The sequence below is a fragment of the Ictidomys tridecemlineatus genome, chromosome 3, assembly GCF_052094955.1.
Source record: "Ictidomys tridecemlineatus isolate mIctTri1 chromosome 3, mIctTri1.hap1, whole genome shotgun sequence".
In the NCBI taxonomy this organism is placed as follows: Eukaryota; Metazoa; Chordata; class Mammalia; order Rodentia; family Sciuridae; genus Ictidomys; species Ictidomys tridecemlineatus.
The window spans coordinates 149518869-149590957 of NC_135479.1; the positions used below are offsets into that span (position 1 = coordinate 149518869).

The following is a 72089-nucleotide window of genomic DNA, read 5'->3' on the forward strand; positions in this document are numbered from 1 at the left end:
TGAAAGTTGACAGGCTTTATAAACTTAGAGGTTTTGTTGGATTGGAAGGCAGCTACAGCTACAGTTAGGGAATAAAATGCCCTTAGGTAAAAAGCTAGAAAGGGTTTCTATGCCTATGATTTATTTTTTATGCCATATGTGGCTCTGTAACCAAAATAGTTATGATGGAGAATTACATAACTTCTACCTATTTATACAAACATATCTATATCTACATATGTATATCTATATCTACATATGTATATCTATATGTGTGTATATCTGTATATAGATACATATATATATATACATGTTTATATATATATATATATGTGTGTGTATATATCCATACACATATGTGTATATATATATGTGTGTGTGTGTGTGTGTGTGTGTGTGTGTGTGTGGTGTGTATGTATATATATATGTGTATATATATGTATATACATCTTCCACCATGATATGTGGGCAATTTTTACATTCATAAAATATCAACATAACATACTTACATACATGCAACAATCATTTTTAGATTTCATGACCTCCTGCAATGTGTCAAACTGACCTGAAGCCTCTTTCACACCCAAATTAAAGCATCTAGGAACAGGACCTGGATGTCTCCTACTTATATAATTTCTACAAATGACTTACCCAGCCAATTTCAAGACCACTATTTTTGTTGTAAGCAATATTCCAGAACTAAAATAAAGGATATGAGCAAAAATATAATATGACATATTATTGTCCCTAGGAAAATATATTTATGAAAAAAGAGCCTAAGCATATATTATATTTAATAAGCCCTTGATAAAGATATTTGGACAATTTATATATGCGTACGCTCTTTTTTCACACAAATATGTAATTATTCAATTGTTAGATATATTTAAAAAATGTCTGCTCTGCACCTAGCACTTTGCTAGGCTCTATAAATAAAATAATTGTAAGGGATGTTTATAGTCAATTTGAAAAACATGGCACAGACATTAATTAGAAACTGATTTATCAAAGTAATATATAAAAATAGTTCTTATAGTTAATATGTTGCAGGCAAATGTCTAATGTGTGCACCAAGTACAGTTTTGAGATACCTTAATTGTTGGAAGTCATTTTTTGCCTAATGTAGAGAGATCACAAAGTCTGATGTAATCCACTCCTTGGTTCTGGCAAATCCAAATCCAATCTGGCATGTCTAATGTAAAATTCCAGATCAAGTGAATTCCCTGGAACTTGGGTTCTTTAATAATGAGATTTGGTCTAGAAAAGTAGTTCCCAACTATCTGGTAAGTAGCTGAGGTGCAGGAATTAGTTCCCAGGGGACATGTGCAATTTCTGGAGTTCTTTTTGGTTGTCACAAATTGAGATATGAGAGTGTGCTTATGGTATCTAATGAGTAGAGGTCAAGTATGCTGCCAAACACCCTACAATGTAAAGAAGAGTCCAATTAATTATCTGGCCAATGTGTCAATGGCACTGAGGCTGAGAAAATAAAGTAAATGAGTTTAACAATTTCTCATAACTTATAACACTTTGTGGTTCTTAGATAAAGTCTCTATCATAAGAGAGCACAGAAATCACCTAGAGAGAGTAGAAAATACCTAGACTTCAGCATCCAAATATGTTAATATAGCTTCTAATTAAGTTGTTTGGAATTTTAATACGAACACTAAGAGATTGTCTTTCATCTGAGTTCCCAGAGCCTCATAAGTCAGACCTGTAAAAGCCCTGTGAGACTCATACAAGGTCTCATGGTTTATTAGAAGCAAGCCTGATCTACCTAGTTCTAGCTCCAAAGTCCCTCCTCTGGCCACTGCGCAGTTTGCCTACTGAGAGTAATGAAATCTTGGCAAGAGAAACAAGGAGCAGTTGAAGAATGTGCATAGGACAAAAAAGAAGATTGGTTAATCTGGAAGAGAAGATCTCCATTGGGGATACAAGAGACTGTGAATTTTTAAAGGTAAGATGAAACATTTCAGAGGACCTTGAGTTAAAAAATGAATACTGAATTCAATATATTAGGTTACTGTTTCTCAGCCCTGACCGCAGATAAGAATGTTCTGGGTTCTTTAAAAAAAAGTACTAATGGGAGAGCTCTGCTTCAGAAATTCAGATCTAATTGGTCTGTGGTGAGGTCATGCATATATATGTTTTGAAAGTCCCTTCGTATTTCTAATATGTATACAGAAGCCCACAGGCATCTGCTATAAATCAGAAGCTGGGTAGCATCTTAAAGTGTTAAAGTGGATTCAACTGGTAAAAAAGTATAGCTTAATTAGAGCAGAAATTGGGAAAAAGGGGGGATGGACTATGAGGCTATCGTAGACCTATGGAGATGGGTTAGAAATAGTATTAGAGTCAGAAGACTTACTTTAGCTCTGCTGATGTTGCTTTCATTAGCCTGCTGTATGCCAAAAGAAGTCATCTTACAAGTCAATCTGCTGTGTTTCTGCATTTCTGACTAATAACTAATATTGTGCTTGAATATACTAGAGCAGTGTAAGGAGATTCAAAACAGATATTTTAAAAAATATTTTGGGAAGTAATATTTAAGATACGAAAATAGTGGCAGTGAAGCTGTGAAAACAGAGGCATCTTAGTCCTATTCACATTGATGAGATTGATGACCAACTAAAATCAGACAAGAGAGGAATGGAAGACACTTCTAAAGGCATAAGCCTGTGGAACTGGGTGATCCCTTAACAGAAACAGACATTTGGAACAAGGACTAATTCTTGAAGGAAAATAACAGTAGGTTGAGAATAGAGATTCTCAACTGGGTATAAATTTGGTAATGCCTAGAGATGATTTTGGTTTTGCAGTTAATGGGTAGAGGCAAATCCTTTGATGCAGCTGAACATACTGTTGTGCACAAGACAGTGTCCCACAGGAAAGAATTACCTAGTACAATGTTAATAGTGCTGAGATAAAAAACCTGGTATAGAATTACAAGTGGAATTGGAAGGGGCCAAAGATGTCATGATCCTATAATTCAATTCTTTAATTTCACCAAGGAATAAAATAAAATTCAGAGATTGAATGACTTGGTTAGGGTCTCCAGAAGTGTAGACACCTTGGCAGAAGTAAAATACAACTGTCCTGATTTCCAGTCAGCTAGAGGGGTTCCATATGGCCTCTGACCCAGCTTGCACCTGGCCTGGAGTCATTCCGTTGCTGCATTCATGCTGCATGAGACCCAGCTGGGAATTTGATCTGAGGTCCAAGTAGGAGGTGAATGGGGAAGTTTTCATCTTGAAGTAATCATAACAGATGATTATTTCATTTCTAAATAACTTAAATTTAGGAGAATGAAAATATAACACAAGATATAAATAAAGAAGAAGTGGAGGATTCAGAGGGCTCTTGGAGAGAAGGTCAGAAATTGTTTAACTATTTTGACCCAATGATTTTTAAACTGAGTAAAAAGAATGGTAGATACTGTGAAATAGAGCTTAAAAGTAAGGTAGGAGGAGGCTTCAGGAAGCTGAAGACTTTTGAGGTGGAGGTCATGGTGACATTTGTAGGAACATTTCAGAATGGTTGGGAGAAAGAAGAGAGATTTCAGAGAGAAAGGGAACAATGTGGTAATGAAGATGCCCGTGTAGTTTCAACTGTTCCCTCGTGAAAAGGAGACAATCATGACCTCTCGGACAAGGTCAAGTCAAGGACTTAAGGCAACAGCTTCACCTGTGTTTTCTGAGAGTAAAGGGTACTTTGGCTGCCTTGGATGGACCTCGCGCAGACACACAAGCAAATGCAGGGCTGTGGCGATGTAGGGATGTGCGCACTAGATGGCAGTAGCGGGGTCCTTTCGGCTTGGTTCCCGGTCCTATAAGGCGCTGCTTGTTTAAGTACAGTCTCATTTAGTTGGAGCTGCAGGGAGTGAGGGAGAGGAGGATAGGAAAGAGGAGAGCGGGAGAGCTTGAGGGAGAAGGGGGCTCGCTGTGTTTACACCAGACACAGGCTTCGAGCGTCCATCCCGGACTCTGATTCGCGCTCTCCAAGTGGAGAGCTAAGCTGTTCTGGGATCCGTCCGTCGTGTGGCAGGAGCCTCATCTGTCCTGGTTGCGGGAGCTGGGAGAGCCCAGAGGGAAACCGAGGGAAGCAAGCGGCGCGTTTTACTAGAGAGCGCGAGCAGAAGGGTTCGAGAGCCAAGCGTGTGAGGGAGCATCAAGCGCGGCGAAGACATGAGGACCTACTGGCTGCACAGCGTCTGGGTGCTGGGCTTCTTCCTGTCCCTCTTCTCATTGCAAGGTAAGGGGGGATTCCCTAACCCCTCGCGTCCCCTCCTTCGCGCCGCGGGCTCTGGAATGGTAAGGGGTGCTCAGATTCTGGACAGAACCCGGCTTATTTACAAGTCCTGCGGTGCGCTCCCTGCCCTTCCTGCGCTGCGTCCAGGCTGAGTCCTGAGGCGTGCAGGACTGTGCGGACACACTTGCTGCAATATCCGTGTTGGCAGTGTTGATGTGGAGATCTTGAACCCGTGTGTGTGTGTGTGTGTGTGCGCGCGCGCGCGCGTGTTTGTGTGTGTGTGTGTGTGTGTGTAGTGTTGCCAGCGGCGGCGGGGACTGGTGGGAGGGGGGTGGCAGAGGACCTGGGGTTGTTCCCCTGTAAACTCCTTGTGCGCTGCTGTGGTATTCGCTGTCCCCGCGTCCCTGGTACTGATACCACTGCATTCCTCCTCTTTCAGGAGGAAATTGGCATTAAGTTTAGGAGGAGGTTGGGTATTCCCTTGGCACCTGGTACTTGCATTTCTAGGCAAAATAACCCGTACATATTCTTCTACCCTGAGAAGTGGAAGGGATGCTGGTGGAGGAGAGCGGGGCGGGGGCAGGGAGGGAGAGAGTGAGCCAGCAAGAGAGAGAATTTGAGAATCCATGGTTAATAGCTGTGCTGGCTCAGAATGGTCAATGTGTTTCATGCTTGGAGGACTAAATAGCTAGTGCTGGGTGTTTACTTTGAAGAGATTTTTAGGTCTCTGTGTTTGGGGGAGACTGTGAAGTGAATTCACGAAGGTTAAAAATGAAAACACATACATATTGTTTGCATTTCACTTACAAGCTGGCATCCAGAGCTCTCATCAATGTTAAACATACCTACAATACATTAAGTCTTTCCAACATAAAGATACATTATCTTTTAATCTACCTATCTCATACTTCCCACCACAAGAGAAGCCTTGCACAATTAGCCTTAGAGGGTCTGTGCTATATGGCTCTACCATTGAGGTTCTACTACATCTTCATGTTAGGCATTCTGCCATCATTAGGACCTGCACCCGCTCACATTTCTCCTGCTATTGAACATGCAAGTCTCTTCATTTGCACACGCAAGTGCATACACATACACAGTCCTTCTCATGAACACTCACCAGGAAATGACCAGACTGGCAGTCCTTCTCTTGATTTTCTTCTGACAGCTGGTTGCTAATGTTACATTTGTGGGTTTCATTTTTCATTGCTGGGGGATATTTTGTGTAGCTATAGAACCTTCTTGCCAAATGAAAAGAGAATAGACTTCTGGCTGTTTACTACTTGAAGCGTTACAAGTAAATAAATACTGTGTTGGAGTTACATTTTGAAAAACATTTATAGGAATCACTGGGACTCACCCATAGCACAATTACAAGTTACAGGTTCTTAAAACTTCCTCATCTCAGAACTCACTGACCCACTCCTTACTTATCTAAATTATAAGTTCATGTAATGCACAGTTCTACTAAGCATGCCTGCATAAAAATTAGAATCTGAAACTAGCTTTGGCATTTTACTTTTTTTTTTAATTCAAAGCTCTCAGGACTGTCTCTGTGATTTCAGATATTGCTGCAATTCAGTTTTTTTTTCATACTGAGACATTAGCATCATGACTGTACTATGCTAGCAGCAGAGGTTAATCCCTTTCCTTCCTCTTCCATTTAACTCTAGGAACTTAGCTCTTCAGATAAAATGCTAAAAACGAAGTCACTAGTACATGCTTCTCTTAAGTTTGAGTAAAATTGTGGAATATTCATTACATAGCCATGGGGTCACATAAGTGAAGGGCAGATCAGAGTGCTGAGCTTATGTTAGATGGCACTTCTAAAGGATGGGGAAGGTCTAATAGAGCACCAAATCAGATGATTATATTTCAGAGGATCTTCCATTACAAAAGAAAAGCCCTACAGTCTTCTTCAGTAAGGCCAAAGTAAACTATAGTGACAATTCTTTGAAATAGAGTATCTGATATCATTTGGGCAAAATAATTTTCCTTCTAGGAATTGTTATTTCCAAAGAAGAGTTTTCAATGTGTACTACATAGAGTTCAGTAAATCATGAGATGTGGCCTCAGTTATCAAGCTTTGGGATCCCCTCATATGCGGCACAGACCAGATAGGAATAACTTTGAGAAACAGGGTAGGAGGATGAGACAGTGCAGCCAGATGGGGCTAAGAAATGTGGGATCACTACAAACAGTTGCAATACACACTCTTCTTTTCTGCCATAGTCATGGAAAGTCTGGGACAGGCTGCCTGCTAACTGCTCTCCTCCCCCTTGCATATAATGCATGTGCTGGAACACACACACACACACACACACACACACACACACACACACACTTACACACACACACACACACACTCACACACTTCTCAGTGTCACAGTGTGTGGCCCTTTGGAATCAGCCCCATCTGCAGCACAATAACTTCTGCTGTTTCTCATGATTACCTTCATGGATTCACAGATGAATGCTATTATTGATGTTCATTTTTTTATTAGATTCCACTTGTTCAAAAATGTTTAATGTATTTTGGGCTATGTGCTGTTGAAGTGGAGGGATATTTATTGCATAATTTGAGCTGTCCCCATGAGATACACTACGAACTCTGAGTCATTACTTTGTAGCCATGGGCAAGTAAGACATGCTTTGGTGACGTCTCTGTAATAATTATGCTCTGTTTCTTGGTGATGATGTAATGAACATAATCATTATTTTGAAATGGATTATCTAAGGTATGTTTATCAAGACATACATAAATTTATAATTTTTCTTTTACTTTCTCCAAATAGTCTAGAAATCTTCGACATAATTTTTAATTCATCTGTGCAACATCCTTGTGATATTAGTAACCACTTCTAACATTTAAGCAATGAAGATTTGGTGAGAAGGTTAAATAGTGGCTCAGCCTGTTTTCATCCTTGATATCTTGGTAACTGTACTTTATATTAATGACAACCTTGTTGATGAAAGGTCTGAGGTTCCAAGAAGAATGTTTGCTAGACATTTATAATTTGTAGTATTATCTTTGCACTTACCTATAACCTTGAGCAAGCAAAGAGAGAACAGTTTAATTGTGATTTATTTTTTTCAAAATAGTAAAGGAAAACAAACACAAAAAACAAAGACAACCTATTCAGGACTCTCCATTTTCTGTTTGGTTTATTTTGAGCCCCCTGTTCCATTGGCTCAGATCTGGCTGGGACTCCTTGACATCTGGCACCTGTCCCTCCTTTCTCATGCTCCAGAGCCAGAGAGCGGTCACTGCTTTGCTCTGAGGTTGGCTCTATTCTCTCCCTTTGGCATCTGGGATGGCAGTAGCTGTGTGCCCTTTGGGGACTGCAGAGGAGATGAACTCCACTTGGCCAACCCCAACCCCATCTCTGGTTCATCTGGGCATGAAGGTCGCCTTGGCTTCTGTGTGCAACCAGATTTGGACTGCTTAGTGGCCAGGAGAAGAGTGTTCTTGTTCTGCATCCTAGACAGCAGGGCCAGCCCCCAAGGAGGAGCCCCAAAGCAGCTGCTCAGTGAGGCAGCCGCAAAAAGGCCTAGGATGTAAGCTTTCTGTCCAACCACTGAGAGGCTTTCTATAAAGAACATCTTTCCAGAGCAATGCCTACCAGCTCACAGGAGCGCCCACTGACCCCCTTCCTAAACAGTCCCAATGCAAATGATTGAGTGAAACCCCTTCAGAGGTTTCAAACATCTTCCTCTGACAAGAGCTAGAAAATACGACCTTTCAAGAAATATTGTTAAGAATTGAAGTTAGGCAAAATATCAAGTAATTAAGGAAAAATTTAGAAGTGTCTAATTTACTCAAGTAACTTAAAAAGATTTAAAACACCATCCATAAAGTCTAATTTTATGCCAGGTATGAATGTTGATTGTTACTACCGCATCGGTAACATAGACCTACTTTGCATTGACCTCACTGTTCTGAAGTCCCTCTGTTTAAGCTGTAGAGAAACAGAGTCTCCACCCCTATTTTTCCTATGGCATTTGCATTCCAAGGAAATATTTGATAACACTTGCTTCAGAATAATGAAATTAACATTCTGAAAAGTCTGGGCTTTTGACTTCGAGCATAGTCTTCTCTACAGATTTTATAGGTAGTTGAACAGAAGTTGTTACAAATTTGGGGGATTATTATTAATTATACTACAAACCCCCATCTCAAAATACCACTAAACTAAAACATAAAGAATATCTTTATTTTTATGGGTTTTGTGGGAATTATTTACAAGTGCTTTATTCATGTAGAAAGTCACAGTACAGTCTAGAAGTAAAACAATTGACCAAAATGCCTTAGGATTTCCTTTCTTTTTTCATTTGATAACTGTCAACCATAGAAGACTGTGATTGATTTCACACAATCCTGGTCAGCTCCTGAAGCCACCATGTCTTCTAGCACATAACAGGGTTGTACCATCAAAATCTTTTTCATTACCTTTGCCTACATAATACATTTTCTTCATTGTATACATTTTTCTTCTGCCTGGTATATTTAAAATAATAAATACTTTTCTTTATCATTATCCTTCTTCCATGAAAGTATTTCTTGTATTTGTATCATTTTTTTTTTTTTTTTACAATTTGAAGGTATCTATGCTGGAAATATAGGCAATGCTGGTCTTGACACTAAATAGGAAAGATATTTAAGTGGAAAGGACACAGGAGTACATCTTAGAAAACCTAGATACTAGTTTTGAATTTATTAACAATTTCCTGATAAACAGATGATGATCTAATGTGAATCTCACTTTTCTTGTTTACTGGGTTAGGCTAATGGTGCTTGTCACATCATGAGACAAGCTTTTTAAAAGTTATAAAGCATTAAGCAAGCGCAGTATTTGCTTCTGCTGGAGAAAAGAAAGAGTTAAATTAAAAGGAATGATCTGGCTTCTTTCCATGAATTGAACAGAATTTGCCAGTGTTCACATCTATCTCTTTTTCCCTTCCTCCCTCCTTTCTTTCTGCCTTTCTCTGGACTTGGGTGAGAGCCACATTGAGCTCCCAGTGCTAATTTAATGCTGAAGGGAGATGCTGGTATTGATATAAGGTTGCATAATCTGTGTCTGCCTTCTCACTTTGCTCAAGGGCTGAAGCCAAAGCACGCAAGCATGTGTGTGTGTGCGCGCACACACACACACACACACACATATATACACACACACACACATTGGAAAGAAAACACATGTCCACTTTAATTCCATGCTAACTATTCTCTGGTTTTCTTTTTCATAAACTTACAATAATCTCACTTAATATTTCAGCTTGCAGTACTGAGGAATTGCTGAAGAAAGGAAGAAATAGGGGATCTAGATTCCAATTAACTTTGCCACTGTGGCCGTGTAACTCTGTGTGAATCACTGTTGTTTAGTAAATGAGAGTGAGAATCTCCAAGATTAATGAATCTTGCTGAGGTGTCAGCAGACCGGAACTCTGCTACTAAAATAACCTCCATTCCTTCCTTCTTCTGTGTTCCTCCTTTCTCATTTCAGTATGAAAAAAGGTCAGAAAAATCAGGAGTTATGCAAAGAAATATGCTGGCATTGTTGACACGTATAATTAGTGTTTGACTCCCATTGAAATATCAACAATATTAAGGGGTTCTTTTAGGAATCACTTATAGGCCCATTTGTGTAGCCATTTCAAGTGTAGGATTGAGCACGTTTAAACTATCTTATTCCCAGGAGAGGAGATTTGTGATTCTATCTCCTAAGGAGAAAGCAGCAAGCTGCTAGGAGGAAACCTAGATTAGCTGTATGTGAATGAATTCTAGGGGGATTCTGGCTGGGCCAGTCTGGTCCAGGCAGGCAGCCATGACCAGGCCAGCTTTCCACTGCGTACCCTCTGTATGCCCAGGAATGGAAAGATACTGCCTAGTGATTTCTGCCTCATGTAGCAGAGATAAGACTAATCCCACTGACCTGACCAAAACCTCTGCTGGCATAGCAGATGCAGGTTTGAAACTGTTCCTAGTAACAACTATGGTTTTGTTACTGAAATTTTAATTTCCTATCTTTCCCATTAGGCAAATAATGTGGTTTGTGCTAAGGAGGAAGAAGAGTGGGCATTCTGTGGGTTTAAAGTTATTTTTGTTTGTATGATATGAGCAGTATGAAGAATGGGTAGTTATGTCACTTAATTTGGGTATAAAAAAAACTACAGTGTATAGGAAAGTGGATGAATGTGCAAGAATAGCAAGTAGTATTTTTTCCTTTTCTTTCTTATTCTTGTCTTCCCTTCCCTTCATAAATATTTATTAAGACAGAAGCAAACACGCTCATAAACTTTATAGCAAGGGAGATGGACACTTAAGAGATAATAAATGAATTACTGTTGTAATAAAATATAATGAAGAAGAATTTAAGGTACCATAAGTATATATCTTAGGGAGACCTATCTTGTCCTGGAGAGTTAAGAAAGTCTTTCCTTGAGGAACTGACCTGTCATGAGAGTTTGAATGATGAGCAGGAGTTAACTATGCACAGAGGACTTGGAGAGATCTTTACCAGTACAGAGATGATTTGCCAGCACTTGGAGGTATGAAGGAGGCCAACACATACCAGGAAGTTAAGGAGTGGAGGAAAGCAAAGGCCAAAGAGGAAATGACAAAATCAGAGCTTGGAGGGGTTCCCTAAGCCTAACATTGTGGGGTCTGGAGGAGCATTGCAAAGACAAGGAATTTCATCTAAGCTGGAGAAAGAGGTAAGGCATGGATGAGTTGTAAGGTCACATGACCTGTGAATTTTTAAGAGAGGACTCTGGATGCTGTGTGAGAAAAATATAAGAGTGATTTGGAAGAGGCCTGTTCAGGAGCTTTGATTACATAAGAGATCTTGGTACTTGATTTAAGGTTGTAGTACTGGTAAGAGAGAGACTGGATGCCTTGTAGAAAGATTCAGGGTCAGAATGCTCAGGTCTTGGTTGAAGGAAAATCTCTGTCCTATTAGGTATGTAAATGATTGCAGGTTATACAGAGGATACAGCATGTAGTTTACAATTTAAAATAGCTATGTGTAGATATTACCTATCACCTATCACGTACCTATTTCCAACCACTCTGTAAGGTCATGTGCTATTTTTTTCCACTCTACATATGAGAAACGAGGTTTAAAGCAAGTAAAGTAGGGCTTGGATCTGAAGCCCAAGCTTCTGTCTTCAAATTCACTGTACTCCCTACTCTAAGTTATAGTATAAATGAGAATGTGGGATAGAATTAAACAAAAAAGATCACATTTGACTAACCACCTATGTGGCCTTGGGCAAGTTACTCTCTGATTCTGAAAATAATCTCTAAGGTGTCTTTGAGCTCAAAAAATTAGACAAGTCTATGATTTTATTCTGATTGGGGAGAAGTCTAGTCTTAATTAGCAAAGCATTTGAATTAAATACTATTTTTAAAGAAATGCAGTTTTATTCCATTCAAGTACATACAGTGAAAAGCTGACTCTTAATAATATAATTCAATGGGAAGATCTTGTTGACCTAATTTTTTGGCCAGATCAAAAAGAAGCCAAACCTTTTTGTAATTGGTGGCAACAACATTTATTTATAATAGAGTCACTAAAAGCATAATATCAGCTTCTTGTGGTATATAGTATACTTTATTTCTACAATATTCATACAACTTGGCATTTTAGCTTCATTCAGCATAATTTTTATGTGATCATTATTCCCAAACAATTTTTTTAAAGACCATTAAGTAAAATATGATTAAGTATCAAGCAGATTGATTTGGAAAATAAATAGAAACCAGAGGATGGGGCTGTATGGTAGACATGGAATTAAACCTGGTGTTGAAAGATAGGAGGATTTATGGAGAGAAAAAAAAAAGATGAGGGATATTTCCATTAGGGAAAATAATAGAAACAGAGAAAAGAGTGTTCATTGTGTTCAAGTTGTAGTTCAGACTCTGGCCTGAGTGGAGTTAAGGGTTCATGTTGGGAAGTATTGCCAAAGAAGCCTGGAGACACGGGGTGAGCCTTGGATGCCAGGCTGAACCATTTGTACTTGATCCTGAAAGAAATAAAGGGCCATTGATTAGTCCAGGAAGGAAGTGACATAAAGGAAATGCTGCTTTTGGAAGACTAATTTGATGCTGAGATACCATTTGCATACATAATACAGATTCAAATTCAAACCTTGCTTATGTTTAATAGAAATTTCAAGTTATTCTTTTTTATTATTATTATTTTTGGATAAGATTGGCAGATATATAAGGGAAAATATATAGCTTTTAAATATATAGGGTCACAAGGTAAATGTGACCATATCATGTTATCTTTTGAAGACACATGTGTGTTTGACCTGTAGGATGACTTTGACATATGGGATCTGTGTAAGATTTGGGCATGTGTGTTATTAACGCAATACAGTTATGAATGTGTCTCTGTGTGTGTGTGCAATATATAGTACATAGTGTCTGATGAGTAGGTAGAGTAAGGATAGCTTTTCCTAGATTGCTGGGTTTCCGATGTAGACCATCTGTTTAGTTCTGTTCTTGTATAATATATGGTGAGAAAATATTGTTAAATAAACCTTGGCAACACTGAAGAAACTTTGAAGAACTTCCCATTGCATTCAGAAGCAAAGCTCGATTTTTTATATTCTTAGAATGAGTGAAGCTGCAGTTTTCCCTGGTCTGGTTTAAAGAATCATTTGTCTTTAAAATTGTGTCATTACAAATTAACAAGTCCATTGTAGAAAAAGGAGAAAACACAGAAAAGCACAAGGAAGAAAATGAAAAATTGATCAGATTCTCAATACCAGAGAAGTCCTTATTAGTTATTTTGTTGTATAAGTTTATATAGAATCCCTCTCACCCCTAGACATATATATTCATAAGTTACTAAATTAGTATTATGTTTAACGTATACCTTGTAATTTACTCCTCTCTTTTAATAACATAACATGAAAAGTTTTTCTCTATTATTAAATATTCACCTACAAGATCTCTGTTCATGGTAGTGTAGGGTCCCATACATAATTTATTCATCAGTGTCTTACTCTTGGAAATACTTTTCAGTGAGTGCTTTTATTTTTAAAATAGAAGATATTACATGGTATCATCCACAATTAATCTGTTCTTGCTTTGTGACCATTGTGATTTTTTCAACCTTAGAAATTGACTAACAAGATAATCCATTGTTATTTCATCTTACAGAAACCATGTTGGTTTTCCTATAGTAGCTTATGTTAGGTTGCCTATTACAGTGATATACCCTTAGTAGACCCTACCGTCTCTTCACAAATACCTGTGAGCTTACAATCACTTATACTTCGTGAAATGCTTTGAGGTGCATTAATTTATCTCAGCCCTGAGAATACTCTGAGAGGGTAAGGCAAGCTGAGTGTTGAGCTCCTGCTGTGTCAAGATGGCATTATAAAACCTCTAGTACAGTGCGTGGTAATGTAGAGTTCTGAAAATAAGAGCCATTTCTATTGTTTGACAGTCATGGTCATGTTCTTTCCTTGAATTCTTTTTTTTTTTTTTAAGTGGGGGATAATTACAACCTTTTAGGGTGAGAAAACAAACTTCAGAATGTTTGGCAATTTAAGTGAGATAAAATGTTAATGGAATAAGTGGAATAGCAGGCCAGGATCTCCCTCCCTACCCCATGTTTGTTCCTCCCAATTTCTGCATCTAGCTGGGCTGAGCACTCTTTGTCTAATGCTTTTCACTGGGATTGGACTTCATTATGAAAGGGAGTTGCATCTAGCTCCTCTTTGATGACTGGTTGTGGGGAAATCTCTCTGGGAAAATTTCACATTGTTTAGAATTGTGGCAGTTTAAAAGCACATCTGCATTGATCTACAGTCTCAAGGTCTCACCCTTGCTTTACTTTTAGAATTTGTGGATGGATGCCATCCAGCGAGTGTGACTCATCTGCATTTGGTTCAGTTCGTCAATTTGTTTTCAAAGATCACCTGTCTCTGGCGTACTTTGATCTGACTGTCCCTTTAAGATATGAAACAGGTAATGTCCTTGAGAAGGGCTGGAGCAGAACAATCTATTTTTCTGGCTTTTGCCATTTTACTTTGTATCTGTGGCAGAAGGGTTGGCTGATTCTCAACCCTTTACTACACTGAAGAAAACCTCTAGTAGGTTCTTTAGACTGTCTTGCATACCAGTCCTTAGTGTCTTTTTTTAAAAAAAAGTCTATGTATAATCTGTATATATTTTTATGTTTTCCATCTCTCTTTGAGTATTTCTTATATTTGCCAGTTGGCAATAAAAGACTTTTTCAAGGTTAGTCTTTATTTTTCCTGGACCCACATTCCCTGAAGGCTTTAAGGTGTTTCTAAAGAGCCTTAAGACTTTTTATGGATTATTTATATTTCTTTGCAGCTTTTCTTTACTAATGATGTCATTTTGTCACTGTTTCCTTTTCTAAAATTAAATATCAGTGTAATTGATTTCTTTGGATTTCCCTCTACCACCAGGATGTGGGGTTGGGTTTTGTTACACACAGCTTAGCCTCAGCTAATTTCTGCAGCTTCTTTATATAGACTCCTGCCCTTCTCAGCCCCTACTTTCTTATTCATTCTGCAGCTGTCATCAGGAGCTGTTATACAGTCTTATCTATTATACTCATCTTTCTTACTTTTAAAATACTGAGCTTTATTTTTTCCTTTTAATTTATGTTAAAAAATCAAAAGGATTTTTGATTATTAATATATGCCTTTTTTCAGTTTTAATGAAAATTAGTTATTATCATAATAAGACAGATTATTGCACCTACCAGTTGCTACATTTTCATTATTTAAATATAGGATTCCTAACCACAAGCATTCTGTAAAATTAATGTGTCCATATTTTTAATACTAGTATACTTTATCTCATGTCTTATTTCAAAAGCTATTATTCTCTGTTCATTAGTTCTTCTTCCTCAAATATTCACAGACACTTTTAGAATATATCTCATTCTCTTCATATCTATTTTTGATACTTTTATTGTGGATAGAAATATCTCCTGTTCAGAGTAATTGTGGACCTCCAACAGGTCTCATACTATATGGTTTCCTACTTTCGGAAAGAGTGACCCTTAAGGTCCTTTCACTAACCCATGAGTTGGTATGGTATTCAAAAACAATGAAAAACAGATTCCAACTTGGGCTCTGACTCATATGCTATTTAGAAAAGTCATTTAATGTCTCCTGGGCTTAATTTCCTCATATATAGTGATGTGATTGGAGGAAATTATATCCAGTCTTTGTCAATGCTCCATATTTTAGGTATATTTGAAGTATATACCCAAGTGTTTGCCTCTTTGTTTTAATAATACTTGTAAATACAGAAAGGAAGGTAAATTTTAATTCATAATTCACAGTAGGATAATTTCAAAGAACCTACCAATTGGTAAGGAACATAAGAAAATTGATTTAAAAAATGACATTTACATATGAGGGTGATATAGTTCTGAAGAGAAAAATAAAGCTCCATCGCTAGTGATTTCTTTATTCTTTGAGTCGAATATCCTACAATAGGTAAGGCTTTCCACAAAAGGATTGAGCAGGTGAGATATATGACTGTTCTAATGGGATCCATTGCCCCTTCATGGCTTTTTTCAAGAGATAGTCATGATAACAGGTGGAATCTTCTCTGGTTCTAGCCCCACCTTTAGGATATCTCCCTCAAATCCCTCTCCTATAGCACAGGAAGTCCCTCAAGCAAATATAGCTAATATATTTGAAATTAATCATTATGACTCAAAGACAGTCTTATTCCTAAGTATTCTGTGGCTTAGTTTGGGCTCCATAAGGAATAGTTCAGTGACTGGTTTGTGAGCATGCACAAGGAAAAAGTTACAGAGCATGGTCTGTGTAGCTCTCTCTTTTTAGATAGTATGTGCATTCCGATGACTGGTTCAGGTCAATGTGCCCTACCCAATGTACTACTGTTTAGAGTTCTTCTTTGCTCCTTGCTATTCATGTTGGATCCATTTGTCTTCCTATAATTGATAATTCTTATTGAAATAGGCCAAGAGCCTTTCACTGTCATTTGAACCATGCTTTGTGGTTAGACCAAATGCTCTCTTGACCTCTCAGGTCCTATGTTCAAGTTGTTTGTAGGAGTTTACTCCTCATTAAGCTCTCTCCCCTCAAAAACTACCAACAACTTCCAGGTACCCAAAAGGGTACCTGGAAGAACATTTTATTCCTCATCCAAATCATAGCTCTTTTCCCCAACCATTCTGCACCCCAAATTCTCATCCTTATAGGTAGGTTTTCATCTTGAAATTTCTCCTCTGTAGCTTTTTAGTTGCTCATGCAAATTGATCTCTCCAGAAAGTCTCATTACAAAGCACCAGGCTCCCTTGTAGGGCATGGTAATGTAGAGGGATATCTCAGAAATGATATCTAATACAATACAAGAGCTTGGGAGCAGGCTTTTCATAGATGAAAGGACATAGTGCTGTTTTTCGATCACCTTTGATTTCTGTTTAGAAATTCACTCTTCATCCCCATATGAGAAAGTTTAGGAATCGTCTCATCATATTGGCCTTCCAAAACCAGCAAGGAATTCTAATAGAACAATAGCAGTGTACCTAGAATACAGTTGCTAGGAATAGAATAACAGATTATGGACAGATGCTTCATGGCATATGAAAATCATGGAGGCGGAGCTCCAGTGGACTTGCAAGCCAGGCCTGCAGCCTTTTTAAAGTAATGCTAATATGACCAATAAATATGTAAATGTTTAAACTTATGAACTCATTTAATCCTATATTACTATTATTGTTAGCATGTAACAGGTGAAGAAAGTGAAGAATGGAGAATTTTAATTGTTGCATAGATAAAAGGTGACTGAGCTGTGTTTTAATTCTGGCTAGTCTGGCTCTGAAGTCAGAATGTTTAACCATTATGCTACACTGCTTTAGGATGGAGAGCAGTATTCATATGGGTATAATTTTGTATATAATGATGCATTGCCTATCCCTCTTTTCAAGAATTCCCACACATGTAATTATTATCTGCTAATGAGGTTTTCAAACAGCCTTCAGCATTTCTGGTTTTTTATTCATGCCTAAGGGGCCTTTGTGTAGTTGTCCATTACACCTGTGGTGGTGATTCTGGTTTAAAGGAACTCCAGTAGATGTGAAGCTGTTTGCAGAGATAGGTAACGGGGGATGACGATGACCACGATGATGGTGGTGGCCACATTGCTGCTGCTAGTGCAATGTGTTTGTGTAGCTCCTGTGAGACAAGCCAGGCAGCATTTACTGAGCAAAACTCTGGAGAGGTAGCTTTTTAATACAAGGGCTCAGCTTTTAATACCAGCTGCTGTAGCAGAGAGAATATTTGACATTGTGTGTGTGAGAGAGAGGAAAAAAAACATATATATCTTTTGAGTAAATAGGGTCAGTCTTCCAGGCAGCAGTCAGCCCAGCAAATATTCTTTTCTCCGATAGAACCAAGGAATTGTCTAAAATTTTCCATCCATAGTAAGAAGGCAGACTCAGATGATATTGTGAACAAAGTATCCCTTTTTATTTGCTATATTATGGAATGCAGTAGCAAAATACACATTTCTTGGGTAATATTAAGTTCAGATTAGATTTAATGTATTATTTGGACTAGGATAAAATATTTTATAGGTGAGAAGAAATTAGTAAAGTTGGGAATTTTGGATAATAATGCTCAGATATTCTTATATGTAAAATAGGGCTAAAATCACCAACCTGACAGAATTATTTAGAATATTGAATAACATATTATTTGAAACACTTCAGAGCATCATATGAATTCAGGAGCTCTTTATCATTAAATATATGTATCATTTTTGTACAATATCCATTTAGTAGTATTTTTTTCTTTTCAGTTTACAGTTTGTGATCCTCTTACCTTGAGGGTATTGCTACAAGATTTCTTCTCTGTTAATTCAGCTAAAAAGACTGACTGATGTGTAACCTTTACTTGCTTTCCCAAATAAAGATGTGCTTGGTTGTTTACAGCACTGTCAATGTTTATTCAACTCTGCTTCTTAGATTCCGTGTCTTACCAAGCCTTTGCCTTAAAAAGGCTTTCCTTCCCTAGATCCTTGTAAACAAGGCTTGCCTGTCAGTGTTTTTTTTTTTTTCCCCCCCAGCAATCCACAGCTCTGCTGCTATATTTGAAGTTTGGCTTCAGTAGATCTTTGAAGGCTGACTTCATTCTCCTGTTCGCATGGGTCCCACTCGACCTCCTCATGCCCTGCTGCATGGCAATCTTCCTGTCAGTTAGTCTCTGCATGGCCTGAGCAGTTTGTCTGGGAGCATCCCTTCTAGGCTGATACCATGACTTGCAAAGTACCAACAAATTGGAGTAGTCACAAAGTAGCTGCATGTGGAGTAAGCAAGCTTAGTGACACCTGTAAGGTGAAGTTGCACCATGGGACAGAGATGTCTTTCCCTTTTGGCTGAAGTTTATTTTCCTTAACAACTTCTGATGGAATTCTGCTTGAGAATTGGCCGGCTGTTTCCCTCATGCCAGGCTGAGATTCTATTTATTCCTCTGTTAAATTTTTAACAGTTATGTTTTATTCTCCAGTCATCCTCCTAGGATGGTAACCTACACATTTTCCCCTTTCAACATCTCATCTCTTCTACTCATCTTCAAATGAGGTTTTACCTTAACTTCCATTTCATATGGAAGACATGATTTACCTGTATACATGGAATACATGGAACTTATTGTCTTGGACATGATAATCTTTTCCCATACCTGTAAGCTAATTTTTCCTACTTCAAACAGGCTGCACTCTATCAGAACATGAGCATGGTTTTTGACAATTTTGATAGCGAAAAGTACCCTATTATTAGCTCTGCAGTTTCTATTAGATCCTGTTGTTTCCCTTTAAGTATTGCATTAGTTCTATCACCACACAAAGTACAACTTTAACAGGGTGCTATTTGGATATATCTGACCAGCTATGAAAATACACGATGAAATATTTTTAAGAGTAATCTAGGAAATCTAGATTCTCAAAGGGTAGATTCTAGATCATCTGCGAATTGTTACAAAATCAATTAACCATACCCTATCCAAGACTTAGTAAAATCAGAGACTCTGGAAAAAAGGCTCAGTAATCTGGCTCACTGGGTCTTTAAGGTGTTTCTAATAAACACTGACATTTGAGAACTGCTCTCCTCTGGGACTGGGCAGAATGAAACCTCAACAAACACCTTGACTGGCAAGGCAAGGGTAGTGTTAAATGAAGAATCTCTTTGCTAGATTTTTATATATCCACAGAAAATGTGAAAGAAAGTCAATAGAGTTGTATTCCCTTTTTTTTCACTCCATAGTTCATAAATTGGACATTTTTTAGGTGATAGGGATGATGTATTTTTTCCATCATAGAAATCTGACATGAGAGTAACACTCATTGCTATAGCAAATAATTCTCAAATATGCAAGGAGTTGAAAAAATAGGAATACATATCTCATAGTCCCAGTGAAGTTCAGGTCCATAGGCAGTTTCTGATCCTCAGTCACTCAGGATCCAGGCTGCTGATAGTCCTGACAACCTTAGCAAATGACATAAAACTGTGTCCTAGGCATTGTGTCTGTCAAGAAGGATGTGCAAATAAAAGACTGTTTTATGGTGAATCATGGAACTGCTATATGTCATTGCTGATCACATTCCATTGGGTAGAAGTAAATCATGTGATCACATCTCAAAGTCATGAGCATTAGTAAGTGCGGTCCTGTGTGTTTCAGGAAGAAGAGGAAGCATTTTTTTTTGGTAAGTGGCAGTCTTTGTTACAGTAATACCTGTTTTCCACATAAGCCCTTTGATATTCTTATTAGAAAATTTTATTTACAAGTTAGTGTTGTATAGGAAGTCTGTGCTATATCAGAAGTCTACAAAACTTGTTCTCATACTCTTACCACCCAAATGGCCATATTTCACAAGTGAATTAGAGGTCAGGGTGTTGTGTAGAAAGACTGGTGACTGTCATAAGCAGGGCATGTGCCACTGAATTGGTGGTTTACTCTATATACCTGTTAATTTGTAGCCCTTAAAACTGGTCCTTGATACCTACACAGTGAATTTAATCAATATGTGTATGGTACACCTTGAAACTTGTTTCTTGTTATCAAGGATAAATATCAAATTTTCCAAATGATAAAAATTGGAATAGGAGTTGGGAGACCTGTGGAGTTTTGTGATCATCAAAAGGGTATCACCTCTGTTAATAGGAACTCCTCTTTTAGTAAAATGGTATGGAGTTAGACCAGGTGATTTTGATGTTCTCTGTCTGTGCTACAATGGTATAATACAGTGAGAATAATTGCATATTATGTGCTTAAAATCATTTGTCAATAAACAGTTTATTGAGTGCTAAGTCCAAGACATTGTCCTAAGTGCTAGAAAAAACACTCGACAAAACCTTAAGGATTCATGGTCTATGTATGAAGGATAAAATACATTAGTGGATAATTATTAAGTAATGCAATACCTAAATAATGCATTTTTTAAAAACTTAGCAAAATGATATTAAAGAAGTTGTTGATGTTCATTAATGAAAATCTCGGAGGTAATTATTTGTGTTTTCCTCCACATTTCACATATCTGTTTCTGATTAAAAGTGATTGGCACCTACAAGTGACTAGTACTTAGGAAACAGAAATCATCCAATTTGCTCAAAACAATATTGTATTAAATAATTCTTGAACAAACTCTTAAATCCTGTTTTAAAAATTCTACTCTAATCTAATTTAAAATAAAACTACTCCATTTGGGTTGATTTTTTAACTGACTATATGAGAAAAAAAGAAAAAAAATTGGAAGATACCCAGATACTGGATTTATAGAGGTTCATATTGTGTCAGATTTTTCTGCTTTATATGGAAGTTGATATGTTATCAGAAGAAATTTATAACTGCAATAGAAAACTGAATGACTATTGATTATTTTTTAGTTACCCAAACTAATTGACTTATAAAGCTTTGTAAATCTTTTTAGATGAGAATGGGTATAAATTAAAAACTAATTTAAACAGAGGCTTATACAGACACCATCTCCAATTCAATGGGTTATGTATTTTTGTTGTGTATTAGAAAGATATCCTTTGGTCTCCTTACCCCAAACTGCCAGACAAATAAGTCCTAGACATAAAAATTATTTCACCTGCTAATAGCTAGTTACATAAGCTGTCTTTTTTATCAAAAGTAAATACAGTTATTTTAACAACAGTAAGATTTTAAAAATCAAATGATTAAAAGTGCCATGCGAAAAGAACAGGACTAATCATCCCATTATCTGTAACCTCTGTTCTTACAGTTAACAAGCTTTTTATCTTTGAAGACACTAAACATCTGGATCCAAACACTGACACCTATTAGTTACAGTAGTTTCCTCTTACCTTTCTGAACAATCTGATAGATAAACCTCCAGGAATCCTACAAAATTGGGTCCTTAATTGACCAAATGAATGGCTGTCTCTCTTTTTCAATCTGAATTGAAAAGTGAGTTTACTCCTGTGAGGTGAGATAACTTACAGTGGGAAAGAGTCTGGTAGTAGCTGATTGGTTACATCAGTATGACCCTATAAACTGTCCCCAACACATTCCTCAAATAGCTAGGACCTGATCCTTCTAAAACCCATATCCATTTATCTCACCTTCTCTTTTAAAAAGTCCCTGAAAGGATAAGAAGAAGAAAAAAAAACACTCTCAGGTTTGACGTGATAGGCTCCTCCTTCTCCAGCTTCTGTTTCCCCCACTCTTTTCTACACCCCTTGAATTCAGAATTCTGAGTAATGAAAATGCTCCAACTCTGGCTCTTATGACTTCAGTCTTGAAGTCTTTATAACCCCATCTTGTTCCAATAGTAAGTTTATTCAGTCTTTAAGACTGACCTTAATAGTACAACTGAAACCATGTAGCTTCTAGGCTCAGCCAGTCCCTTCATTCATTAATTCAGCAAACATTCACTGGGCTGTTATTGTTCACGGGGATGTTGTACACACTGGGTGTTCAGTAGTCGGCAAGGCTCTTATCTATTTTCTCTGGGCAGCTCACCATCAGACAGAGAGAAACAACAAACAAGTAAGCCAATGAGTAAAACCATTTTCAGATAGACACAGATATGATGAAGAAAATCCAACAGCATAATGATGAGTGTTTTATTGAGCTTTGTATGTGGCTATACTACCATCACCATGCTGAAGACTGGAATTCAGCTGTCCCTGGGCTGTTCCCACATCCACCCTGCTTCAGGTGTGTTATATAGGGGGCACAATGAGTACATTTGAATGAATGAGTAAATGGATAATATATAGTTATATATACCACAATTGCATCATCATAAAAAAACTGAAAGGATTTAAAAAATGAATACTAAGGTCCCACAACCTCTGAGATTTTTAGAAGTAAGTATTCTAATATTCTAAGGTTTTATTCAATTATAGTATTCAAATATATAAAACATGTCAGTATTGCTTTGACATTTATTATACAGAGTGCTAAGTCACAACTAAAGTTCACATGATCTTTAAAATACTTTTTCAAAAAGATGGAAGTGGAAAAGATATTTGAGGATTATAATTTCTGGGATGTCGGCCTATAGATTGTCTTTTAAAACTATTTTTGAAACATTTTGATGCTGTGTGACTGTATTTTTTTCAAGTCCTAAATGAACTAGAAATTATAATTCATATTCAATGGAAATATTGGAATTTAACATATTTGAAATTAAAACAATTTATATTCATTTAGAAAACCAAATTCAATTAAAATTAAATAACTTGTTAATGTTTTTATAAAATGCATCAAATCATATTCTTTCATTAAAATATTTTATACATTTTGAATACAAAGCCAACAACAGAAGGGAAGAGATAATAAAATAGCAGCAGAAATTAATTAACTGAAAACAGAAAAAGAATATAGAAAATCTTTGGATAAAAATCAACATAATAGGCAAATGTCTGGCAATTTCAATATCATATAGGAATAAAATATGCAAAAATATGAATGATAAAGAGGCTATAACAACTGATGGGAAGATTTAAAACTAAAGTTTTACTTTGGGAAGCCCATTTTGATATATTTAATATTCCTAATAAATTGAATGGATTTTTTTTGGAAATTGTAATTATAAAAAATTAAAGTGTCTAAATATTGACAAAAATAGAAGACAAATGGCCAAAGAATTATCTCTTAAAAGGCCCTTGCCTGCATCAGTTTATAGAGAGATTATTTGCAAATGTTAAGGTAAACCTAATTGTCATACTAACTTTTTAAAAAAATCTAGAAAATAAGAGTATAGGAGAACTAATATCCCCACCAACTGTTATGAAGCTATATAAACACAATACTTAACTATAATACAAAAGTAGCAAAATATTGCATGATCTCACTTATGTGTGATATCTACAGGACTTAAAGAAGCTAATAATAGAAGAGTGGCTGCAATTGGCTAGGGTGGGGGAAGTGATGGTTGTTGTACTCATCTTTTTCACTGCTGTGACTAAAAGACCTGACAAGAACTATTTAGAGGAGGAAAAATTTATTTGGGGGCTCATGGTATCAGATGTCTCAGTCCCTAAACAGCTGACTCCATTTTTCAGGGCTGAAGGTGAACTTGAACATCATGGCAGAAGGGTGTTGTGGAGGGAAGCAGCTCGTATGATAATCAGAAAACAAAGAGATACTCCACTAGACAGATACAGAATATATACCCAAAGACACCCCCCCCCAATGACCTACCTTCTCTCCTCACACCTTACCTGTCTTCAGTTACCACCTAGATAATACTATCAGGGGATTAATTCACTGATTGACTTAAGGCACTCATAACCATCCTTTCACCTCTGAATAATCTTGCATTGTCTTACACATGAGCTTTTGGGGGGCACCTAATATCTAAAGCATAACAGTTGGTGAAATGTTGGACAAAGGACTCACAATTTTCAGTTAGATAAAAGGAATAAATGAAAGGGACATTCCAACATAGTGACTTTAGTTTATAATAATGTATTGTATTCTTGACAGTCACTAAAAATAAAATTTAGATGTTCCTACCACACAAAAAATAACACATATGTAAAGTAATTATATATCTGAATTAGCTCTATTGAGCCTCTCTCTCTCTCTCTCTCTCTATATATATATATATATATATATATATATATATATATATATATATATCCAAACATCATGTACACAAGACATATATGCAATTTGTATTTGTCAATATAAATAAAATAGCAAATAAAAGGACTGTGAAAATATAAAATTCCTAACTAAAACAATATTAAGTCAAACTCACCAGCATGTAAGTAGGATATAAACTATTACAAAGAAGAATGTGTTCCAGGAATGTACCATTTTATACAGAGAATTTTCTTCTTAATTGGAAATAGAGTAAGAACAATGTGTGAATCTCAATAAATCATGAACACAAAGGTTAGGGCTACTGGAAAGAGAGAAAACCTTTTCCATTTCTATAAAAGATGAAGTCTATATAGAAATCCCATGAGAGTCAACAATGACATGATAATTACCTTCTAGAAGAAATAATTTTAAAAAGATACCTGGCTGTTTATAAAGATTTAAAAATCAGTACTTTCAATTGTACCTGACAGAAAGGTAGAGAGATGGATATTAATGATGGTTAATAACATATTTAATAACATTGAACTGCTCATTGAAAATGTTTGAAAAGGCAAATTTTATAGTATGTCCATTTGATCACAATAATAATAAATAAGGCATAAAGTATAAGAAAAAATAAATTATTGAACATTAACAGACTCTAAAGAGACTTATATATGTGAAAGTCATATCACATAGAAATCATCAGTCCCTGTTTTCTAGGTGGAGATATTTCATTGTTCAATTAATATTGTAAATATGTCATTTTTCCTTTGATTTACAAAGCTTCCATTTTAAGACAAATTCACAAATAATAATTCTAGAACATTTCACAATTATTCTCAAATTAATTAAATAGAATATTGGGAATAATAAAGGACAATGATTGCTAAGTACATAGCACTTATGTCACAGACAGTCTTCCTATTTTAATTGTGTTAACTACATAAGCTCCATAAAATACTCGGGTTAATGCTATTGCTATTTGTAATTGAGGAAACAGTAGTCTATGATTTACACAAGATTACATAACTAATAAAGTAATAAATGTTATTGCCTGTATTGAACACAGGCATTCTTGATTCTAAGGATCTTGTTCTTTACCACATTGAATATTTTTATTTATTATTATTATTATCATCATCATCATCATCAGTTTGTAAGATAATATATTCAATGGCAAAGAACATTAGTAAAGAATATTGAATACTCTGTCTCACAACCTAATAATAATAATGGTGATGGTAACATTAGTAGCAAAAGTAGTATGTAACAATGTAGTCCCAGTATAAAAACCCATGAATAGTCCAATGAGAAAGAAATACAGCTTTGCCAGAAACAAATTCTGTGTTATTCATCTCATTGTCTAAAGTTTTCAGTTCTGCAAATATTTTAATGAAATTGATACATGTGCATTAACATAGATTAGAAATAATAATCTAGAGTTTACATATTATATTAACAATAATACTTTGATTATTACATCATTGTCCTTATTTTACATAATTATGTCATTTCATGTAATTATGTTAATATTGTATGCATATTTAAGTTTTATAGGACAATATGGGACACAAATGAATTATTTGATACAGATAAATTTATGAATCAGTAGGGAAAGGAAAAATTATTTAAGTCGAGTAAGACATGTAAGGATTGTTGGGTCACTACTTGAATAAAGTTTAGTTTCCTTTTGGAATAAATTTCAAATATAATAGGAATTTAAACATTAGAAAATAAATTATGGGAAAATATTGTCTTAAATGACATGGAAATAGTTCCAGAGTATCAAAAACTTTTCCAAAAGGTCACAATAAAAAATTCATTTATTATGATCATAAAAATGTTAAATGTCTCAGAATAAAAAAGAATAAAATATTTGAACATTAAATGTATATGTTCAAGCCTCATTGTAAAAATATAAGAAAAGATGAATAGATAGCATAAAAATATGAAGTATAGCTGGACAATAGCAATCTTAAAATTTTAAGTTTTACTATTAATAAAAATTTAAATTATCAAATTACTGAGGATTAAACTAAATATTTAATTTAGTGCTCACAGTTAAGTGTAGTTGCTCAAGGATGGACTTCAGAGTTGTCAATTTCTCTCCCCTCAATTTATTCACTGCATAAACTTAGACAAATTTCTGAAATTTTTCATCCCTTTGTCCTTCTATGTAGGATAATATATAAAATCAAAGCTGCCACTTTCTCTACTTCTAGGTCCTGCCTCACATACCACCTATAGACTACATCTAGCAATACTTGGTTCTGATCCTGTATTTACAGTGAGGTGTAGAAAGACCATTGTGCCAATCACTTGGAGATATCACTCTGAGTTCTAGCCCTCTGCTTAGTAACTGATTATATGGACAGATCATGTCTCTTTGTTAGTTGAGTTAGATTGGACTGGATTGGATTGCATTAAATTAAGCCAATGATTTTCTAAGGTATTTCTGAAGATCCCAAGTGTTTATTGGTGGTGGCTTGGTGGCAGCTGTAAGAAGGTGGGACAGGGGACAAGAAGAAATCCTAGAAAAGGAGTTGCAGGCCTGAACACTTGCCACTCACTTTGATCTGCCCATGACATTGCTCTTAGGAATTGTTGCTGGTGGAAATAGGAGGGAATGTATGAAAGTTGATTTCAAAAGCTGTCTTCTGTGATAAACTATTTTCAAAGTGTGGGCTTTAACCAAGACACTTAAATTGTAAAATGCTGTTTCATAAGAAGGTATTTCTCATATCTTACCTATGGAATTTCTCCAGCATTGTCTTGTGGATGAAGGAATGTAACATATCTTGGACGAATGTTCCTTTGAGCTTGCTTTATTTTTTCTTTCACATATCCTACTTTAGCTAAACAACTAACCAAAAAAGGAAGAAAGCCTACCAAAATCAGTTGTTTCTGAAGGAATTAATCTGTGTTATTTTTTCAAGAGACAAGGAACTCGTTCTCCTTGCTTTGTAGATATTCTCTGTTCCCCTTGTTATTGTTTGCTTCCTTCCTCTCCTACCAACTACCACCACCACTACCATATGCAGACCAAAGTGGAACTATTTGTAGGTTTCCTTTTGTCCCTTGTTTAGATCCTGCATTAAAGTTTAGGAATAAGAACTTTGATATTTTTGGAATTTCTGTGCTGAGAAATCATTACTGTTGGTCTCAGTTCTCTAAGTGATGATGATAAGTATGTGCAAGACTTGGGATGTGATCTAGTTGCTATAGAGTTAGAGTACCATTACAAATTATGAAGTAAATTGTAAACCTTGCCAAACTGCATATTTGTAAATTAGTTACCCATAGTGCCCAGTTACATCCTTAAAATATGGGCAAACTATATTTGATTTTCTAATATAACACTGGCAGACTGAAGCTGAATTCATGATTGTCTTCAATATGGTGCCTCCACAAAGTTTCTCTGTTGCTAAATTTCCTACAGATCCGAGTGCCTTCAGGCTGACTGTCAGTCCAGATTATTGTGCAGGTTGTGGCCATGTTCCATGATCTCCTGCATATCTTAACAGTGTGATTGCTCCTGGAGCAGAATGATTGGCATACAGTAATCCCTCAATGACTACAACTAGGACCTCTGAACACATTTGCCATCTGTTGAACAGAGATAGTATTTCAGGACACCAGAATGCATTTAATAACTTCTTCAAGGTTCTTTCTTGATTTCCCAAGATGATCACTGAAAATATTGAATAAAATTGGTCCCTAGCTAGGGCTTTATCGATTCTGCAAGAATGAGCCATGTTTTCCTTAAAAATGGACATCATGTAGAAGTCTATAGTACCCATTTAGGAATTGATGAATCTGGTTTCAACAGAAAAATGAGGGTCTTCAGATATTTTTCTTACTTGTTTCTACCACTAAAATGAAAGAATTAATTTGTAATACCTGTAGTATTAAATGGGGTAGCATTATTTTTATAATATTTTGTTAAATTTTATAATACCCGCAATGCATCTATGTCAGTTTTAGCAAAGACCATAGGAATTTACTGAGACTCGATTTCTTTGCTTTCTTTTTGAAAACATTAAATACTGAAGGAGAAAAAAAAAAGACATGTTGAAATTGCAGTAAGTACTAACTTTTTCTGATTGAAGAATCCCAAGAGATAGAGCAATTTCAACCAGTCTTTCTCACTCTGATCTCCACAGTGACTTCTGCAAATTTGAGGTACTGGGCAATACTTTTGCCACAAAGCTGTCCAGACTCCATAATATTAATCCAGTGGGAGGAGTACTTAAACATTGTTAGTGTCTCTCTTACGTATCACCTGAATCTAAAGATTGTATAAATATGTCAATCTGTAGTGAACTGTGGAATTTGTGTTAAAATTCAGAATACAACATGACTGAAGAGATGGTGCTTTGGTGGATTGCTATACACATTAACACTGAGTGAATGAATTGTTATTTTCTTGACATTTTTGAAAATTTTAAGCAGCTGCTTTTCAATTTTATTTAGCTTTAAGGATATACTTGCGTTGTAGGCAATTCAGACATAACTGCCTGGGGGAGGTACAGAAAGTTCCCGTGATCATTAAACAAAGAGCAAAGTAGGAAAATGGAATTAACATCTGCTCTAAAAGAGTGCTGTCAGGTGACTTGCTAGATTTTGGATGTAGGGGGCCAACTTGACTATTTGGATTCACCAGGCATTTGTGTAAGTACACAATCATGAATACTAATGGTATTATTAAAATTAAAAAAATTAAATATTTTTATTGATTTTTTTTCAAAAACACATTAATTATCCAATCTTCCCGTTCAATTACAATGTTTCCTTTATCATATCCAACACAAAACTATTTTGTTTTAAGTCAACCACAAGGTTTCTCTCCATGTTAGAAATGTGATAGCAATGTGATAGCAATTCTATTTCTATAGAGTAAATTTTTGAAGGAAAAATTTTCAGCCTTTCCAAAGAAATAGATCAAGGTTCTAATTTTTTATTTTCCAACACATTAGGACAAAAAAGAATGTTATATAGTGACTTGTAGGAGGCTAAAGGAAATAGGAGCAAAGGGAGGATGGAAAATATTCTGTTTTTCGTCCTAGCTACCCCCTATGTCAAAGGTCATAGTTGATCAGATTTTCTATAAAGGTTCTTTCCAACCCAGAACCAGGTAAGAATGTATTTCTTTCTGCTTCAGTTAAACATATGATAAAAGCAGAAAAGAAGTGGGGGCTTTCAGATGAGACTCTGAGAGTTTATTCTCCACCCACATTTTCTGAATGAAGCCATCATTAGGCAGGAGATTCTTAGGTTTTCAATCAACTGCACTTTCCTCCTGACTTTCCTATGTGGGTGAGAGATTGCACTAGGGGGAGATAACTGGCCTCAGGAAATAGAGGGCCTCTTTTCATGTAAACACTTCTTGTAAAGAAGCCTAGTGGTGTTTGATTGGAGTCACCTCCTGCATACTTGTAGTTTATGAGACAAATTCTCCTCTGTGAGTTTTCTTCACTGCATTGCATTATGAGAATAGGAATTAGCCCTGCGTTCTCTCTCTCAACACTGAAGTGTCCCCACAATGGTAGTTACGAAAACAGCACTACTTAATATTTTCTTTGATCGAATATTCCAAGGGGAGCCCTGGGTGCATATTGCTTGCCTTTGTTATTTTCAAACCCTTAGGCAAGAAGCCATTTGCTTCAACATTTAGGCAAGACCATGCTAAATGTGGAATACAGAGTAGAAATCCCAGTCTGTCAATTCAGATGGCATTCACCTAGAGAAAATATTGGAATACTTTAATCTATCTAAAGGCATTTAAGCAGGGTACATATACTCTAGTGACACTTCATATTCCTTTTTCCTCAGGAGAAATTTGGGGTCCATTAAATAGATCCTGAAGAGTGATCTGTATCTCTTTTAAAGAGATACAAATGCACTTAGGAAGGTGAAGGAATTGTGCACGGAAGAGTGCAGGGCCTGGGAAGTATTGTCTTTCTGTATTTCCTGAGCAAGCTGGTTCAGCCCCTTTCTTCTCTTGGAACCTTGTCATCCTCTTGATTTGCACATGCTCTTCCTTTTGCTTAGAGGGCACTCACCTCCTCATTTAATGACTTCTGGACTTCTGTGGATGCCTTCCCTGACCCCATACCATTTAAATTGCATCATTCCCTTTTATAATCTTCCGTTCCTTGGAAACACGTTGGGATTTTGCATTTACTGATGCACCTGTTGGCTTGACACCTATCTTTTAAGTCAGATGGTCAGCATTATGAAGAGGAGGAACACTCCCCTTCCTCCTTAATACTGTTATCAATAGTACCTAACACTTGCTCCTGACTTTTTCGTGGTGACATAATATCCTTTAGAGCAAATAATGAATAATATTGCTTATAACATATTATTTATAACATATATATCTTTACTATCCTGAGTTGAAATTAATATGCCTACATACATCAGGTAGGTGCCTACACATAATGAATGTACTTACACACAGAATTAAAAAAAAAACACACACAATATTCCAGGTGCAGTGGCCCACACCTGTAATCCCTGCGGCTTGGGAGGCTGAGGCAGGAGGATGGTAAATTCAAAGCCAGCCTCAGCAAAATGAGGTACTAAGCAATTCTGTCAGACTCTGTCTCTAAATAAAATACAAAATAGGGCTGGGGATATGGCTCAGTGGTCGAGTGCCCCTGAACTTAATTGCTGGTGCCAAAACAACAACAACAATAACAAAAACAATATAATGATAGCCTATAATAGAAATAAGAATAAAAATCATGTAAAGCATGACTTCATGAGAAGATGTGATAAATTGGGCAGTGTATGCATGTATTAATGGCATCTCTTGGATGTGGCTTCTGTACATGCAGAAATATATAGCATGTTCTTTGTTGACTCAAGGGCTATGGCATAGTCATTGATGATGAGATTCTTCTAAAACAATGACCATGTATTGGTGAACTTCTGAACCAAACCATGTAAAATATTGCTTTGATGAATCTATTTTAACTCAAGAATTTAGTTCCTATTGAAACTATATAAATCATCTTTGTATAATGTCAAATATAGAGAGAAGTTCTAAAATCAAAGAATTACAAACTAATCTTTCACCTACGTGAATATATAGCTGGATATTTGAAAAGTCATGAAGAATTGAAACAGTTATTTACTCTTGAGGCCATCTTGAAATTACAGTACATCTACTCCTCCTGGATCCTGCCCCATGCATGCCAAGAGTTCCCTCAGTTCTTTTGACAACCCCAAACCACCGAATTCCAAAGTTCTCCATCATACCTTCCACAGCAACATTGCTTTTGAGAATTTCTTTCCATGCATATCATACATGATCCAAATTTATTCATTCTTGAAAAAAAATACAATCTCATACCCCTCTTACTATGTCTCAGGTACACTCTGCAACTGAGCTATATCCCCTAACTTTTTTATTTTTCGACAGGGTCTAAGTTGCTGGGGTTGGTCTCCAACTTGTGATCATCTTCCCTCAGGCTCCTGAGTGGCTGGGTTTGCAGTCATGGGCAACTGTACTCACCTGTCTTTCCTTTTTGCATAGTTCTATCTCTCCACCCAGTATTTTAGCATGCTTATGGCAAATACTCAATATTTATTTATTTAATTAAACAAAAATCATGCTAGAATTGTGAAGATGATGATGACAGTTATCTGAGTACTTTTCTGTTTCTGCTTTGTAGACTTACCCTTTTTTGTCTGCTTTGGGATATCCTAATTTTTAATTCCTTTGGCCTATAACAGTAACACTGATGTGGAGGATGGCTATTACCCATTTTGTGTTTATCTGACCCAGTGGAATGATTTCTTTTCTAATCCCATTTTCATTAAGAATCCCATTTTCATTAAGAAGCTGGAGGATAGACCTTCATGAAGTCTATCTGTGAAGTGCTCAGAGCATCCTCATGTTTTCTCTCATCTTGTCATTATACATTTTTCACATTTGAACATTATTCTCTCCATTATAATGATTTTCATATCAGGAGATCCAGATTTTACCAGGGCTGTGAAGGATAGCAATAACAAAGACTCATATAAGAAAGGGTTATCTTGATTATTTTTTTTCTGTATCTATATTAATTTCATGTCATAACTTATTATGATAGTGTATCAGTTGGCATTTGAAAGCACAGTTTTAAAAGAAATTGAAGTGGTTTCTGCTTGTGCCCACTCACTGGGTGAGGGTAGTAAGAATGCCTGTGCTTTGTATTGACTTTAGGAACTGTGCTATCTCAAACCAACGGCTAACCTATTTCTTGCAAATTATCTTTCCCTTGTGAGGCTAAATTAATGCTTGTAAACAGTGCTGAGAATGAGCTATTTCAATAGAAGATGGTTCAGAAATGCAAAGTGTTATTGTTACAGTTTGTGCTTATATAGATACATCTTAACTATCAGTGCTGGGCCATGATTGTTCAGGGATGGCTAAGCCTCAGACTGAAAGTTTAGATAATGAGAGGAGGTATTTTCACAGTTTCTTGAATCTGAGAGCTTCAAAATATTCAGCCCCAATGCAAATACAAATTGGATAACAAATATATATATCCATATATGCTGTTGCCTGATTTGCAGTGGGAGTTATTGGCAGATGGTAGGGACAGAGCTGCTGGTTCCATTTTCTCTCTGGCTACCTGGTGAGCAAGCTGGAAAGACGAAAGAAAGTGTCCCAGATCTATAATGGCTTGAACATGCAAAATCAAAATGACAAGATAAATCCACTTAGATCAAGTTGATTTTGTAATTTAGGATGCTTTATATCCATGGAAATTGTGAAACTTGATTTCTTCTTCTCTAATCCTCTTATAGCACCTGCTGCTTTCATGGCTCTTCATTTATCATGGCACTTAATCATCTCTCCCTCGTGTTGTTACCTGTTTTATAGGCATATATCTTGTCTTTCTAATTAGATTACTAACTCCCATGAGATAATAATCTATTCTTAAAAAAAAAAGAAATTCTTCCCACTATCCAGCTTATTTTTGATGCATGGTAAGTAATCCACATGTAATCATTACATAATATAGAACAATAAAATAAAGATGTTATGTCAAATAATATTATAGCTGGATTTCCATATCAAATTCACTGAGTTATTTCCATTTGACTAAAACCTTCATATATATCATCTTCCTTTTTCACGTCTCATTCTGCAAAATATCAGATGAAAACATAAATTTCAAAGAATAATTGATATCCCACCTAGTCACTTCAGCTAATGCTAATGTTTCCATCTCGGTGCTCTTTATTCATTTGAGAGGGTGTTACATTTCAGGAGAAATGTGTTGTTTGAAGAAATTGTTTTTCACCACCTTGTTCTTCCACATCCGACTTTGAAACACCAAAGCTGTAAGACCTATTCTTTCATCAACAGAATGCCTTACAGAAAAAAGGTTTTCATATATTGATATATGTATGCTCACATTCCCCCCTAAGGCACATAGTAAAAACAATAATGTACAAATCTAGGGCTGCAAGAAACCATTCTGTTAGTCTTTCTCCTTTTAATCTGACTGCATGTAAGCCATCTATCTTGGTTAATTATCTATTTAACTGCATGGACACACTGACTTGAAAACTCACATTACTTTGCTCTTACAGGCATCATTGTATTATGACCACCACATTGTGTACCAGAGATCCGCAATTTCTGAAGGGTGTTTCGAACAACACTCTTTGTGTAGGAGGCTAATAGGTATTTCTAGATGCATAACTTTTTATGATCAAAGATATTTGGAATAATTCTGGGCTTTGGGCTAAGCTAAATGTTAAATAGCTTCTTTAACTGTAGGTGTTTCAGAGCTCATGATGTATTAATGTGTTATTGAAATCTTCATGAGGATCGTCTCCTATACAGAGATTTCCCAAACTCATTTAACCACAAGAAAAATTTTCAAAGCATTCATGGGACTGATGTTTCTTAGAACATACTTGAAGAAATACTTTAATAAACTCATTGCTGATTATTCCTTTCCATTTACATTTTGGTAAGTCTAGCCATATTAATAAATAAACAAAGTCTAACTCATAATTCTTATTTGCAAAGTAACCAGAAAATGTGTAATTTTATTTGGAAAAAACCCCAGAAACTTCAACCTTAAATAATTCTAGGATTTGTCCTTTTGAAATGTTGAATGATTATTCCTCCATTTATTTATTTATTTATTTTTACAAATCCATGTTATAATACATAAAAAAAACAAAAAGCTAACATTTGTTATAAGGTTGGTTCTAGATAGCAAAGAAGTCACAATTTTCTGCTAATTTATTTTATTTATTTATTATAATTTTCTTATTATTTATTTATTTATTTATTTCCTCATTTTTAAGTATAAGAGAGTGAACCTAATTTAATTCTCTGGACTAAGTCTTACAGAATCTCATGATCTTCCATGTTGAGCATCAGTTTTCAGTTTGAGATGAATTGGAGTTTGCCCCCTTTCAACTCCTGAAATGTAGAGTTTAGATTTAAAAAGTTCTTTATTGGCTTATTTTCCTGTTTCCCATAAAAATAGAATTGCCAAATTGTAGTGCATTATTTTCTGAGATGCATCCCCAAAATTGCCTTTTATACCTCTCTCTCTCTCTTTCTCTCTCTTTCTCTCTCTTTCTCTCTCTCTCTCTCTCTCTATATATATATATATATAGTATTTCTAATTAGATTATATATATAGATGTGTGTGTATATATATATACATATATATAGATGTATATATATATGTATATATATATATAAATTAACTAACATGTATTGATTACCTATTGTGTGATCATCACATATACTAATCAAAAACACATAAGATCTTGTTGATTATGTTTGAATTATAGATGAGAAAATCAAACTCTCCTTCCTAGTCCAATAGCTAGGAAACAAGAGAAGTGGGATGTTAATTGTAGGTTGGATTCCAAAGTTCAGCCTTTATCTCTTTTCATTATATTGTTTTCCAACCAAAAGCTATAAGCAGTCTTTTATAATCTACTTCCCTCATCAAAACCTTGAAAAAAAACCCCACAAAAACTAAGTCCATTGGCTTTTAATTTTAAAAATAGCTTTACCATATTTACATTGTTAACATATGCATAGTTAGGGATGTACAGCTTCAAGTACCAAGATAACATAGAAGTTTAAATAAACAGGAGCTGTAGATTTTTAAGTCACACAAAAGAAGCCTATTTTGGAGAATACTGGAGTTAGCCTATCCTTGTTCTCCAAGTCCCCACGGCCCCCCTTATTTTCAAGCTATTTGTCTTCAAGTTCACAAAAATGTCCACAGTGTTTTCAGGTATCATATCCACTTTAAAAGCAGATGATTATAGTGTCATAGGCAGGAGGTGGGGTGGGTATGGTCAGTGAAGTGATTTCTGTCCCTTCTATCAGCAAAAGCCACAATCTTTTGAGAGTCTGTGACACAATCTATTTACTTCTCAGAGCCTCAAATATATCATATGTCCACCCAAGAAAGTTGGAAAGGAGAAACTTATCTGGGCAGGGAAACGGCTCCCTCATTAAAAAAAAAAAAGTTCTTCTTAGGAGGAATGGGGAATAGATACTGTGTAGATACTTCTAGTGTGTGCTCTGGTATGCCACATGTTACCTTATCAGCTTCTATCCACATTTCTAAGCTATTGATTGTTTGTGATGAATCAGCCTTCACCCTTTCAAGGTGTGTGCAGATAGGTTATTTTTAAGTACAATAGGAAGGTAGGACTTTTGCACTAATATTCACTTTAAACAGAATTCTAGATACCGAAAACATTTAAATTATGTTTTCTATTATAAGAGAGTGAAATGTCCTGGATACATTTTCAAAATGTTTCAACACTTTCTTTTAAAATTATGTGAGTAGTAGCATTTCTTATTTTGTTTTGGGTGGAATCTATTAGGTGGTACTTGGGGCTGAGCAGAAGGAAGATAATAAAATGAAAGTTAGCTTCAGAAGTTTTAGAAGACAAATTGACATGCATACAGTTTTCTTACACACATTTAAAGTATCTGTAGTTGCACAAAATTTGAAATAATACAAATAAATATATTTGTGATTTATTTGAATAGTGAAAACCAAAGAACACTCAAAGTGAATTTCTATTAACATTTTGCACATTTTTATTGTTCTCATTTCTACATTACCTGTGTTTGCATAGTGAACATGACACAATGAAACAAAACAATAGCACTGTGGATTTGAGAAACACATTTAACCTCTCTGGCACAGTTTCCTCATCAGTTTTGACATGAAAAAACTTCTCTCACAAGAAACCTGACTATATTAGTTTACCAGAGACAGTGTGGTTTAAATAACAGAAAATTATTTTCTCACAGTTCTAGAAGCCAGCAGTCCAACATCAAGGTGCTAACAGGTTTGGCATCTTCTGCAGCTGCTTTCTGTAGCTTATAGATGACCACTTTCTCACTGGACCCTCATGTGAGCTTTCCTCTGTGCACAAACATCCTTGATGTTTCCTTACCCTTAGGATTTTCTTTAAATTTTACAGATTCTACCCCAAAATACATTCACATTAGGAGTTAGGACATCAACACATGAGTTTTAGAAAAGGGGACACAATTCCCTCTATGATAATGAGGTTGTTTCCTAGAAACTGAGTTCATCCTTTCTCTTCATGTCTGTCTTTCAAAGGTAAAACACAGGATTTTATTATAATCTTAATACAAAGCTAGAATAGGTAAATCAGATTCATTTATAGGTATGCTGTTATTTAAAGTATTCATGGTTGTCAATAAATTGCAGGTGATTTGAATTCACTTCCATTAAATTGGAAAAAGTATTGAATTAGCAAGAATTATGAACTGGACAACAGTGTGGTCCAAAAGTATTTCTTAAACTGTCTGAGTTGGATTCAAGAATTTTTTTCCTGGAACAATATGGATTTAATGCCCCTTTTAAAACTTTGCAGCATCTGTGTCTACTCTCTGAAACAAGGACAGATGGGATCTCAGGCCCTTATTCTGTGCTTCAATCAAAATTCCTATAGCAGAAGTTGAGAATACTTTTTGGCCTGACCAAAACATGTTTTTTAACCCGTAAAGCTTGGTCACAGACTTCCTTCTCATCCTAAGCTTTCCTTTTGCTTTTTCATAAATATCTGCATTGTCTTAGTCAAGTTTCTTCCAATTTTTCTGTGTAGGTTCTCTAGAAACTTTGTGTTTTGGGGAGCTGTGTATCTTTTAGTAGCACTATTTGTAGTCATGCATTTCCACGCTTAAATCTAGGTACTCCATGAAACAGAACTTAGCCTGTGTTCCTTTACCCAGGGGTCCATGGACCATGGACAGATGATATTCTTGACTTCTCTAGGCCCTGCCATCCATGGTTCCTCCCCTGAGTCTCTTCCAGGATTGAAGAACTTGGGATCAAACTCAACTATTTTCTTTTTTTAATTTCTTTTCTTTAATTCTTTTTTTTCTTTAAACTCAATTGAGAAAATAAATGCATATTTGGATAATTCCCCCAAATACCCTAGTTTATAAGACTATGATTTATTCAATTCTATACCTTCTCTTCAATTCTACAACAGACATTTCTCCTGGGTTGCTTACTAAGAAATAATGAACTCCACCACACCTAGTGGGACATACCTCTAATCCCAGCAACTCAGGAGGCTGAGGCAAGAGGTCACAAGTTCTAGGCCGGCCTTATACCAACTTAGTGAGGCCCTAAAAGACTTAGTTAAGATCCTGTCTCAAAATAAAAATTTAAAAAGCTAGGGATATGGCTCAGTGGTTAAGTACCACTGGGTTCAATCCCCAGTACCAAGGAGAAGAAAAACAAGAAATAGTAAAGTCCATTATTACACTCTTCACATTCTTAATTCTCATCATCTCTCCTATTTGATCTAATAGTCGAAGGACTTCACTATGCTCTCTTCCTCATTGTGCCAGTTGCATTCTGATGTTTCTAGTTTCCCATCTCAGCTCGTGATTTGAATATCTGAGCTATGAGTTCTGTAATAGTTCTGGTTCCCTTGCATCATGTCAGGTATTCATTTAAAGAACTTTTAAGGAAACAAATTCTTTAAAAATGGTACAATCTACTTTTACATATATTATATCACTTCATCCTTATTACCTCTACAAGAGAGACAAGGCAGGGGCTATTTTCTTGGCTTTCAGTTTAGGAATCAGAATCTCATAAAGGTCTAAGCATACCCTGGTGGTACAAGATAATACAGAGCAAAGCACAAAACTTGGAATTCTGATTCCAAAGCCTTTTCTCTGAACTAGTGATTCTAACACCATAATTTTTTACAGATTTATTCGCACAAGTTGATGTCTCAAAATATAAAATATTAAAACAGAAATGCTTCTTGCAAATTGAGTCCAAAGAGCCCCAAGTCCTGTCTGTTCAGCTTCCTTATTTCTGCTCAAGTTCACTTGTCCCTGAACTACTTTAAAGTTTCACGGAAGAAACATGTTTTGGGTAATTTTGAATCCTAACCTCCAGTAACTTTAGTGACCCAAAGAAATATATATGTATATCAATGCACAGTGATTAAACAAAGTTTATTTTAACAGGGAAAAAGAAAAACATAATCTAGAGATAAATGAGAGTGCCTCTGAATGGAGAAGTAAAAGCAGTTTGGTTTCTTAGGGATTGGCCCTGGAACCTGTCTTATTTAACATTTTCATAAATGATTTGGAAGAGGGAAAGCATGCGAATTATCCAAGTTTGCAGATGACACTAAGCTCTTCCAGGTAGTAAAATGCCAAACAGATGGAGATAAACTACAGGGAGAACTTGCCAGCTTGTGTGTGTGGGCAGAAAAGTGGTATATGATATTCAGTGTGGGTAATGAAAGGTAATTCACTTAGGAAAAAATAATAAAAGCTATGCTTATAGAAAAATAAATTGAGTTACCCCTTAGTCCAATAAAAGGTAGACATTTTTATGGACCATTCTTTGATATACTTCTTGAGTGTATTGACAAATCAAGAAGGGAATTAATAAGAAGCTCACATGAACATTAATCTTGAATTAAATGCTGTATCACAACATGGGATATTTAGTCCATTTGTCAAATAATGCTAAGTGAGTGCCTCATGTCAGGCTGCCTTCTGGATGTTGAGGTCTCTTTGGTAGTTGCATCTCAAAAGAAAAAGAAATCAATAAAATATTTAAAGATGGCTAATGTATATAGTACAAATTTCTTTCAAAGTTTGAAAGAAAAAAATATTTATAAAAATTGTACATTCAAGGTTGTTTTCCCCATTTAGAAATTACTTATGAGGTAGAATTGCAAGAATTTTTCTTTTTTAAATCATTTTTGGCACTGGGGATTGAATCCATGGGTACTTTACCATTGAGTTACATACATCTGCGGCACTTTTTAAGTTTTATTTTGAGATAGGGTCTAGTTAAGTTGCTAGGGTATTGATACATTGATGAGGCTGGCCTTGAATTTTCAATCCCCCTGCCTTAGCCTCCCAGGCTGCTGAGATTACAGGTGTGTGCCATGTGTCCAAAAGAAGTTTGTGGGTTTTTTTCCCAAATAGTTTTACGGATGAGAAATTGCAGGAAAGGATGATTTCAATGACTCTCCTAAATTCATAAGAGTGGAATATGAAGAGTCAAGCATGGGTTCTCAGACTATGAGTTTGATCCCTTTCCCCAGAATCTCAGAGGTTTACTTATCAAGAGGTAAGCAGAAGTAACTTGTTAAGTCCAAAAGGAGAATGAAAGAAATATAAATAGATCCTAAGGAATAGATAATGAATAGTTATCTAAACTATGGTTGAAATCAATGCTAATGAAGATGTTCATAACCCTGCAGTATCTCCAGAATTCCTTTTAATGTCTATCTTTTTCCTTCTCTCCTAAATAGTATGTGGCTTTGAAGAATTATGACTAGGTTCTAGGCAGATAATGGCAAAAGAAAAAACAATTAACATACAGCTTAGGATAAACAATAAAGGAGAAACACATGCCTAATTTCTGCATGAATGTTGCACAGTGGAACTGTTGAAACTGTGCATTTGGGTCATAAATAAGAAAAGGGTCTACAAATCAGAGGGAAATCTCAGTAGATAAGGTTGGCAATTGTTAAAGGAGAAGAGTTCAAGGAGAACCTTGGAGGTAAAACAGTCAGTGATCCAAAGATTAACTTATTATTACAATAGCATAAGTTTTTACTCAGGATTTCTTCTTTTTAAGAGTAAATAAATAATTATAAAAATGTTCTTTTGTTTTTCACACATTCAGAAGTTTGCTCTGCTTGAGCTTGTTTCCTTTATAACTACTTGTGGAACCTCCTGTCCCCATGTTCATTCCTGCTTGTGGCCTCTGCTCTGAGAATTCCTTGAATATGGAATATGCTCCTCCATCAGTGCTAATTCGCCACACGCTCTACAGCCAACTATCCTTTATGATCAAACCCAATCAACATGATCTGCTTTTTATTCCTTTATTCATTCATCCATCTTACAAATATTTAGTAAATAACTAATATATTAAGGGAATTACATTTATTCACTCTCAGCTATAGTACCTTTAGTTCAAAAACTTTAACATTAAGGTTTTTTTTTGTGCATGGATCTCACCATGGCAAGATTATGGAATGTGTGTAAATTAGTGGAGGGAGGGGACCATGCTTTTAAATTTTTTAACCTATCTTGTCCTTAGGGCTGAATTGTAGTAAACCCTAGCTTTGTTGATTTCCTCACAAATTAAAATTTCTTTCAAAAGAAATTACATGTATGTATATAGATATATATAGGTATAGATATGCATACATACATATATATGTACCATGTTATATATACCATGAATATGTTTAAATATCCATGTATATACACACACAGACATATATCAGCTATTTTGAAGTTGAGAATAATTATGCATTTTGTTTTTCTAAAGAATTATCTTTTATTTGCAAATGGGATTTCTTAAATTCAAAGAACAATCAAAAAAGACTTCAAGCATAGCCTAATGGTGGTTTTTTTCTGTTCTGGAAGAGTTTTATATCTATTACACTACTATTCAAATTTTTTCCACTTAGAACTATCATTTAATTTTAGCTATTTTTATTACTTTACCATGCAAAGCTTCCTTCTTAAATAGTCACTTTGACATCTTGTTCATCTTTCATATTCAGAGCTTCTTTTTTGTCATTTATGAATAAACTTGGACTTTTTCCTAGAAAACTCCTGTTGTCACAAGTGGGTGTCATAGCACCTGGTGTTGGTCATTTAAAATGTGAAACCAAGAAACTTGTATTACTGTCAGTACTCTTTTACCCAAGACCATTACATAATCGTAGATGATAAACAACAACAGACAGACAGATAGTGGGAGTGCAGTATAAGGATTCATAAATAAAGGAGCATTTGGGAAGATCTGTGAACAAAAGAAGAGTAGGAAACAGAAGCAATGATTTGAGTACCACATCTTGGACCACGAACAAACAAACAAACAAACTAACAAAACCCCTCAGCACTCCCTAGAATGCACTTCAATAATGTAGGCATTTGGAAAAGTATTGGTAATCTGAAACATGAACAGGAATTATGGCGGGAGAATTTAAATCACATTCTCAGAGGAGGGAGCTCAGTGTTAGCACGTTTCCTGTCCCCACCCTGAGGTGACCAAGCTTTTAATACATCCAACTCTGCATTTCCCACAGTGCTTAGCATGTAGTGGCCATTAAATAGAAATTATTGAATGAAACTAGGTTAACTTTCATGGATTAGTTTAATGGAATGCCTAGATTTTATCTTAGCAGAAAGCCAAGCTATGTGGAAAGAACTATAAGCATTAAGGAGAAGTTAGACAGGGTGACACAGTAAGCTTGGACAAGAGACAAGCTCTGGTCAGGGTTTTGGAACTGTGGATAAGGAATGACAGTGGAAAGAATTTGTTGGGGGTCTTATACTTGAATTTTTATGACTTAATAATTTTATTCAGGGCTAGTACTCATTTACTATGTCTTTGGTAGACAAGCTCAGTAATTCTCTTTCTAGAATGCGATAACGTTCTGATTTCCCTTTGCCCTCAAATTTTACTTTCAAAAATCCATGCAATTATCCCCCCTAGTTTATTCCATTGTACTGTGCTCAATAATTCTAGCAGGGGACTCCTAATTTGTAAATGTTCCGTTGTTCCAAGTGTTTTCTTATCAGCCTTTCATCAATAGCTATTTTAGCAGTGTCTTCATTACTTCCTAATTGTCTGCTGTTCTTTGATGTTCTGCTAAAAAAAAAAAAAAAAGCAGTATTTTAGTTATTGTTGAGTAGTCATTGATTTCATGCCTGCCCCATTTATTTAGAGACTATTTTCTCTTACTATGTTTTTGATTCAAAAATTTTACATATACTTAGTTAGTTTTCTTATTATTTTTAATCTCTTGGCTAGTATGAATGCTTCTATTTTTTGGTGACCATTATCTTCTTTCAGCTGTGGGAAACTGATTCATTCTCTTCTATAATAAACTATTGTCTCTCATTAAGTGCTAAATAATAATACATAATGATAGTAGTACAAGAAAATAGAAGATAGTTTCCTGCCCTTGCACTGATTGCAATCTAAAAGAGGAAAGAGAAGACAGACTCACATAACTAAAACATGCCCAACATCAATTAATTATTACTATCTGGAAAACCCTAAGTGTTCAATGGTCTGGTGAACAGGGGTTGGCAGCTATGTACATTGAGTGATTTTAATGACAACAGGGAGATAGGTTTACTTGGGAATGTCCTCATGGAACAAGTGAATCTTAATGAAAGCAAGTGAGAGAGAAAAAAACAAGGGGTTGATGGGACAACCTTTACACATATCACAATGTCTAAGCACTTGAATCTGGAGTTACTATCTGGACTCATGATGTTGGGCAGTGAGAAAGAAGGAAGTGGAAGGGTTAAGCCCAGACTCAGTACATTGCTTTCTTTGGTTATTCAAAGAAACCAAAGGAATGCTTTTCAAATATTTTAATCACAAACAAATGCTTTATCAAATGATGTGATTTTTGTGTACTAAGGCCATTCTTTAGGATTGAAAGTGAAAAGTGTTTGAATATTTTTCCTATGTACCATCTTACATTTTAACTACATGGATCTGGAGTGCAATATATATACACACAACACACATACAGATATATACACATGTGTATGTATATATACATACACATGTATATATATATGTGTGTATACACACACACACACACACACACACACACACACGCGCGCGCACGCATGCACATAAATAGTACTCTCTCTATATATATCTTCCCTAAAATGGAGATGACAGATATTAGATGATTGTTTAATGTTGATACCATATGTTACATCAAGTCTAAACCCCCATTGAATTTTTTAAAATATATGGAACATGGCTTCATCATGCCTATCCAAGTCTATTTTTTATTTTCTTTAGAAATGAACCTCACTTTAGTTACCAGTTGCTGAACATATATTTATCGCTACAATTATATATATTTTCCTTTTGCTGTTTCTCTTTCCTTTGAAATATTCTGCATACTTTAGGCCTAAGTCTAAGCCTTTTATTCTTTAGTAGCCTTTAATATTCTAACTTGGCCCTTAAAATTATTTGTGAGTTTTATTGCCATATAGTTAAATACTTAGTAATTGTGATTGCTTTGGACTTGAATCACCAGTTATGAAATAGATTTTTTTAAAAATTTTAGTACCAGAAATTGAACCCAGGGGTGCTTAACCACTGAGCCACATTCCAATCCCTTTTTATGTTTTATCTTTTTAAGTAGAGTCTTGCTAAGTTGCTGAGGCTGGCTCAATCCTCCTGCCTTAGCCTCCTGAGCTGCCAGTGTTTACAAATGTGTGCCACTGCTCCTGGCACATTTTGAACTATTTAAAGGCAAATACTATGGTTTCTTTTGTATCCCATAGTGACAAGCTTGGGCCAAAATGTACATTTTTTTTTTTTTAAGAGAGAGTGAGAGAGGAGAGAGAGAGAGAGAGAGAGAGAGAGAGAGAGAGAGAGAGAGAGAGAGAGAGAGAGAGATATTTTTATTTTAATATTTATTTTTCAGTTCTCGGCGGACACAACATCTTTGTTGGTATGTGGTGCTGAGGATCGAACCCGGGTCGCACGCATGCCAGGAGAGCGCGCTACTGCTTGAGCCACATCCCCAGCCCCGTACATTTCTAATAGAAAATTTATGGGTTGAACAGTTGAAAAGTAAAAACAAACAAACAAAAAATCCTTCATCTTGAGGAGGAATACACAATCAGGGCAGAGACATGCACTTTTCATTGCCTTTATGGATCCTGTAGATAAATATTTTACTTTCTAGCTGAACACTAAACCAAAGCCACTGTATTTCCATGGAGCATGGACAATCAGCTGTGTCTTAGTAAACATAAAATGATACACCCTTCTAAAATCCTCTCCTTACAATGTGGTTCTGTTCTCTCTCCTGAAGGCTTATAGCATTGCCTTTTATTGATTTCTGCCTGTAATAACCCAATGCTGTTTTCTTGGTATTAAATAATATCAATGACAGCAACAGATAACAAAGTGATCCATTCCTTTTAATGTCAGAATACTCTGAGGGAATTCAGTCATTTGTCTGATGGCTTACTGGTAGAGTGACCATATAATTTATTGTTCAAGCTGGGACACTTCTGAGAATGAAAGTGAAGTTTATTAGTAATTACACTAGGACCCAGGAAATAAACTGGGGCTGTTCACAACAAACTCAAACATATGGTTATCCTATGTTAGAATTCCATGATTTGCTTTTGGAATACTAAGAAGGATGAATAGGATGAAGAGAGTTCGTTGTGGCTGCTTAGTTTCTCCTCCTTCTCATTTTATAATGCATTCTTTAGTGGCCTCATGGTTGTCATTAGGAATTCTGTATAAGAATTCCACTCAATGGAATGGGAGCACAAACATTTATTCCATTTATCTAGCTACACAATTCATGCTTTTACACGGTATATGTAAGACTACATGCCTCTTTCCATTATAAACTTTTACTTAACCACTTTTTATGAAATATTCCAATGTTGTCATTTTCTTTATCCTTATTTCAGGGATTCAACATTTGCCTTTTATACATACCTGGTATTTAGTCCCAGGACACATTACTGTCAGGGCTTACAGAGCCAATGGTTCAATGTTAGTATTAATAGAGCTATACATATATCCAAAATTATTATAATGATTATTGTTCAAAAAGTGTTTATACCAGAAAAATTTTGCTGACTCAAATTTTTCTTTTTCTTTTTTTAGTCATTGCACCTTTTAGGGAGTCATGTTTAGACACATATCTTGAACCAAGTAGAGTTTTGACATAAACAGAAGGCATGATTTTTGTGAGCATTTAGGTTTAACACCTGATAATAACAGTGATTCAAACCTGCCCCCTTCAATATTATAAGAATTATAGTAAGTGCCAGAATTTTCTTTAATAGTAGTTTAAATCTGTTCTTTGGCTATTACATGAATTACAGAAAAATCAAGGGAGCCTTGAATTTATACAAATAAAAAGCATTATTTGAAAAGTTCCCAGAAATAGCAAATATTCTCCATTGAGATGAAATTATAATGGGGCTATTGTTTTACAAAAATAATGTTTTAATAGCGTGTATGGGAAGTGTTTTAATTTGAAGTCATGTCCATATTGGGTATAAAAGGCATCATGAAGTCATGCATTAAAAGAGAAACAATGTCTGAAGGTGTCAAGAGCATGTGGACTCACCGCTACACAGGGATATTAGATACTTTTTATTTCAGTGGCTTATCACATAATACAGAATATTGTATGTAGTGTACAGAGAAGACTCAATTAGTATTTGCTTGTGGGCTCAGATGTCCTTTTTCCTCCAGGAAAGACTTCTTTTTACTCTAATGTAAGAGGACCCTGGACCTGTAGCTTGTCACTCAACCTGGGTACCCTATCACTTCCCCCCCACTCTGTGAGGGACCTTGCCAGTACCCTCTGATCTGCGCCCTTTTCTACCACTGTGTCACTCTCTACCCAGCCTCTTCTATCTTCTTTCAAATGATACATAACACTGACTCATACCGTTTTCATGAAGAATTGACTCATTTTCACAAACTCATCATTGTCTTTACCTAGTTTGCTTAATTAAGTAATTTGTTGACATAAACAGGATCTTTAGCCCAGAAGAAGCTATAACAGATGGCACTAAAACCAAAATAATCATTAACCTGTCCCATGGAAGGTATGAAACACCATATTTAGAAATAAGTGTAGCTATAAGATATTTTTTTATGAATGACTGGGAAATGCATTCTTCAGATGGGGAGGATGAATAGTGGGACAAAAAAAAGGGCATCTATACCTTTATACTGTGAGTGAAGTACTATGAGTTCTGAAGATGTTATGTGCCTAATTTAATATTTTACAAATAACATTATAATATCACAGATAGAGAACACACATTTACAATATGATGGAGATTATTTTAATATAATATTCCAAAGATTATTTCATATAGATTTTATATTAATTTATACCATTTAACATTACAATATAAACTATTTTGGCAAAAGTATACAAAGCCAGGTGTAAATTGACTTTTGACCACCTGGGATAGTATTTCCCTCAGGGTGGTAGTAAACATTTTTCATCATTTAATTTTGTTTCTTATTTTTATTTGTAACACAAATTATTTGGTTTTCTAAAAGATGCCATAAAAGGTGTCTAATATTTGGATAAATACACATAATAAATTAAGAAAAGTGTCAACTCCAGGTCAACTCTTATTGTGACAAATACTGTGTTACTACAAATTATTTTATTTTGATTTTGTCATTTTGCCCCAGAGTTAAATTCTTACTGTAACATTCTCTTTATTAGGTGTTACATAGACAGAATTTGTTGTTTTCTCCCTCTCTGCAAAAACAAACAAACAAACAAACATTCCTCCAGAAAAGAGTTGTTAAGCATCTCTCTAAAGAGAGAAAAGCATTTCAAGTCTTATTTTGGAGTTGATTTTTGTATAGGGTGAGAGATAAGGGTCAAGTTTCAGTCCTCTACATATCAAAACACAATTCTCCCAGCAACTTTTATTGAGGAGTCTCTTCTCTTTCCAGTAAATGTTTTTGGCACCTTTATGGAGAATTAGTTGACTTATGGATATTTGAATTTATTTCTGGAATGGTACTCTGTACCATTGGCCTGTGTGCTGGTCTTTATGCCAGTATTATGCTATTTGGGTCACTGTAGCCCTATAGTATGTCTTGGGATCCAATATTGTGATCCAGCATTGTTCTTTTTGCTGAATATTGCTTTAGCTATTTGGTATCTTTTATTCCTTCATATGAATTTTATAATTGTTGTTTTCTAGTTACATGAAGAATGTTATTGGCATTTGTATGGAAATTGTACTGAAACTATAAATCCTTTGGGGGTAGTGTGGACATTTGAACAATAATAACTCTTCCAATTTATGAACATGGGAAATCTTTCCATTTCTGGCATCCTCTTAAGTTTCTTTCATCAATGTTTTGTAATTATTTTGTAGAGGTCTCCCACCTCCTTGGATATATTTTCTCATAGGTATATTTGTAACCATTGTGAATTAATAGCTATCTATGTCTTTTATTATATTGAATTATATCCCATCTATATCTAATTGGTTAAATTCTTTATTGTATTTCTTCTTTGTTATATTGAGTTATATTCCTTCCAGACATAATTGGTTCAGAGTTTTATTAAGAGATGTTGAATTTTATCTAAAATCATAAAGCTACTTGAAGAAAACATAGCAAAACACAATACATAGATATTGATATAGGTAATTATTTTTTGATAGAACTCCAAAGGCATAGACAATAGAAACAAAAAAAAGCAGGGGGGATTATACCACACCAAGATGCTTCCACACAGCAAAGGAGACCACATATGGATGGAAGAGACAGCTTACAGAATGGGAAAAAAATATTTAGCAACTATTGACCAGACAAAGGATTAATATCCAGAACATATAGGCTGGCTTTGATCCTCTTGCCTCAGCCTCCCAAGCTGTTGAGATTACAGGTGTGTGCCAATGTGCCTGGCCAAATAATCTTAATAGACATTTCTACAAAGAAGAAATTCAACCAACAGGTATATGAAAAATCATCAACATCATTAATTATCAGGTAAATACAAATTAAAACTGTGATGAGATACCATCTCACCCCAGAGTGGCTGGTGGCTGTGTAGAGAAAAGGAACATTTACATACTATTGATGGGAATGTAAATTAGTATAGCTATTATGGAGAACAGTATGGAAGTTCCTCAAAAAACTAAAAATGGATCTGCCTTAAGATCCATCTATCTCACTTCTGGATATATATGCAAAGAAAATGAAATCAGCATATCAACGAGACCCCATACTGTTCTCTCATATTTATCCTGGTAATATTGACAATAGCTAAGATCTGGAATCAACAACCTAGGTGCCCATCAACAGATAATGGATAAAGAAAATGTGGTATACATGCACAATGGAGTATTATTTAGCCACGAAATAGGCTGAAATCCTATCATATGTGGCAAAATGGATAGAAGGGAGGATTTTTTTTTGTACCAGTGATTGAACTCAGCAGCACTCAACCACTAAAGTATATTCTCAGCCCTTTTAATTTTTTATTTTGTGATAGGGTCTTGCTAAGTTTCTTAAGGTCCTAGCTAAGTTGTTGAGGTTGAACTTGTGATCCTCCTTCCTCAGCCTCCTGAGTTGCCAGGATTAGAGGCATGCACCACCATGCCCTGCTTGGAATTGAGGATGTTAAGTTATAGAAATTAGATGCAGAAAACAAAAGCTTCATCTTCTTTCTCATATATGGAAGGTAAAAATGTCTATATGAATGTGGTGTCATAATTCAGGAGGCAGGAAAGGGAAGAGAAGGGGAGAGTGGAGGGAGATTGGATAATGCATACCAAAGCACAGTTAGGTAGAAGCAATAAGCTCTAATGTTCTACTCTATACAGCATCATGGAGTAACTTGTTCATAATCATCTATTTCATGTTCATTAGCTAGAAAAGAAATGATGAGATGGAAATGCTACTTACCCTCATTTGTGTGCGTGTGTGTGTGTGTGCGTGTGTGTGTGTGTTACATACCATTGATGGGAATGTAAATTAGCATAGCTAATTCACACACACACATATACATATATCACATTACCCCATAAATATGCACAATTATTAATTGGTAATCAAATATCCAAATATTTAAAATATATTTATAAAGATAAAAATGCTAACTACCCTGCTTTGATCACTGTACACTTCATATAGATATTAAATTATCACACTGTACCCTGTAAGCATGTACAACTTAAATTATATAATAATAAAGAGCACACTGATAATGATGTGTGATTCTGGAAATTTCTGAGCACTAAATATCATGGTTACTCACAGAGGTATTTGAACCATCAACTTTAGCACACTCCTTCCTGACCAGCTTTGTCTGTGCTAAGGTACAAATACTAGTGCTGTGGTACAAAGTCATATGTTCACTTGTAAAAACAGGCTTCCCAAATGAAGACAATTCAAACAATATATGCAAACTGAAATGTTGATCAACTGCATATTCTCATGTCAAGCTCCTTCAGTATTTACTCAGTCTATCCACACTACTTTAATAAAATATCTTAAAGTGGTTAGCTTATCAATAATGGAAAATATTTTTCACAGTTCTAGAGGCAGGGATCAAGGCACTAGCAGATTTGGGATCAGGCGAAGTCCCTATTCTTCATAGATAGTAACTTCTGAATGTGTCCTTACATGATAGAAAGCAGCCAGGCAGTTCTCTGGGCATTTGGTATAAAGGTTCTAATTCCACTCAGGAGAGACACACCTTCCAGTGGCCCCACCTCCTAGAGCCGTCACCTTGGAAGTTAGAATTTTAACATATAAAATTGGAATAAACATAAAACATCCACACCATAGCATTCTACCCCAGGATCCTCAAAATTCATGTTCTTCTCACATATAAAATATGTTTATCCCATCCCAGGAGCTCACAGAGTATTAAATAAAATTATCATTTAACTCAAAAGTTTAAAGACCAGAGTCTCATCTAAACTGGCTATCAGATATTCCCTAAATCAGATATGGGTACGACTCGAGATTCATTCTGAGGAAAATTGCTTTCCAGATGTGAATCTGTGAAATGAAAGAAATAATGTGCTTCCAAATGCAATGGTGGGACAGAATAGGCATTTTCATTCTAAAAGGAAGAAAGAAAGAAGGAATGAGTGACAAGTCCCAAGTAAGTCCCAAACCCAACAAGGAAAACAACATTAAATCTTAAAGCAGCAGAATCATCATCTTTGATTGGGGGTTTTGTCCTTCAATCCCACTGAGGTGAAGGTAGCCCCTCCATAGCTTTGCCAAGCATGATTAAGGTCCCTCAGACTTTGGACAATACTGCCTTGATGACATTGAGTAGCTCTATCTCTGTGGCTTTGCTAGGTGCAGCCCATGCTATTGCTCTCAAGGGTTAAGTATAAGTGTGTGCCTTCAAATCTCCAAGCTTATACCATATGCCCCTGACTCTATTGTTAGGAGTGGTAGGAGCAGCAATTCTGCAGTGGATCCAGCCTTATGGTAGTCCTCTGTATGAAGAGCCAGTGGCTCTGGGAAGCTCCATCCTTTGGAATCTAAGTAGAGGTAGCCATCCTTCCCACTCCTGCCCATAGCACATGCAATTAATATTCTGGTAGAGATTGCACTGTGCAAATGCCACCAGGCCATACCACCTTTGCACCCCCCCAATGGTGGTCACCTACACTGCATACTCAGAATTCAGGAGAGAAGAGTCTTGAAATCTTTCTGCCTTCAAGGCCTTGTATTATGGTCCTGTGATGAGAGAGGCAGCAGCCCCTAGGATCTCCAAATTGCCTCCAGGTCATTCTTTCATTGTCTTGATGAGTAGCACCTGACTTCCACACAACCATACTAAGTGTTCATCTTGAAAAAGCTTTCTTTTAATTCACACTATGACCAGGCTGAGGATATTTGAAATCTTCAAGGTCCGATTCACTTTTGGTTAAAAATTCTATCTTTAAATCTTTTCCTTTTCTTTCTTCTTATATTTTGCTATAAGTGGTTAAGAAGAAAAGCCATGCTCCACCTTCAACACTTTGTTTAGAAAGCGCTCTGCTCCTGACTCCTACCATCCACAAAACACTGGGACATAAACAAAATTCAGTGACGTTCTTTACCATTTATAACAAGGATTGCTTTCCCTCTAGTTTTCATTAATACATGCCTCATTCCCAGGTAATTCCTTAAGAGAATAGCCTTCAACATCCCTATTTTTTTTCCAACATTCTATTCACAACTATTACATATTCACTAAGAAGTTTGAGGGTTTTTCCTTGGCTTTTCTCTTGCCCTTCTTAGGTTTCATAGGAATTATTCTTAATAGTTCATTCACTACAGTGCAGTTTTTTTATCAAATACTTTATAATTTTTTAGCTTCTATCACTTACCCAGTTCTAATGCCACATTCACATTTTTAGGTATTTGTTAAAGTAAGCAACCCTACTTCTCAGTGCCAATTTTGTTTTGCCAAGACACGTCTCCCCTTAGTGGTGGTGAAGTGATAGTGCCACTAATGAGACTTTTTTTTTTTTTAATGTAATATGTCATATTATCAAGACAGAAATCCATAGTCACAAAGTATCCAGGTATGGGTTTGTGTATACTGTGGACAGGCCTCAGCCAGTGTCTCTCAGAGCCTCCACTTCAGTGGCATAATCCTTGGCAATAGTAGCCTCTAGACTTGATTTGCTTTCTTGGATCTTTATTTGGAATGGCTTTGGAACTTCAGAAACAATCTGATCTTTTTATTCAAAAGAGATATCATAGATTCTCAGCTATGAATTTTGAAAATGAAACCCCAGGAATAATTGTTGACATCTCCTATATGTCCAAACAGAGGGCAAGACCTTCCTGATGTTTGTTAATGAGACTTGTTTAAAGAATGAACATCCATAATACTGACTCGTCCTTTCTTCAAAAATTGCAGTTGAGCTAGACGCAGGAACACTTACCTTAATCCCAGCAGTTCAGGAGATTGAGGCAGGAGGATGGCATATTCAAGGCCCATCTGATTAGCTTAGTGAGGCCCTAAGCAACTTTTTGAATTTCTGTCTCAAAATTTTTTTAAAAAGGGGGGGGGCGGGCTGGAAATGTAGCTCAGTGGTAAAGCATTCCTGGGTTAAATCCTCAGTACCAAGACAAAACCCAAAATTATTGACCTTCTCAAACCTTCTGCAATGAGATCTCCATGTTTGTATATGGAGAAAATGGGGTTTAGAAGTTATATCATCCACTTATTAAAAGGGGTGAAAGACCCATTGGCTTCCAAATTTCTGATTTCAAAAACCCCATGATGTACATTTGTTCCCTTGTACCATCCCATTAAAATGTTGTTTGTAGAAAATTATTGGAATCTCATATATGTGAACAGCAGGGATTTGCTGTAAGCATTGTCAGCACAGAAGGATTCACACCATCATGACTGTACCCATAAATTGAGAAAGAATCCAGGTAACCAGGAAAAGAGTATTACAGGTAGAGGAAAGGAATTTTATTTCCAAATTAAGGACTTGGGTGACAATGTTTCTACTTCAGAACTGAGCTCAGCAACTTTTCACTTTATTTAGAGTCCTAAAGTGATAACTCAGTTGTCAGTGGTAATAAAGGAGTGAGGAGAATCTGTTTTCATCCTGCATTCATCAATCCATCTATTCATTTATTATTTTTGTACTGAATATTCTTGCCAGGCATTTTTCTAAATGCCTTTAATAAAACAGTGAATAAACAGCCACAGTCACACAGTTAATTAATTAAAATTACATTCTATTAAGTGCAACAAAGGATATGATATACAGGATGGAATTTTTCAGTGTGATATGATGAAGAATTTGAAATATTAAAATACATAAAAATCATATAATATGATACTGAATATGGAACAGGTGATCATTGATTTAATTCTTGTTTGCCAAATTCATTTTTGACTTAAAGATCGGACCTTCCTTAGGACTCAGGTAGGTATTTGAACACAACTATGCAATTAACTAGACACATTCAAGAGTTAAGCAATTTTTTATTTATCTCACTATCCGAAATCTATTTCAACATATTTTGTTTTTGAGCTAGATTAAAAGTTCTTTAAATATTGGAGCAAAGAACCTGTCCAAACTTAAATCAAGGAGCAGGGGAAGAATACCTTGCAACATTATTCCAGGTCTATTTTTATCCCAAAAGATCTAGAGTGACTTTCCCAGATTTTCTTAAAATGATGATTTTTTTCTCATCTGCCCTATCTTTGATATACTTACTTAGGGTAAATCTGGAAATGAGTTTGAGTGATGACTACTAATGTCTCTCAAGAGTAGACAACCAATTCTGTTTGAATACTGAAATCTTTAAACCAAAAGGTCTGTGCAAATGTAAGTCTGCCAGTGGACTTGGTGGCTACCAAAATAAGAGGTGGACTCTTCTATTTGTTTTTTAAGACTGTATCTTCATATCCTCAAGATGATTTGCATTGAGTCAAAAGATACTGTATTTGATTGTTTAAAAATTCAAGTGTGCCTTCTTTGCCTTGTCAATGAGATAATGACAATTTTTTTAAAAAATTTCACCTGTGAACTCTGATTGAGAAAGTATTTTGAATTTTATTACTGTTATTATTTGTTTATTAGTCTGCAAGTAGTTTGACTTTGAAGGCTTTACCCTCATGATCTGAACACTACCCTAAGACCCCATCTCCTACTATCATATTGGGGGATAAAATTTCATCATATACTATTTGAAGGGCACAACTATTCGGTCCATTAAGGACAGGGTAATTTGGGGGTATGGCCTCTAAATCCCCAATATATATTTGTCAGTTTAGCAGAAGGTATGGCATAGTGGATAACATATGAATTCTGGGTCCATGAAATGGTGAGGCTGGTGGCTGACCTTGGGTAATTCACTTCTTCCCTCTGGGTTTCATCAACATTTCTTTGTAAATTGCAAAATGAAGACTCATAATGCTTATGATGCATTCCTCTGGTATTATCATGGCCAAAGGGTTGCTGTGACCCTTATACAGGAAAGTTCAATAGAAGCTTAACAACAACAGCAGAAACAACAAAAAAGACCTCTTTTGCAATATTGCCCTCATTCATACACTAGCACTATAGAACTTTGCTAGTGAGGAGGAATTAGGGTCATTGTCTAGTAAACTAAATCAAGGCAGACAACCAAACAGGGTAATTCAATTTCTGAAATCTACTTTGGTATCTATATTATCAACTTTGGCCATCTGCCTTGATCAGATTAAAATGATGACTGCTAGGTCTCCTTTTCTTTGTGTGTTGAGTATATATAACTAGCATTGTTCTTTAGAGAATATCTGGAATTAAAAATATGCTGCTATGCTTAAACAAATAGGCCCTCTCTACATTTGGAATGACAAATTTTATATTGTGATATAATTGTCCCTGAGCGCCCCATATTTTGTGATGGAACATTATCCAGCTGTAAATCAGGTTTTGTCACAGATTTGTGTCACTACCATCCTATCATATTAAAGGTATCGGTTACTATATTAACTCATCTATTTGACTATAGAAAGTTAATTATAAGACAAATGAAGTACTAACATGCCTTAGTTTAACTGTATGCCTATGAGTATTCTACATATTTGTGGTTGCTGCTGTTATTTTGGAAAGTCCCAATTGTATTGTGTGTTTTGGGTTGGAGACTTCCTGTGAAGCTACTGGTTGAGCTGTGTGGGCTTACGGGGAGAGAAAGATATAAAATCTTTGTGAGTTCTGCAGTGCTATTAAGCTCCAAATTTCTCCATTGCTCTGATGCTGACATTCGAAGCACACAAGCAGTTATGCAAGAATCGATTTTTTGCCATAGATGGGGAGGGGGTGGGCTGAGCAAGCACCTTGGTCAACAACCAGCTCTGGAGGGGATGTGAAACCCATTATTGATCCAGGGCTAAGAAATCAGTGACTGTTGTATTATATAATTATTGATGGAGCCAGAAAATGCCATGGGCAAAGCACAACTTACTATTTGTTATGCTGGATTGTCTCTCTCCTCTGTGTCAGGCTGCTGTGTTCTGCTCTCGTGTTCCCATACCATGTTTATTTATACTATGTGCAGTTAGCTTTCATATTTCTCTTGTGATTCCAGCTTGGAAAATGAACACTGGTTTACTTCAGGGGTTGTAAAAGAAATAAATTTTTCCAGATACTTTGATGGGCCCAAGCTGAATACCAAAGTCTGGACGCTGGAAGATGGAATGCCAAGGAAGACAATCAGAAGAGGAAGAAGGGAGACCTCCCCCCTCCAAACCCTAGTATAGTGTTCACCCCTTTCCTGATACTCACCATGAGTCCCAAGCCAAAAATTTTATAGGATGTCCAGTGGCCTACAGGCATGAAAACTGACTGATCCATACTCTGTAAGGTCACATAATAGGCCCTTAAGGTGGAGTAAGAGGGTTTTGAGAATTAAAAGACATTGGCTGGAGTCAGATGCTGGGTGAATTGCTTCTGTATGGGGTTCCATAATGCTTTGTTCCATTCATTCAGTGCTAGCTCTTTCTCTTTTTTTCTTCTGCCTTCTCCTGGGTGTGCTGCTCTTTTTTTTTTCTCCCTCTTTTCAGCAAACTTACAGCTCCTAGATAAAAATACTACCTATTTTTGTAATGACTGTGTGTGCTATCATTTGAATTTGTCCCCCAGAGTTCCTGTGCTGGAAATATAACTCCCACTGCTCCATATTGGTAAGAGGTGGGACCTTTAATACTGTTATTGAAAGAGTGAATGACTTATCTTAGGAATGGGTTCCTGATGAAAAGATGAGTTTATCCCCCTGTTCCTACCTCTTGTGCTTTCTTTCCCTTTACCCTTCTGCCATGGGATGACCCAGCAAGAAAGCCTGTACAGATGCAAACTCTTCATCCTTGGTCTTCCCAGTTGCTAGAACTCTAAGAAATAAATCTCTGTTCTTTCTAAAGTATCCAATCTTGGGTATACTTTTATAGTAGTACAAATTTAAGTAGGATGATGTATCCCCAATTCTATAGCCAAATATCCAGTTCATGAACTCAGAATAAGTGTCTACTAGAGACAAGATGAATTTTAAAAAATTTTGAGCCACTAGTTGTTTCAAAATTCATATCTCTGGGATACAGAAATGTGGGAAAGCTATGGACAGTGAAAGGCCACCCGCACTTAGAAATGTTACAGTTAGCATTCATTCATCAGCTGGCTTCAGTTAACAGGTGGTTAGGGAAAAATTATTAAATAACCTTTAAGGTCTTGATCAAATGGTTAAGCTATTTAACTATAACTGCCAGTAAAATTAGGGAGACTTAATGTGCCAAAAGTTTCTTTTCAAAAATTAAAGGAGAAATAAATTTGAGGTGAAAGTTAATTTTTGAGCAACTAAATAGCCTTGGAGATCCCTATGCTAAAGGAACGGAAGTCAAAATTAGATATAGGGAAAGTATTTTCTTTGTCTTTGGATAATGGTGCTGGTGACAATAAAAATGCTTCTTTGTCCATGAAAACACTGAAAACCTTTAGTCTTATCAAATGCATATGTAGAGATTTAAAATTACTTACAATAGTGAATTCGAAATATATTTGACATGAAATTTCAAAAGTGTGGTTACCTCAATGTCAAGTTCAATATTTTAATGTTGAGCTGTTAAACAAGTTGCAGCTGCTGCCCTGTTGCTTATGTATGGATAGCATAACACCTCTGTGTGAGTCCTCAAAACACCTCCTTCATTAAAATGTGCACTGTACATTTATGAATACTTTTGTGTTCTTTTGAGAATTTTTCTGCCAATCAGTTCAGAATATGCATATTATGTGCATTTAACTATTCACCTGATGCCTTAAAACAGATCAAGCATTGGCCTTATCTTTAGTTCCTTGATTTGTTTTTTGTTATGCTGTCTTGAATCATTAAATATTATTATAATACTGCTTTTAAATAAACAAGATTAATTTTATTCCCAGAGACTAATTTAGTTTTCTCTATTAATCTTATATTAGACAGTGATATACAATGAAATGATGCCAAATAACTAAAACCTATATATAAATAAGGCAAAATTTTTCCTTCCTTTCTTCTCACATATTATCTTTAGGAAGCTAGTAAATATAAAGGAAAAGATGTGTCAAATTGAATTGATAGGAAATTCAAAACTTTTGGTAAGAAAATTCTCTCAGTATAGCAGACACAGTTGTTTAGAACTGAAGACTTGAACAAAATATTCCATTGTATATTCACTCAAACTCATGACCAAAGACATGTTATTTCATTTCTAAACCATCTCTCCCTTCTAGTTATAATATCAACTACCTCAACCACTGAAATGTTAAATATATGACAGGTGAATATAATCAAACAAGTTGTTTATATTTTTCTTGGTTTCCTGAGCATTTCATAAACTGTGTGTGTGTGTGTGTGTATATATGTATATATATATATATATATATATATATATATATATATATATATATATATACCCAAAGATAAATCTCCTAGAAATGTTTAAAACTCTCAAAGTTGATTTATTCTTAAGACAAACCTAACACTATTCCAAGAAAGGAATTTCCTCCCTATTTCTAAGCTTTGGTAAATGTAAAAAGTAAAAATAATCAACATCTTGCAAATGTAATTGGTCAAAGTTATTAATGAGGCAATTCTTTTTGCATAGACCATCAGAGAAAAAGTAATGAGAGAAAATGTGACAATAAATTGCAGTCTACTTTAGATTGTGTGATATTTTTTATTAATAAAAGAGTCAACTTCAATGGAAGAGATCGACATTCTGTGCATTGCAAATACTAATTTCCTATTCCATGCATTATATACCACTGTGCTTTTTGTCTTGAATGAGAGTCAGAGCCCATTTTCTTGAATCCCAAGACTTATAATTTGGTGACTCTATGCATAAGGAAAAGAATCCAAAAAATATTCTTAAAGTATCTGTAAACTCTGAATATGTTATTTAGCTTTTTTTTTTTTTTTTGCAGGATCTTGGAAGGATCTGCTTAATACCTCACTGAAGCTTAACCTGCATCATGATACATCTGATACTGTATTCATTCATTTACTTAAATAATCAAAAATCAATCATTAACATCTGATATTAATGTTATTTAATCATCCATTCATTAATTGGATAATTTATTGTGTTATATACTCATTGTAGTTGGGTTTTACTCTAGGAGCTGTAGCAAATAAACACTGTGAAGTGAATTAACCCTATAGAGGATTATTAGAGATACTTGGGAATGTTGCACCTGATTGGCAGCCATTCCCTAATGATAGCTCTATACCATGGATGAGTAAACACAAATCTCATTAACATTGAGAATCTCTGCCATATATATATATATATATATATATATATATATATATATATATATATATATAGATTGCCTTTTAAGCCTCCTATATATCAGATACTGTGACAAGTTCTGTGAAAAAAAGAATGTCTCAAATGGAGTCTACTCCAAGAGTTGACAGCCTAATAAGTGAGATATGATTATATATGAAACTAATGGCAAGCAAGGTAGAGGTTATATATAACATAAAAGAATAAGTATATTGGAAGATAGAACCCCATCCTCTTCCTTCACATTTCTTCCCTAAATTTCCAACAGATTTTTGCATACTTCCTGTGGGATTTTAGAAGCACTTATGTTGAGCAACAGCAAATTACATCAACTTATAAAGGAACTTCCTGGAATGAAGTTTTGAAATATGCTTCTTAGAGAAAACATGCACATTTTTGAAGCAAATATTTTTCATATCCCATTTCAGATTCACCGCAGAAAATAGACTCTTTGACAAATAACAGTGCTCTTACATAAAACTTAGATCAGTTAAAGTCCAAACTCAGCAGTTCTTTCTCTCCTTGTGTCTCAGTTCTCACTCCAGTCCGATGTATTCAGCAGCCTGGGCCTGCACTGATTTTGGAGTGGGTACCTGTCTTGACCCAGTGTGAGAAAGCTCCTTGGCTAAGGCACAGCTATTCATATCCCTTGGGTTAAAAAAGTCATAAATTTAGTTTCTTGTTCTCTTTGAATTCACTTTCCATAGGTGACAGACAGCTCCTGACAGATCACTGTGCACCTTGGGAAGGCACTGGCAGGATGCATGCTGAGCAAGAGAACAGCATAGCCAGCGGAGAGGGAAAAGGCATAGAGATGACTATTCACCCAGAGTGGCACCATCCAAATTGCTTGGCATGCTGATTTAGACATAATGGGCATGCTTCATATAGCCACTGCCATCTGAGCATTAAGTCTGACCTGTGTGGGAGCCCCAGAAACAGTCCATCTGTGCTTTTTTTTGGAGGGGGGCACTTTCCTAGTGATGGCCAGACTCTGACAAAAGCCTGAGAGTTGCTGGTATGCTCCCCATGCGTTGTTTTTGGCATTGGAGGAGAGTAATGATAAATAGCAGCAACTAAGTAGATTATATAGAGCCAGGAGGAATGTACTAGTAGGCAGGGAAAGTCTCTAAACCAAGTAACAGTTGAGTCAGATGTTCTAGTCTCTTGACTAGAAGTTACAGTAGGCAAGTGCTAGGAGCAGCCTTGGAACATAACCTTTAAAATATAATGAGGGCAACAATTTCCAAATATTGAGGTTGAATTGTTCTACACAACTATGCCCCAGACAGCAGCTGATAGCTTAGAGCAGATCTTCATAAATAGAGGAAGCTATAAGTGGAAAACAGTATGGATTTATGGAAAGAGCAGAGGTTCTGGAGTCAGAAAGACCCAGATTCAAATTTTTTTTCCACCATTTAAAAACTATGTGATGATTGCCACACCTCTAACTTCTCGAGACTTTAGTTTCCTTGTCTGCAAAATGGATTTAATGATTCCCTTTTGCAGGTTAAAATTTGAGCTAATATATTTGCACTTGAATACCAGTGACAACAAAAAAGATAGTAAGAGACAATTTTTTAGACAGCTGAATACTATTCTAAGCAATTTGAATACTTTTTTAAAGGGAGACTATTTTGGTATCACATAACTGATTACAATTGAGGTTCAGAGGATATGAATAATATACTATGTCATACTATAAAGAAAAGGCTGAACAAACATTCCAAATCAAGAGTGACTGACCCCTATATTCTAGTTTTATCCCACTACACAATGTTGGTTATGAAAACACCAGCAAGGTGGTTAAGTTTTTAAATCTTCATGTTAGGTAAAATTTAAACTCCTATATAACTCCTTTAAAAATTAAAAATAATAATAATAGTAGTAACAAGTTGATGGAGATTTGGCTCTTGGATACTCTTGACAGCTTTTTGAATTTTCCAGGGGGAATATTTTCTAGGATTCAGGGTCTTGGGTAGCAGGGAGCTGAATAGAAAAATTGTTGAGGAAATTAATTCTGACATGGCTGTGTGCATGGTGAGTCGGACAGGTCCTTGGCTGACAGGAGAGTGTTGTATTCAGATAAGGCTCCACTGAGAGTCTCTCTTTGTGTGGCTATGAAAGGCCTTCCCCTTAATGGTGAGGTTGTGTGAGAAATAAGATCGGGTAATCAGGAGCACATGTGAGTTTCCATCCCTTGTGCACTTGAATATTAAGACATATTTGTAATTTTAGAGTCTGAGCCAATTTTATAACTACTAATTTCGATATAGATTTTCAACTTCAACATAAATTGTGCTCCTCAAGAAGATTAAAGTTGTATGTGTTATGCTGCTTATATAGGTTTTCTTTTTCCAATTTTATAGAGATTTAACAACTTTTCCTGTTCATCTATTATTAATACATTGATTCATTCTCCTTTCTTAGGTAAGGGAGGGCTTCTCCTTGACCCTGAAACTGAGGAACTGTCCAGTTTTTAACATGGTTTTAGTCATCACCACCAATCCTAACAATATTTAGAAAAGTCGACAGATGATGTCCCTATCAGTTGACAGAGGATATGCATTGAAGTTATGGTGAAAGATGAGTATATCCACAATTGCCAGAATGATTATAAAAGCACCATGGTATAGCATTGCAAAAACAAATTACTCACATGGCCTTGGATAGAGAATTGGTGGAAATCCATCCTGTGAAACAAGTATAATACATTAAAAGATGAGATTTGGGTTTGAAGTGATACCCACTTGCTCTCTTGTGTTAAAAACACTATCAATGGCTTAGAACATGGGTCAGCAAACTTTTTCTTTAAGGGACAGGTAGTGAATATTATAGTTTTGCAGACTAAATATTCTCTCTCTCTGCTGCTATAGCATGAAATTTGCCATAGACAGTGCATAAATGAATGAATTTTGCTATGTTCCATTTAAACTTTATAACAACAGCTGGTGGTCTATGTTCGGCCCATGAGCCTTAGTTTGCTGATCCTTGGCCTAAATTGATAGAGAGGGAAACTCATTAATTTCAACCTTCTCATTTTAGACATAAGAGAAGTGAAGTACAGAGAGAAGATGAATTGTCTACTGTAACTTATCAGAATCATTCCAAAAAAGAGAATTAAAACATAATTTTGTGATTTCCAGACTAGCAGGGTTTCCACTATATGAAACCACATTATACTTTTTGATTCATCTTTCTTCATATCTGTCTTCTCAAGTTCCAATCATTATGCATAGTTGTTTGTGTTGCTGATGTTGGCAAAATAGTTCTGAACCTACTATTATTTTATTTAAATCATAAGAAGCTTATTTTTTTAAATTATATTTTTCTTGTTGAAACATTGAACAAATGAACCACTCAACAAATGAAACATATTTAAGTGGCAGAATGCTTACTTTGAAATGAAATCTTGAAAGTTTTTGGAAGGATTGCTTAAAACCTCTTTCTATTAATGATTCCCATTCATGACCAAATAGTATTAGTGTGATGTTTATCTTAAGTTAAAAACCAAGACCCACATCCCATTTAGAACAAAGGAAAGATCGATCCTTATTTACAGAAGCTTTTGGCATTAGTCCTTTGTAATCTTTATGTATTACAACATGGACCTAATTATAGTTTTCATTTTGAAAAATAATAGTCTTAGTGAAAAAAGGATATAGGCAGACGTAGCCTGATTACTATCTTCAGAGAATTTCTGTAACAAGTGTGCATTTAGTTCATACAGCATTTTCACTCTTTCTAATACACAAGAGGTATTTGGGGGTAACATTCAAATCTCTTTCCTTGATGGAAGATGCATCTATTGAGATTTTGGATTTGTACTTCAAAAGCATCTCAGTAGTATGGGTGTTCCCATTAATCACAAAAGCATAATGAAGTGCTTCTCAGGCTATGGGTGCACAACGGAATGTAGAGTGCATTTTTGGCCATTATCCAGTTTATTTGGTCAATGTAGATAGTCAATCTAGGTAATTGAGGACCTAAATTGGATTTTCTGACCATAATTATTCCTGTTTGTCTATATACATCCATCAAATTTATCAGATAATTGCCATATAGCTTTATTTTGTACTCTCCTGACTCAGGTTGGCTAAAATGGAAAGAGGATTGGCCTGAGAATGAATCTTGAGTTTAGTTTTGATGTGATCACTAAGTGTTTGTGTCACCTTTGAGCAAATATTGCTTAACATCTTTGGATCTTTGTCTCTAACTATATTGAGTCATATAAATGCTTCTTTGTACCTAGGATTACCTTAAACTTTAATGAACCAAAACTGTATACTTCCATTTTAAATTTGTATTATAAAAATATTTAATTGAACTGTATCCTTAAAAAAAGTAGGGTAAATTTTATGTGATGTGTTTTTTATTATTTGTTTTTAAGTTGACTTTAGGAATTATAGAACCCGTCTATCACTTCCATAATGAATGATCTAATTTCATGACCTTAATGGTTGAAATAACTAAATGACCATTGTTTTAGTCATTAAGATAAATTTGTGAAATTGACCATTGGATATTTGATCTATTGTTGTGATTTAACAATTCTGACTGAGGCTTGAGCAGTTGAGGGTTAATGGCCACTTACCCTGGTGCCCAGGATGAATGGAAATAAGATGGATAGATTCCATTAAGATGCCTCACTTTTGCAATATATAACCAGGTTAAAAGCAAACTTTGTAACTTCCTCAGAAAGCCCTGAGTTGTGAGCTAACATCTTGGTTTTCCTACTTGGGTAAGAGGAGGAAAAAGTGATCTGAGCAAAATGAGCTACTTCAAGATAAACATCAGTATTCTAAATATGATATAAAATACCTAGGCACTGCATTCCAGATAGTATAGTGAATCATAAAGTCTGGTGCATGAATGAAAGTGTATATTCATTCACTTGCCAGTGTCTTATAAATGACCTCAACTTGAAGTCTTGAGAGCAGATCTTGCAATGGGATTTAAAAGAAGGGACATGTTTTTCTCCCTCTCTAATCAATCCTAGTCCCTCTTATTTTTCATTTCCTTTGGCTTCTGACCCCACCAACTCTGACTACCTTGTCATTTCATGCCTTTTCTCTACTTCTTTGCTCCTAAAGCTGACTATCTTGTCCCTGATTGCCTCATCTCTGCTTTTTACCGGGCTGTCAGCCTCTGAATGAGACTGTTTCATTCTGCACTTTCTACCTTCTGCAATTTTCTGCTCCAGCACTGTAAAATTCAGAAATAGTTATCTATGACTGGGAAATGATTCAGGCTTTGAGGGGGTGGGATTTTTTTTTATGCCCCAGTGATCATTCATTTGACCAAGGGCAATTAGAAGAGAAAGATGGAGGGAAGGGGAAAATGTCAGGAGGGTCCTACTCTGGTGTCCAGCTGCTCTGAAGAATTAAAACCCCCAAGAGAAGTGAGAATATTATCTTGTCTTGCAGTTCTCCACCTCAACTCCACTGGAGACTTATAAAAACAATGACTCCCTATTTCATTCTTAGGTCACACCTTGCCTTCCATATTCCTAGATAGTTAATCTGATATTGCAAATTTTTGACATTATCTTTTTTTATATAAAATCTCAGATATGTAAAAACCAAGCATACTAGTCATGACTTAGCTACAAAGCAGCTTAAATTATCTGCCTTATATTCTCATTATTTAAAGTATCTGCTACCTTTGAAATTAACATTAAGCTCTTTAATTATACCACAGCTGATATCCTAAATGTTAATATCAATAAAGTATTTAAATGTTGTAGTACAGAAAATACATGAAATGTTTTATTAATCAACAGGTATGATCAAGGACTAAAATAGTTAGTTCTATCATAGTAACACAATTTTCCAGTGAACTACAGGTTAAACTAATTTTAATATGGAAATAGCCTGGAATATATATGCCTCTGTTTAGAATTTAGGGATATAATTTCCTCAGTAATGTTTCTTGACAAAGTATAGGTTCATGGGCTCCACCCCTAGTGTTTTGGATTAAATAAGTATTAGGTGGATAAGCATTTGCATTTCAAACAATTTTCCAGATGATGCTGATGCTGTGGGTTTGAGAACCATACTTAGAGAACAACTACCCATTAGCTATACTGGTATTTTTTTTCTAGTGTATGTTATTTTAATAAAATAACATATTTAGAAAGCCACTAAAATCTTTATAGTAATTTATTTACAGGATCATATTCGCTTTCTAATAATGTTCTAAGTTAAGCTAACAGGACTTTCAGAAAAATAAGATTTTATTAAATATGGGAAGTGAATGACTTGGACTATAGAGAGGAAGACTTAACATTTATATATGCATGTATGTGTATATATATGTATGTATATAAATATATTTATTTATATAATGCATAATATAGATGCAGATGTATATATACATGTAATATATAAATAAATATAAATATATTTTATGTACATATTTATACATATATAAATATGTACATTTTTAAACATATATAAACATCTTATATATATAAGTATATATATACATATATTTGTGTATATAACTGATATGTATATATCACTTGTCACATCTGCTTGAAGCCCTCCTTTGGTTCCTATCTCACCCACAATATATATATGTGTGTGTGTGTGTGTGTGTGTGTGTGTATGTATGAGTGTGTGTGCATATCTTCAGGCAAGTACCCGAAGTATGTGCTTTCCAGATTTAACAACAACAACAACAATAACAAAATGGTATATATTTATAGCAATGAGATGTTTTGTAATATATACACTTTGTGAAATACTTATTACAATTAAGCTTCTAAATATATCTGTCACCTCATATGTTTACCTTTTGATTGGGTGGGTAGGGTGAGAACAGTTAAGATCTATCTCATGGCGAATTTCAAACATACAATGAAGTTTTAATAGCCATAGTCACATTACTATGTATTATATTAGATCTGCAGAATGTGTTCATCCTGCAGACTGAAACATTGCACCCTTTAACATCCATATCCCATTTACCCTGCTGTTCTCCTCAATCCTGACAACCACTATTGAAGCATCTGTCTTATTTTCTTGTATTTTAAAATATTTTTCTACCATTGTAATTATAATTAAAACCACTAACCCAACTCAACTGATATTCTAAATGATAATTTAATCCTCTGCTACTATCAGTTCAACATTTTGAGGATTCAAATCCAAATTCATCCATGTTACCACAAACAAGATTCCTTCTTTTTTTAAGGATGAATAATATTCCATGATATGCATGTACATGCATACACTCAACATACATACCACATTTTGAACAGAGATCTAATATTTCCTAAGTTTGATCAATCATAATAAATTTTCAGGTTGGTTCTGGTGATGAATAAAAGTTTTGAAAAGCAACTTACACACAGGTCAACACACAGATCATCTGATGTCTTGTGCAGTCCAGATTGCTCTATTTTCTGCCTCTTGAACTTGATTTGTGCCTGTTTTCATCAGTCATGTTGCCTGGGTATGAGTTAACCAGGAATCTGGTGTGCTTAGATTGTGCCTTTATCCTCAATTTGAGTGCTGTGGAACACAAGTAAGCTGATTAGAAATAACTCTTGTGTTCTGAATAAGATCAGAAATATATACAGGGGCTAAAATTGCTTAGAAAAATATTGCATTGACCTGAACCATATTTCCCAGAAACGGCAGAAAGCATAAGTGATTAATAAATACACTACAGTTATCATTTGTTGCTTGGACAAGCTTTTACAAATCATTTACATTAAGAAATAATATTTATTTTCATGTTCTGGTAACATATAATTTTTTTGAAGTTAGCTCTGGTGCAATACAGTAAGAACAGATGCTTCAGCAAACTTGGGGCACTCTGTTTCCCTGAGGACAAATAAAGGTTTGAAAAGGCTGCTTGCACCTTAGGGAAGCCTGGGGTGAAGGACCCAGATCTGCCTCCTGTGCCCACAACATCTGTGCATGTCATTATACAGCCACCTGTCACCCAGGCAAACTTCTGAAAAGTTCACACCGTCTGGCTTACTTTGTGTCAAAGAAAAAGAAGAAGAAAAAGAAAAAAAAAAAAGCAAGCCTGACTATTGAGGCTAAGACTTCCGAATCTAGTTTTGTGATTTCAGCTTATCTGATGGTATTCCATTTTTAACAAATCCATTGGGACTAGGTTAATGAATTATGAGTTCTATTGACAATAAATTTGCCCATAGGAAACAGTGATAGTGTGTTAGAAATAGGCTTGTTTAAAACAGAAATCAAATTGTTCAAGGTAATCAATTAGAAATTCAGAAGGTTATACTACTCAAGACTCCTATTTATTCATATACAAGCATAGAAAGAAAAGAGCTTTCTTGCCTTTTCAGTTCCTGAACCATTATCCTTTAACTTGGAATAAATTAATCCAAAAGAAAAAACAACTTGCTATGCCTACTGAAGACGCTATTGTGATTTAATACTGTATCATCACTTCAGCAGTCTCTTATGAATCTATTTGCTTAAGTGACTTCCATCAGTTCACTGATGTAATTTCTTTAAAACCTCATTAGCAAACATATGTTTCTTGAATGGTTCATATCTTAGCCTTAAAACGTATTATAGTTTGTAGTTTGGGGGAGGGGGGAGAATTGCTTTGCATTTATATCAAAACCAAGTCCTTGGTTGTTGTAAAGGATTGACCTAGTTATTGAAAATGATGGCAAGAGAATGAGCTAATATGCATATCATTTCTATCTCTCACATTCCTCAGCTAGGCAGTGGCCGACCAAATTCCAAGCTGGGTCTTCTACCTTCAAATTCTGGTTCTTTACAGTCTGTTATATGGATGCATATCCTTATCTTATGCACCTGAAGGGGTCAGGGGAAAAGAAAACATGCTGAAGTCAGAAATCAAAAGAGTGGCACTAAAGAGACACTGTGGTATAAATAATGTAAATGTATATGAACCAGAAGCTATATGCACATGATGAATACTGTGTAGATTTATGGTAACCCACAGGGTTTAATTTATTTCTGGGTCTTAATAGCAGTTTATATTCCTTCCCTTTGAAAGTCTAGTGGGTCTATTTTGCATATTTTCTAAAAATCCAACATATGGACATTTTTTCTTTGGTCTTTTTCCTGGTCTTTACTCTTCTTGCAGTTCTTAAATGATTTAGCCAAGTACCTCAGGCTTACTGATAAAATAACTTCTATGTCCTTACCCCCACCATAACAGGTAACTGAAATATTTAGCAAGTTATTAGTATGTACCAAAAATATTATATATCTAAAACTCCTTTGTACAAAATTGATTATGGGAATTAATATTTATTATTTGCACATGCAGAAAGATATACATATTTATTTCTCTTTAATCCTATCACTGTTTTATAAATATTATACTTAATCCATCAATAATACAACATACTTTCATTAATCCCAAGAAATAATTAGAAAGCATTTATGATAATGACAATATTACTTTGTACAAATATTACACAAACCCAATAAACCCTTAGGGAAAATCACAGCTGTGAAGAATGTCAGATGCCCTGTCTGCTCTGTAATAGATAGTAGACCACTGATTTGATATTTAATGGAAAATTAAGCTAATTAAACAATGGTTAAAAAACAGATATTTCCTACTTTGTCCTTAAATCTTAGCTAAGATAGATTGTCTTTAATAATGAATCCTACCTAATAAATTTTCTATTTTCTACTGGTTCTTCTAATACATTGCAGTTTCATATCCTTTAAACATTGTGTTCTGTGACATTTAGTTGTTGACAATGGTTTTCAGTGATGGGTCACAATTTTTCATCGAGCCTTTTCTGCTGGCCTTTATTGTTGGCTTATGTCTGCTGCTGTACTAAACTGCTTGTTTTGATATGTCATAGAAAATAGTGACCCTGTTTCATGTCGCACTATTCTTTGAACAAGTTTCCAAGTGACCATTTAGTGATCATGCAACTACTGGCATGGATTGACATAATGCTGACAATGTAAAGGTATTCTTACTAATATACTCAAAGATTTATTCACTCTCTGGTAGTTTATATAATGTGGCAGTTCTTGCAGAGTTATGAGTAGAAAGTAATCTGTTTCAAAGTACCTATAGGACCCTGGATTTTATTTCGTGAATGTTTGTCAGAGTTGTTCCAAATTTCAACTTAATTGCCTCATTCTCAAGGCCTCTTGACCTTCTGCTGTGCCATTGACACTGACAATGTGGCAAAGTTCTTACTTTTTGGATTCCCAGACTTAGCACTTATATAAATGGAAAAATACTACTACCCATAAGGGAACTGGAAAGTTTAAATTAGGTAAATTATATGGAAGCATTTAATATCCTGATGGGAATATCCCAATCCCTGTATAGATGTAAAGTTTTATCTGCTTGTCTTTTTTTTTATATCCTTTTTTTCCATTTATTTTCTCTTTCCTTACATCTCTTTTAAAGCATCATGTCTCTGCTTACCTTATGGTTACTCAGTTGCTTATTCTCCTAAGCCTTTGAGGCAAAGGGCCAGGCTTGTTACCTGTACTGCACAATGGTTAGCATAGCGCTTTTCAGGAAATCTGCATGCTAAATATTTATTTTCATTATCTTAATTTTTTGAATTGACCCTAATTAGTAAGTATTTCATACTTGTTGATTATAGGATCTACTGACCAGAAAAGGTATTTCCTCCCCTCTCATAGTATCCAGTCCATTATTAAATTCTTTGTATGTTCAGGGCTGGGGAGTATGGGTGGGAAAGAAGCAGCAGCAATGGTTGCCCTTTACAGGATGAGGAATATGATTGGAGAATTCTTTCTATGATAGGAAGAACTTTTCTCCACTGAGACAATTGGAAAGAGAAATATCAATGTGAAAAAGATGGAATCAAAAGCTAGCAACTGAGATGAGCCAAACTACAGAGAAACGGCAGGTGCAGATGGAAGCACAGGGAAGCACATGATGGTGTGAGCCTCTGAGGAGAGACTTGCCTGGGTGTGGGATTTGGGTAGATTTCTATGCTGAGGATACAAAGAAGGCTGTGTTGACCTGAACGCTCAAAGGGAGGGGTGGTGGGGCCCTGAGCCTGCAGCAAGGCTGCCCAGTGCTCCAGAGGCCTTGCTTTTATTACTTTCTAACCAAGTAGCTTCATACCATGCTTCGTGTTTGCAGTGGGCTTAACAATCATGTTTTATTAATTAATCCTACAGCTTAGCTCTGGGCTACATCTGTATTATTAGCCTCATTTCACAGACAAGAAGGCTGATGCACAGTGGCATTCAATATCCATATATAGGCAGAAAATTAAGGGCCTTCATCAGACAAGGCAATAGGAAAACCCTGTACTTTTGACAATCAAAAAAATATTAAAGCTGATTTAGACTTTTCTGCCTTTCCCCTTCTCAAGATAAGTTTCATTCTTGTCTTTTTTTTTTTTTTTTTTTTTTTTACTTGACTAACTCTTCAGACCCAGCATGATGAGAATGAGAATGGGTAATCCCGTTTTTATTAAAGTGAAAGGAAAAAAAGAAGACACATGCAACAAACCTGTCATGAGAATCCATTAATCATCTAAGCAACCAAATTGTAGGGCATTGAAATCAGTATTAGCAACTGATGTCCAAAACATTCCACTTAGGCTTGTCATAGGTGACATCTCCACCATCCTTTCTGTCACCCAGGGAACGAACAACTAATTCCAGTCCAATGTGGAAGAGGTGGAGTGGGAGGGAAAAGTCAGTGTCGGCATGCTCTAGTGGAAAGGACTTTGCAATGACTTATTTCTAGGTAAGAGTGGTGAGAATTTAATCTTCTTTCTTTCTTTTTTATTATTATTATTTTAATCAGCAAATCAACCTATGTAAAATTCCCAGTCTATTTTTTTAAATGACCTCAAATGTGACCATTTAGATTTTCTTCACTATAGTCAACTCACCCTAAATGCGCTTCACTTATTCATTACTTAATCTGTCCTTACCTCTCCCTGAAAGTCCAGCTTAGTATCCTAAAGCCTTCAAGGTACTTCAGTGTCCCCATGAATGGCTACCACACTGTTTCTACCAATGTTGTTTGCGTCTGGTAGGTGTCGTGCTTTCTTAATTTGATTTTGAAATTTCACTTCACTTTATTTTTTATAAATGCTTATATTTTGTCGTCTTTCTTAAAAACATTTTCTTTGAAGGAAAACAACACCACGTATTTAGTTAGAGTCTCAATGGAATCTAGCACGAGATACTCTTAGTCGCATACTTTTGCTTCTGAGTCTTTGAATTACGGATGAGAAGGAAAAAAAGGAGGCCCACCCAGCCCACCCCATTCCATGTGTGAGCTTTTAGTGAAGACAGTTAGTCCTAAGGTTGGTGACGAGGAAATAGGTTAAAAGAAAAAGTAAGAGTTTGAATCTGTAGAGGGGCCTTCTGCAATATTCGGTCAATTCATTTCCTTGACCAATGAGAGGATCTTGGATTAATAAAATTTGCAGATAAAGATCAAAATGCTATGAAAATGTGCCTCCATGGTGTGTTACTGGAGTCTCAGTCATTCCCTCTAACTCATACACAGAGTACAACCTGGATATCTGCCAGAGCCTCTCAGGAGTGTCATTTGTCACACCTGAAGAAGAAAGAACTGCCAAGATGACCAGAAGATGTGATGGTGGTCAGACTGCTGTCAGCCTGCCCATCCTTGGGCCTTTGGCCTCCATGCAAATGAGTGCATGTTGATGGGAGCTGCATATCAGAATATAAATAGGACCCATAAACTGGGCTGCTTCCTGATGCACTTTACCCCAGGTGACTCCCCAGTCCCAGCAGGGGGTGGTCAGTGGTCCAGAGTCAACCTCTCACAGTATTTAAAAAAGTCTATATTGTGTCTTTTCTGTCAGAGTTTCTGCCAGATTTCTGAGCTAATTAAAAGGAGCACAGACAGGTCATGCATTTTTTTTCCTCCTTAGTAAGTTATTGGCAGGATTCTAGTCTTTCAGGTCAGAGAATGTGAAAACAAGTCAGAAAACACCGAATGACTGGCAGGTCAAATCACCACAGCAGCAGTCAGAAGGCCAGGGTGTGAACTCTACTGGAACTGTGGCTACTCAGGTGACACTGCCTCTGAAGCCCCTGGGATGGGCCACCGCTTCTGGTTATACAGTATTGTATGAGGAGATCACCTGTGTTTCAGAGGCAAAGACTGTGATGTGTTCAACGCTCTGTCCTCTTTGCTCTCTTTGAATTTTGGCACAGAGTAGTTGCTTCAAAAATACTTTAATTGTTTTAATAGTTTATCCCCAGAAAATGTAAATGACTTCAGGAACATGTAAATTTTCCCTGGGAAATTGAAGATAAGGATGAGCACCTGAAGGTTACTTTTATCTTGAGCTCAGTGCTGATATAATGCCATTTGAGCTTATTGGGTGGAATCCCCTTTGGTGGTTTTTG

The 72089-nt window shown here is 35.7% G+C and overlaps 1 long non-coding RNA gene across 1 annotated transcript; it reads left to right on the top strand.

Annotated features, from left to right (window-relative positions):
* Positions 1–3743: 3743 nt before the first annotated feature.
* Positions 3744–58458, top strand: LOC120884472 (uncharacterized). The gene is made up of 2 exons (XR_013435728.1): positions 3744–4230; positions 58352–58458. It is a non-coding gene; the product is annotated as an uncharacterized LOC120884472 (long non-coding RNA).
* The last annotated feature ends 13631 nt before the right edge of the window (positions 58459–72089 follow it).